Source organism: Dermacentor albipictus, chromosome 1, assembly GCF_038994185.2.
Source record: "Dermacentor albipictus isolate Rhodes 1998 colony chromosome 1, USDA_Dalb.pri_finalv2, whole genome shotgun sequence".
NCBI lineage: Eukaryota > Metazoa > Arthropoda > Arachnida > Ixodida > Ixodidae > Dermacentor > Dermacentor albipictus.
Genome location: NC_091821.1, coordinates 206,949,775 through 207,000,374, shown reverse-complemented (window position 1 = coordinate 207,000,374; position 50,600 = coordinate 206,949,775). Strand labels below are relative to the sequence as shown.

At 49.2% G+C, this 50,600-nt stretch overlaps 1 protein-coding gene across 1 annotated transcript; it reads right to left on the bottom strand.

Moving 5' to 3' along the window:
- Positions 1–24,320: 24,320 nt before the first annotated feature.
- On the bottom strand, positions 24,321–45,979 carry LOC135896715 (uncharacterized). The gene is made up of 8 exons (XM_065425204.1): positions 45,806–45,979; positions 43,342–43,686; positions 42,286–42,522; positions 38,259–38,328; positions 38,018–38,085; positions 37,818–37,912; positions 34,515–34,729; positions 24,321–26,396 (listed from the first exon to the last, which is right to left on the bottom strand). Exons 1-7 carry the CDS (start codon positions 45,830–45,832, stop codon positions 34,531–34,533), a joined length of 1,041 nt encoding a protein of 346 aa, XP_065281276.1. The 5' UTR covers positions 45,833–45,979; the 3' UTR covers positions 24,321–26,396; positions 34,515–34,530.
- Between the last annotated feature and the right edge of the window lie 4,621 nt (positions 45,980–50,600).

The window sequence follows — 50,600 nt, the reverse complement described above, 5'->3', positions numbered from 1 at the left end:
GGAAAGTCAGAGAGGCTGAAATAATCTCATGGTTGGCGGCAATGGAAAGGAAATCCGCCTGAGGAAAAAAAAACGAAATCAGGAAAGAAACAATTTATGATAACTCAAATTGAAGCTCATTACTTTTCGAAGCGAGAGCGGGATGCCTTAGAACACGCAACTATAAAGCAAGGTATAAGAAGGAAGAAGAAGCATGTGCTTGCTGCGGTAAAGCTAAGGAAACTATGGAGCATGCTTTTTTAGGATGTGAGGACGTCTACCCAGCGGTCGATTTAGGCACCACTGGCCTCCTTGAAGCCCTCGGGTTCAGTGAGACGAGTGAAAAGTAAACAGGTCCGCAATAGGGATTAGTGATTGGAGGATTGGTGGAAGAAAAGTGAGGAAACGACAAAAAACGGAGACATACAAAAGCATAGTTCGCTATAGGGGATCAGAAAATTTTGTAGTGGGAGTTCATAGCGTGTTTTTTCTTTCTTATTGTTTAACCTAGGCAGGACATTAGACAGCATAATAGCAAGAGCTTGGTGGCGCAGCCCACGGCCCCGTTCCAAAGGGGACGCTCATAACATCCATCCATGCATCCGTCTAGAGTTTTTACGCTTCGCTCGGCAGCTAAGCGGAGCGGAAGCCCAAATGCGCATGCGCCCTCCGCTTAACCGCAAGCTGGCTGAGCGGAGAGGGCTGCGCTACAGTATTCTAGGCACTGTAACTGCGCAGCACGTTGGCTAGCGTTGGCATCAGAAAGGATTGGATTGGATGCAGAAAGCAAGCTCGTTGGCCCTAAGACGGCGCTTTATTTTCCATTGGATAAAATGGACCGGTATCGCATTACAAGCGCACGTCTGGATGGATACTTCATGGACAAATAAGATATATATATATATATATATATATATATATATATATATATATATATATATATATATATATATATATATATATATATATATATATATATATATATACACACACACACACAGTAAAAGCTCGTTAATTCGAACCGCAAGGGGAAGCCGCTTCAGTTCGAATTAACGAAAGTTCGAACTAACGAAAGTGAAGGAGAGCAACAGTACACTGCGATTTGGAAGCAGTAGGGAATGTCAGAAATTTGGCGTGTCAGAAAGTGATGGCGTGTGCCGCGGGCACACGCCATCTTCAAGTCGAAGCTCTGGGTCCGACTGTGCCACACCACCGATGTCCACCGAAACGAACGTTAGCCGAGGCTTAACACCATCACAATGAATCGCGACGGCTGATACCTCCTAAGCTGAAAACAGAGGTACACAACCGATGAAGACTGCCGAGACAAAGACGCCGAACATGTGAAGGTGGCGAAGGCCCTGATTCGTTGGTTCTTGATTGCAAGCGCAGTTGCGACGTACTTGATTCGCTGTGTTTTGGCGCTTGCCGTGCCATCTCCGCACAACATTAGCAGCTGTACAAGATTTGCAAAGCCTCCGAGAATCGCAACGGGCAAGAAGTCTCGGAGGTTACGTAGAACGGAGCGGCCTTCTGGCTGCCTTCTGGCTGACCCCGCGTCGGTTAGATTTTTTTCCGATTTTGCCTTCTCCCGCCGTTCTCTCCGTTTAGGAGGCAATACGGCCTTGTGTGTAGTGTTACGAACTTCAACCGCTGCACCACGATTACGGCTTTGTGGTCCCGTAGCGCTCTTCACCCGTTTCGTGACAGAGCGTTGGTAGCGAAGACTCCGAGCCTGGCGTCGATGAGAATAACAAAAGGGACTTTATACATTATATACAGGTTATCATACAGGACATAAACGGATCGGCACTGGGGCCGAGAGCTCACACAAACGCGACTGTTCTCGCACGACGGCGTCCGGCGAAAACGCGTGACACATCTCACCCCAGTCGGGAGCGACCCTCTCTCCAGGTGGGGTCGGCGGATCCTGTTTTCGAGCGGCGTGTTGCTGCTTTTATAATTCCCGAGGCCCATTGTCACTCAAACGGCCCAATACAAAGTCAGCACACGACGGTCGTCCGAGGGGTCCAACCAGCGACCGCGCTGGCCACTCGGTTCAAAGTTCGCGCGCGCGGTGACCTCCAGGCAAGGGAGGTGCGGCGCCGGGCCGTCGGGCACACGCGGACACGTCAAAACACGCTGCTCCGCCGAGGCTTCTCCCGCACGACGGCGCAGCATCTTGACTTGTGAAGGGAGAATTATGGCGCTCGCAGGATAGATTCCGCATCTTGCAGATTCGGAATCCGGGCTTGTGGTAATGGCACAACAGCATCCCCGCCCTCAGATAAGGCGCCGGGAAGACGAGCTGCCTCCACGTGGCTCGGATGCCAGGCGCGCACGTTCGTCAGGCTCGTCCAAGTTCACGTCCAGTGTCGGGACGCCAGGTAACCTCACGTGCCCAGGTCCGACTCGCCAGGACAGGAGCTCTGCTCACCACGTCGTCGCCAAGGCACCTTGACCAGCTCCGCTCGGGTCGTTCCTAAGACCTTGCTTCTCGCCACTGGTCCCGCTTGGTCGTTCTGCAGCTTGCAAAACCGACCGGCAAAAGGCAACACCCAACACGAACAAGTGCCCTCTGTCTCCCGTCAAACACCAGACAAAGCCATAATTCAAATCAACCTAATTAATCGCTATCCCCTTTTGCTCCCGCTGCAACAAGAGGCAGGTGTACGATCTAGCACACAAGGCTCAAACAATCAGTTTTCAAATCAACAACACACCAAAATAGAAACAATTATTAATCAGCAATAATAATTACAAATAGAATGGTCCCCTTGAAATCGCTTTGGACCGAAAACATACTTCTGAGGAAGCAAATGAGGTCATTCATTTTTCCCGGCGATATTTTCGCGGAATCTGAAGCTGCTTATATTTGCGACCCTGCTTATCCGTGTAGCGGCGGTACAATAAGCCAGGTTCCTTGCCAAATGAAACCCCCTTTTTTTCCACTCCCCGTTTGACGCTCTTCCTCAGATCGGCTAATGAACAATCTTCCTGTTGCTCGCGAATCAGACTTTTTCTTTCAACTGCAGCCTGCTCCTGCCGGCTGGCGGAAACCGGAGCGAGTGCGGAGCCCGCGTCGCCTAATTGCGGCGTCGAGTCTATATCGCGGCTAGCACTGCACGCGTCACTCCCACTCACTTCCAGGACCCGCTCGTCTAGGCCAGCCTCCGAGCTCTGCCTCTCCCGTGACTGCTCGCCACTCAAGTTACCGTGATCGGTCCGTGTGCCGCACCGCCTTTCGCTTCCCGACGCTAAGTCAAGTTCCCTCGACAGCGGGCGCGCTTTGGATCGCGTGGGGGCCATGTACGCCACGTCGGCAAAGAATGATTTGCCCTGATCCCTCAGCAGCTGCTCCGAGCTATTTGAGAAGAGGTAGGAAAATTGCTCCGGGAGGGCGGCTGACACAGCGGCTTCGGTGTTAAGTTTCCCAAACTCTCCTTCAATGATAACCGTTGCGATCGGTAAACAGACACTCTCCTTCTCGGCCACTTGCCGTATCCTAACGCACTCTCCCGTAAAATCACTCGAGGAGACGAAAGACGGGTGAACAACGTCCATAGTTGCTGCAGAGTCCCGCAGTGCTCGGCACTTCTTGCCGTTTACCTTAATTTCCTGCACATAGGGCTCCAATAGACGTATGTTTTTGTGAGTTTCCTGTATCGTTGCAAAAGCAATTCTCTCTGGGCAGCTTGCAGCGATGTGCCCTTGCTTTTTGCAATTGTAGCAGGTTAACGGTCTCCGTTTTTCAAAAGAACGCGTCATTTCGTTTCGCTGTTTCGGACCATCGTCATCATTCTGAGATGCATTCTGTCCATCCCTTACAGTTTCTTTGGGAAGGGACTCGTCGTCCCGAAACTCGCGACGCGTGATTTCCTTCCGTTCGTCGGGCTTCCCGTAAAACCCATCTCTTCTATCTGCTTTTTCTATGCGCACTGCCTTGCTGTGCAAGCTGCGGCGGGTGTAATACTCTTCCGCTAACTCTGCTGCCTTGTTTAGCTTAACCTCCTTTAGCCTATCTTGCAGCCAGAGCCGGACATCCTCATCAATGCAACGGTAGAACTGCTCCAACGCGATGCATTCGACAATTTTGTCGCGGTCGTCGTAAACCTCTTCGCCCTTCAGCCATTCCACCAAGTCGGCTTTTAGACGAAACGCGAAGTCAACATTCGACTCCTTACCCTTTTTTGCATACCGGAACCTCTGCCGGAAAGCTTCGGGCGACAATTTGTACTTCCGCAGTAGCGCTTCCTTCACATCACTGTAGCTCTCAAACGCCTCTTTCGATAAGCAAGTTATTACGTCTGATGCCTCCCCAGGAAGCAAGGCTAACAGATTCTGTGCCCAAAGGGATCGCTCAATGCTATTCCGTTCGCAGACGTGCTCAAATTTCACGAGGTATTTGGCCATATCCTCTCCGACGACAAAGGGTGGAAGTTGATCGCGTATTCTTGGAACGTTAGAAGTGAGACTAGGCGCCGGCGAGTTATTTCGGATCTCCAACTCTTTCATTTTAAGCTCGTGCTCACGTCGCTCCCTCTCTCTCCTTTCCTCCTTTTCCTCCTCGCGAAGTTCCTTTTCTCTCCTTTCCTCACGACGTTCATTGATATCCGCCCAGGCCTCAGCGGCTTCCTCAGCCGTTACGTCCCCAGTCCTCATGACCTCAAGGATCGCATTCTTTCTTTTGGTCGAGCCCAACTCAATGCCCAACTCCTCACAAATTTCGAGAAGTTCCTTCACCTTGTACTTCTCCATCGTTCACACTGTCCTCCTGCTGTTTACCCTTTTTGAATATACCTGCCGTACGCTACTATAACACTACTAGTAAGACATATGCAAGTATTTCACACACTGCCCTGTTTACCCCCTCAACATCCCCTGGTTTTCAAAATACTCTTACTAGGCTTGAAACACACAAGGTTATCACAATGCAACACCAAATCCTTCCCTAAGCTACTATAACCTGTGTCAGAGAAAGTCTGGTGTTTGAGGTAAACTTCAGGCACTCACCGCGCCGAGGTAGCTGATGCCGGTCAATCCCGTAGCTGCCATCCAGTGTTACGAACTTCAACCGCTGCACCACGATTACGGCTTTGTGGTCCCGTAGCGCTCTTCACCCGTTTCGTGACAGAGCGTTGGTAGCGAAGACTCCGAGCCTGGCGTCGATGAGAATAACAAAAGGGACTTTATACATTATATACAGGTTATCATACAGGACATAAACGGATCGGCACTGGGGCCGAGAGCTCACACAAACGCGACTGTTCTCGCACGACGGCGTCCGGCGAAAACGCGTGACACATCTCACCCCAGTCGGGAGCGACCCTCTCTCCAGGTGGGGTCGGCGGATCCTGTTTTCGAGCGGCGTGTTGCTGCTTTTATAATTCCCGAGGCCCATTGTCACTCAAACGGCCCAATACAAAGTCAGCACACGACGGTCGTCCGAGGGGTCCAACCAGCGACCGCGCTGGCCACTCGGTTCAAAGTTCGCGCGCGCGGTGACCTCCAGGCAAGGGAGGTGCGGCGCCGGGCCGTCGGGCACACGCGGACACGTCAAAACACGCTGCTCCGCCGAGGCTTCTCCCGCACGACGGCGCAGCATCTTGACTTGTGAAGGGAGAATTATGGCGCTCGCAGGATAGATTCCGCATCTTGCAGATTCGGAATCCGGGCTTGTGGTAATGGCACAACAGTAGGCAGTAGGCGCGTTTCTCTGGCCGTGTGCCAGGCGAGCGTAGTTCGAATTATCCGTGAGGGAACCTTCTCGAGTCGAATAAACGGAATTTTTATACATAGACTTCTGTGGAGCTTGGCCGGACCAAATCGTACAGTTCGAATTATCCATAAATTCGAATTATTAAAGTTCGAATTAACGAGCTTTCACTGTATATTACTTTATAAAAGCGATCAATGGGTGATTTTGATTTCTTTCATTACCCTGAATTTGACCAGAGCAAGAGAGCAAGAACCATATTTCACCATCGTTCTCGACACGATGATTTCATCTTTCCTCCCCAGTATGTATCATCACGCATTGACCACCGACATAAAGTAGCCGTTCCTTTTTGTAGGCCTTCTACTTTTCAGTATTCATTTTTTCCCATGACTTGTGAGGAGTGGAACCATCTTCCTACCACTACTGCAGAAATTACAGACCATCAACGTTTCAAAAATGCTTTAACTAACAGTAACTAATTAGTTCTTTACCTCATGTTATTTTTCGTTGTTTCTTCTTGTTTGCTTGTGCTTACCTGTATCATCTAGTCATTTTACATTGCTTTGTAGTTTGGTGATTTGTATTACTTTGATTTGTTAATTAGATTATTGTATTTGTATCGGTACGTTATATAACTCCTTGTATAAGTGTATCTTTTCATAGAAATGTTTCTATTTCCACTCCCCTCTGTAATGCTTCGGCCCTGAGGGTACAATAAATAAATAAATAAATAAATAAATAAATAAATAAATAAATAAATAAATAAATCCTAGTTGATTGGCACATATCCACACTGGAGGATTGACCAATTACCGGGTAGTTCAAAATAGAATAAGAAACAAGAAACGTAAAAGAGTTCAAGCAGTACTTGAGGATATATAGATTCGACTCAAGGGATAATTGTAGATAATGACATTATGAAAATGGAGGATAAAATGAAAGCAAAAGTACTCTTGATTGAACTCAATTTGGTGGAAAGGAAATGATACTCTTGGGTCTGTCGTGCTCCTAATGCGGTCACGCACGCTACTCCTTCGGCCGCATGCTCTGGCTGCGCCCGCACGATACGCGGGCTCCGAACTTCAATCCAAGTGGGACGCCTTGCTGAAGAGCTCGGAATTCACGCACCAACTACAGGCCGTCCAGAGGGCCCGCGACGTCGCAGAGAGTCACCACCTTCCAGTCCCGTCGTGGGCGGAGCCACCAACTTGACTGGGGGGAGCCCAGTCAAGTTCCTCAGGACACTTCAATAAAGTTCTTGTCAATTGTCTTGGGTCTTAATTTATAGTTTGTCTCATTGATCCTACATGAGAGAGAGAGAGAGAGAGAGAGAGCGAGAACACTTACTCAAAGCAAAGGTAAGTTTGGGGCTTTGGGGAGGTGGCGAGGAGCCTGGCGACAGCTAACGCCCATCCACCACAGTTTCTTGCATCTTGGCGTGTTGGCTGGTGATCGTGGTCTCCCAGTTCTGGTAACTTGGTATATGCGCTGGTTTTGTGGGGAAAATCCTGGATGGCAGAGCAAACCTTCCCGTCGCTGGGCCCAAGAATTTAGGCCCCCAATGAGAGCAAAATTTGAACTGTTAAATCTAATCCTATAAGGCGTAATGGTGTTTCTAGTGTTCTTGTTCGCAAATTAGAAAATAGATGACAAGCAATGAAAAAAAAAATGACCTATTGTCTCACCTTCCCCACAAAAAGAACAATTTGGTGAGGGTGGCAGACCCGCTCTGTGTAAGTAAAAAAGCTAAATGAGGGGGCACTAATGCTTTTAAAGCTCGCAAAACCTGCGAGTCAGCAGGGAGGGAGGAGCACAAATAAAATCCGTCACGACCATTGAGGAACTTGCTGATGTATATGTTGTTTACGGGGGGGGGGGGGGGGGGCTAGGCACGAAGTCGGGAAGGCGAAGAGAAAACGACCAATTGAAGATAAAAAATATTTTAATGCCACACTTTTCTTCGCTCTACGAAACATCAGTGGCGATAACTGATAACTGATGACTGATATGTGCCTAGAGTAATCGTTTAAGATAGATCTTAACATGCGGTGGGATAGTAGCCTCGTATTTTCAGTAAAAATATCATCGAACTGTATGCGTATTTGAATGGAATTGGCGTTGTGACAAACAGGAATCACCTCACGAATTTGAATGTTAGGGGATCAAGGAGAGCGCAGATAAGTATAATTTGAGGCGTCTGGAATCGTGGCCAAGCCAAATAACAAACCAGGCTGGAAGATAAAAGCTGTTCGTAAGCGCCTTAAAGGGTATTCGCGTAAGCTTAAAAAAAAATATTGTGTAGCTAACAATCGAAATCGGCTTACAACAGAAGGGACGCTCTGGCTTCCAGGTGTAAGACATTGCTAAAAAATTAGACAGCCCTAAACATAGTCGCAAGGCCTGGCTCTCCAGGAGAACAAGGGGGCGAAGCTTGTAGATGTAGAGCCACGGAGCACAACGGGCAACCAAATTCCAAAACCGGGTGAACATACACGTGGTTTATATACCGATAACAGCGTTCTTCTGCGTATTCCCGCATCGACTGTTGCTCAGACTACGTAGAAAACCTACCCCACGAGAACCTCTTGTTGCGATATAGTCAGTGCGCGGACTTTAAAAAATTGTGGGGTTTTACGTGCCAAAACCAGTTTCTGAGGCACACCGTAGTGGAGGACTCCGGAAATTTCGACCACCTGGGGTTCTTTAACGTGCACCTAAATCTAAGCACACGGGTGTTTTCGCCCCCATCGAAATGCGTCCGCCGTGGCCGGGATTCGATCCCGCGACCTCGTGCTCAGCAGCCCAACACCGTAGCCACTGAGCAACCACGGCGGGTAGTGCGCGGACTTCCAAGACAGAGAACCGTTGTACTGTATTACGCCAAGATGTTTCGTTGCACCTCAGAACGACAGAAAGCTGAGCTATAGTTGGTAAGGATTCATTATGCAAAAAGGGGGTGAGGCGTGCAGACAGGACACAAGAGTAGAGAAGTGGACAACACAGTGTTTTCCACTTCTCTACTCTTGTGTCCTGTCTGCACGCCTCGCCCCTTTTTTCGTTGCACCTCTTGACCCGTGTTGGTCGCCCTCGCTCGCTTCCGTATCTTCGACCCACCGTGGCGCACTCCACAACTCCGTGCACACACACTTCACTGAGCCATTTAGTGAAACGCGCTTCGCAGTGTGACACTAAATAAGACATGAGCAAGTTTAAAAGTAACTGAGAGAGAAGTTCGTGAGGGCCTAATCAGTAGAGTACCGATTACTCTATGTCGAAAACTATCTGGACATTTCCAAGATGCATTACCGTTAGTATTGCCAAACTGGCTTTTCGGTCATTGTAAATAACGCTATGAAGTCGTGGCAAAATAAGGAAGCTTAGGAAAGCATAAGGAAAATGAACTGTTATTTTTTTTACTGTGTGTGTGAGCTGTAAAATTATAGACGTGGTTAACGTGAACAGCGTTTGTGGTAAACATAATATTCTTAATGAAGAAAAAGAAAGAAAAGACAAAAGTCAAGTTGTCTTTTCTTCCTTTTTTTTCTTCATCCGCATGACGCATGCGGTACACTTTACCAATTGAGCCAAAGAACAAAACAGCTACGGAGACGGATGTACCTCGTTCACACTCTGCGCATTAACAATATGGCTTCCTTGGGTATTTATGCGGCACTTAAATTTATAACATAGCCGTGGGAGTATTAGGCAGCGCGACTCAGCGCCATTGTGGCGGACGTGGAACATACATTAAAGCGCGCAATGCAGGAGGTTGTGGGTTAAGCACTATATCATGTAAAATTTCTACAGCGCGAAGCACGGAAGTGCGAAAAATGAACAAAGACGGACGAAGGAAGAATGATATTGCAAGAGGACAACACGAGCGCTGTAACAAAAATACCTTCCTTATCCGCTTGTAGTACGCGTAGATTGTTTTTTTTTTCCATAGGAACACGGAAATGGGCGTTAACATACTTGCAGACATAAGCCTGTCTGTTTCTCACATAAGAAGAGCGGTTCCCGCTGGCTTTGCGCTTCGGGCCCAGGTTCAGCGTGGGGCCTCCCTTACGCGGCGCCGAAAGGTAGCCCCCACGAGGACTGTGTCCTCACGTGCTTATGAAAGTGAACAATATAGCTGCACCTCAGCAGAATGCGTTGGCGTGGATGGCGTTCTATCGCGCTGGCAGCTCAAACAAACGTACGCGAAGTGAACGCCCAGCAGATCGCGAACATCGCATCGGCAGTGCACTGTCACAGTGCATGGTTGCAGTGTAGCACTGTCGCGCATTTTATCACTCGGCGGCGCCAACTTCGCGATACTCGATGGCTTAATGTTCGTCATATGCTGTCACGTTTCCAAATCAACGGGCTCGTTCCGCCCAACAGCCAATGTCAGAGCGGGGCACAAGATGTAAGGATTCCTTGCGCTCGATTCTATTCCTTTGCTATCATCAACCGCTCACGACCGACTGATCCTGCAGTGATAACGTGGGCGAAGCGCCGCTCGGACCACTGACGAAGCGCAAAATGGAGAAAAATTTAAACGGAATCGTCACACTATCCCAACCAGCATTCACAGTGAAATCACAACGCGTAAGCTTGTACGCTCTCAGCCGTGACGTCACCCAACACGGGCGATCATCCTGTTCCACCCCCACGGTTTCTTTCGGTTTCCCCCCTGAAGCACCATTTTGAATGGGCTGCCTGCCTATACGCGTAACGTAACGGTTTGAAGCGCGTGGGCCTTCTGTTGTCTAAAAAACTGTTGCGCCAAGCTACGTTGCGTTTGCATAGTTAGCGGTGTGCTAACCCGTCTAACTTATTCGCGGGACGGTAAACACACTGTCTCCCCAATTCCGTGCAGTGCATGAAAGACTACAGGTGCCGCGTCAGGCAACCAGAACCGGAAGGAGGGCATGCATTGTGCGCCTATGATCGGCCTTCACGCGACGCCGACTCGCTAGAAGTGTAGCAGAAGGCTTAGTAGCTCGCAATGGGCGAGCCTTCCTGCTTTCTCGCACAGCCGGCCCTTGTTGCTGATTGGATGACACGAACCTTGTAGCCTTCGCTGCGCTGTACAGAGTTGGTGCGCCAAAGGGTTGGGGGTGCAGCTCTTTTTCGCAAGCACATCGCTTTGTTCCCTTCTCCTGCACTCTGTGTCCTCTCTCTCTTCCCTAAAGACACCACCCTTACTGCCGACCGCCGTTGAGGTGTCAGCAGTTACAGACAGTTACGGTGCGGTCAGCAGTAATTTCCTTGTTTTTCTTTTACTCGTGTTATGTATAAATGGACAACCGATTACTGGTTTCCCTAGCGCCATGCTCGTACCAACGTCGACAAATTGAGCTTTAATGACCCAAAGCAGCGCTGGATGGTTCATAAGAGAAGACGTACATAATGGAGGGCTCCATTTTCGCCGCCCGAGGTTCTTTAATGTGCACCCAAAGTGCCAAGCTTCTACGAATGCGTAACGCACTTTATAGCTACTGTCACGAGTGGCGGCAATTACACATCCTAAATTTGGCGTTGCTAACGGCTCTTGCAAAGGTATTTTCAAGCGCTGAGTCTTTCGCAGCATTAGCTTCTCGTGTAATTACGTTTTTTTTTTTTCGCTATATAATTGTTAAGCGTTGTTTGAATTTCCCCTTCTTACGCGTTCTGATCGAGGTAAAAAGATCGGGAAAAAAAAAACGTTACCATTCGGATGATGCGGCTTTAAGCCATCCCATCGGTGTTCCTGGCCGTTGTGCTTTGCAAGCGAAGGCCTCCGAGATGCTGTCACGTAAATATGCTATACTCACCGTGCGACGTTAGTCTTCATTCGGCGACCGCTGCGTATCAGCGAATCGGCACTGGTTCGATTCGTCACTTCAAATAACGACAGAGACTCGCATAGCGGAAAGAAAAGAGAGACGTTTTATTCTCTGAGGGTGAGAATATCAACAGGCTGAAATATCGCCATAGGCTTCTCTATTGTACATCATCACAAAGAGCAACACGTGAGCGCCTCGAGGACAAAGCGAGTCTGTGCAGTGACGCGATCGTTTCGCCAGTATTCGGGCCACAACACTGGCGTGTGAGTCGGCACTGATGTTTAGGCATACTTGTTACAGCGCTTGCGGACCACGCTCAGTCACCAGTTTTGAGAGACAAAGAAACGACATCATCACCAGAACTGCAATCGCAATGCGTTAGCAAAAAGTAATAGCGTAACACCCCCCCCCCCCCCCCCACACACACACACTTTTCTTTTTATATGTCTGTATGTGTGTGTGTGAGTGTGTGTGCACACTTTTTGTTTTTTTTTTACGGACACGTTTTCTTCGAGCATCCAGGCAGGTTAAGTTAATTAGTGCGGGCCATGTTACAAACGTTGTATTATTAAGCACAGCCCGGCATCGTAATACGAGTAGTGTGAAGGAGCCATAACTTGTGCATAGTGCGCGGTGAAAAGTGCAGTGAATGCAAACAGTGACAACGACCGAATAGCGCGATGCAAGAAGGGTGCGGAAATACATGCACGAGGACACAAGGAGCTCCTCACCGGAGGAAACGCGCGAAATCAGAGGTGTTGCGTACGACGATGGCTGCACCGATGTACTGCGCAGTCAGGACGACCCAGACGCCCATCTTTCACTTCCTTAGCAAAATCACGCAAAAAAAGAATTAAGAAGAAAAAAAAACAGCGTTGGGTAATAACGATTTTCAGGCACGCGCCGGGTTGCCGCCATCTCGGGCTGCTGACTTACGAAACTTTTCTCATCAGGCTGATCAACGAATAACGTAACCGGCGTTAAGACTGGCTTTCGCATGGCATAAAAATACGTGCTACACATAAACGTGTGGCGCACAGAGAGTCAATGTAGCAGGACCGCAGCCGAAAGTGGGGACATTTTCAACATAGTGATCAAATGGCGTGTGCAACTTTTAACCGGGAGCGAACAAGCGTCGCCATGTTAGACCGATGTGCGTTGAAACGATGGAAGCAACGCGATTGCGTGTGCCGACAACGCGCAGCGTTTTCGGCCAGCTTCATTGAAAACGCAATACAAATACAGGAACGTTTCCGGCGTTTACACTATTGTATTCGATTGGCCTGCCCTTTCAGAACTAGTTCACGAGGGGCTGCACTTCGCTCTTCGTTTCACCAGTTCAACAAGGCGGCGTCTGGACGTCGCCATCCATTTAACTCAGTGCAGGATTCGAGCAGGACGAGTTCACAGCATTCCCTGCACTCGCACGAAAGGCAGTGCAGCGTTCGTGCAGGCAGGCGCCGCGCCGGTTCCGCACGAGCAAGAACTGGCACTGAACTGGCGGGAACTAGTTGCGGGGGGAATCGAACGGACCCTCGGTGTCACCACGCGTACACATACGCATATGTCAAGTGTGCTCCTACTGGCATATCAGCGTCTTCAAAATACGGCCGCGTCCAGGGAAGTTAACTGATCCGCGTTTGCCCCGATGTGTTCGATACTGGCGTGTCTCACAACTGCTGCGTCTGACGATCGAGTTGCGCGTCAGGAAAAGAGTTAGCTTCAGCGGGCACGAAAGGTTTCCTTTCGCCAATGCGTTCTCCAGCGAGGAAAAGTGCCAATTGGCAATCTTAACAGCATTCGCGATTCTTCATATCGAGGCGCCCTCAACGACCGCCTGACTATGATGTGCGTACGCTCTCGGGAGTTGGAGCGGCGCACGAAGCAAGATGCGAACGTGTGAAAATATGCGTAGCACCTATCAACAGTGTCTGCAGTGTGCGTGACCTATAAATGGTGCTTAATGTGAGCGGAGCACTGAGGAGGAAGCGGCGTATTCGTTTCCTGTCTCCTTGTCCTCGTGATTCGAGCACCGCTCATTTCGCTGCGACGCGTTTTGCGCGCGTTTCCCACAAGCTGCGCCGCATAAATGCCATGCTTGCGCAAACCAAGCGGCCGGTGAGAGCTTGCAGCGCGTCGGCGAACGTTCCCCCTCCGCCTTCGTGTCCATTTCGGGAAAGTCGCAAGGCGACCACCGCAGTGCGCCAGCAGCCCCTAGAGACAACGAATGCATAAGCGAGTAACCAGTGACCTCCAGCCGCATTAACTAAAACGATTCCCGTTGTCTCGATATATTGCCACTGTCGCGTTGTAATTTATGGGCACGAGTGACGCGTGAGACACAGGCTGGGCAGAGCGGCCCGTTCTGCCCGACTACTCCACACCGAGCTTCCCGAAACCCGATTTGTGGTTCCTGCCTGTGCACCGCTGTCCCGGCGCGAGCTGCCCCAGCCGGCTTCACCACGTTCGACGGTTGAGAAGAATCACGTGGCGACGCTTCGCCGTGTATGCGCTTTCCGACCTAGCGCTGCTGCGTGTATGCATAATCAATCGCGATTCGTCAATTATTGCGCCAAGGGTTCGTAGTTTTGCCCTTCGTCGTCTCCCCATATACGTATAAAAGCCATGCCCAAGACGTGTGGTGGCTAGCGAAGTGCCTCGGATCTTGAAGGCGTGGTATAGCAACCTTCTCGACGCCTCACGGATCCGCCAGGAGTTGCTGCGCTTAGTGAGTTACTATAGGCTGGCTCGATATGCCAGGAGTTACTATAGTGTCCCGGCTTATGCATGGCACCGCTAGCTGCAGTTCCCCGCCAGGAAGGTTTGACCACCATATGTGCGACGTTATCTGTGTCTCGGTTTCTGAGGCGAGGAATATACCATCTGAGTGCACGAAGGAAACTCTGCCGCGTGCTGAGAGCACTGGAGATTTGCAAGAATTAACAACGGGATCACCAAGTGCTCGACGAATATATGCGAAACAGTGAGAGGAAGGAACCAAGAGGGCACGTTTGGCCAGGGACACGAGACAGATTTCTGTTCATTTCTGCCGGACGCTTGTTTAACTAACGAAAGCAACAGGGTCTTATTGCCGAGAGAAACGACCTTGAGCAGGGCTTGAAGCTGGTGCATACGCTCTCATTTAGTCATAACCGGCTTTATTTGTGACGCAGATCTTTGAGGCACGTGGCTTTAGGTTACTCCTTTATTGTCACGTTTAGCCTACATCTACGGCGAGGCGCCCAAGACTTGCTATGGCAAGACATCTCGACTGTGCGTTTTCTTTATTTTTTGGCTTTTTCTGTTCCTCGCCCACAACGTGTGCCCAGCTTTTCCACGATGCTGTCAGCGCGTCGACGTTGTGGGTCGTTTTTTTGCATAACGTCAACCAGAGGCGAATATCACGAATAAAAAAAAATACAATAAAATATTTGAAACTGCAACGGCCGGAAGTACTGGAACTGCAAGAACCAACAGCCGGAAGCATTATTCTCCCGCGTATAACCGATTGCTCTGCTGCAAAACCACATGCAAGCGTACACACTTCAGGCTTTCAGATATGCACGCGTGTACAGTCGCCCAAATCTTTAACTGGTGTGCGGGAGCGGCGACTTTTCCGGGCGTCAGCGCCGTATGACGCGGCGAGGCTGGAAACGGCCTAGTAGACGATGGGCCCAGCTGAGCGCGCTTTGTCCGCATGCGCTTAGCCTCAGACTGTTTCCAGCCTCGCCCCGTTAAACGGCGCTGACGCACGGAAAAGTCGCCGCTCCCGCACACCAGTTAAAGATTTGGGCGACTGTACATAGGATGTGCTCGAACGATGGGCTGCGACGGAAAGGAAAAGTTATATTCGAGCGTAGCGTTTATTGGTTGAGGATACATACGAGGTTTGTGCACGTGGGCAGCCACATTGGACGTCAATCGAAAGCCGCATAGTACACCGAGTGCCTTGAGCGCGAACAGGCGTCGTTTCAGAAAGAGCAAACCAAAGGCCGAATTCACAAAGATTTTCGTTCGTAAGGGCTTTTTTTTTTTCTCATCTCATTGGCCGGTCGCTACTTCCAATAATGTGCTTCTGTATTTGCTAGAATTTGCTCTTACGAACAATCCTAGCGTAAGAGCTTATTGTCTAACGTAGAATTGTTCGCGAGAGCAAATTATATGTATAGTTAATCCTGATGCTGGACATAACATTAGCGAATGCGGCCGACCAATCGCAAAGAGCACTTAATTACGAGCTAAAAGCTTTGTGAATTCGGCCCCAAAAGTTAACAGACAGCATTGGCACTGTGTACGAATTAACCCAACTAGACACTGCGCGTGCGCAGCATATCACATAGCATGTCGGCTTCGCCTTACTAACGTATAGCCCTCCTACAGCCTTATGCCGTTGGAGTCCGCGCGAGCGCTCGCCAATGTCTGCGATTTGTGCATTTACATATAACTACAAAGATCTTCAGTGCCCGCGCAGGATAGCCAGGATGTTGTTGGATGTGTCACATCTGCACAGCATTCTGAAAAAATTTAGTTTCGAATAATTTTTTTTTGTTCTAGACTTGGGATTGCAAGTATAGTAGCCTGAGTGTCGGTGGGCATTTCGTTAAGGCACTTCGTTCGAAGAACGAAGAGCCTTAACGTGATATAGACATAAGGAACAAAAGGATAAGAGAACATTCGCATCGCAGTGCGTGATAATATAATTGCGTGGTCGCTGCATGGCGTCTATCGTTTACGCTACAATGCAAGTTTGCCGACCTGTACTATTGTATGCTGTCATTCGCGCTTGCATCTTCTCCGTCATTAGTTCCCCATATTGAGGCTTGAGACTAGCTTTCGCGGCCAATAGCTCGAATACCCTTCTTTTATGTAAAGTTGCGTTTATATGTGCGAGATCTGTCCCTAAAGAAAGGAAAAAAAGAAACGTACAGGACAAATATTGTTGTCCTCATTGTATTGATAAATGAAGATCAAGCATCTCGCATGATTTTCTCTTAAATGCTTTCTTTTTTATTCAGATTAACATCGCTAAGCGCTTGATCTATCATTTTCAACGATACGGAGAGGCTAAATATGTCAACGGTTACTTGTCAAACGTGGCTACGTCACTGTAGCGCGGGGCTCAACATAAAAGTTAGCCGAGGAGCTCGTTCGCGCCTGGCTGAAACAGCTGTACACGAATGAACTCCTGCGTGAGCAAAGCAAACTGTGCGGGCGCCAGAAGTACGTCTGTAACGATATATATAATCTCGGGCCGTTATATATCGGGTGCCCCACATAACTTGAGCATAGCTAAGAAGATGCGCAAACGGGTGAGTGCGTCGTGATATACGGGACAAAGCGCATCGTACAGTGCTTTTGCTGGTCGTCACTCTCGAAATAGGCGAGCTGATTTTGCTCATTCTGGCGCCCCATCACTTAATTACCTTCCGGCGCGTGCTTTCAGACGTGGTAGTGTCTTCGAAATTTCGTGGGCCTTTTGTCGTCTCCTAAAATTTTAGAGCGACACGTCTGTTTCCGGCAGTTTACAGGATGCCCATGAATGAATCAATTGGTTTGTAATCGCGGTCTGCCTGGTTTTAATTCTCACAGGCTGCGGTCTCCATATACTTGAGCTCATCTACCTCAATAATGCAGGCGGAATATACCTACCGCAAACGCCGGGAGACTTTCGTGCTCGCGTTTCGTATCTACGGCTGTATGCGCATGCGCGCGGCCGTGTTCGCGTGTCCACGTCCACTGCTCGCGCACGCTTCCACGGAACAAATGGCTAGAGTCTGCTCGCTTACAAAACTATACGTACGGAGGATAAAAAAATAAGTCTCGGTTTGTACTGTGCAGTTTTGTACTTCGGTTGTCACCGGTGCGGGGGGTGTGCTTGGCTGCGTTGAACGAAAGTGGGCCGCGCCCGCCTCAGTTTCGTGCGGCGAGCGCATTGTGCTGCAACGCGCCCGTCTGCGCAGCACCCGGCCCGAGGCCAACGCCAAAATGTGGGGAAAGCTGCGTCACTGCCGTGGCCAGCATCTATAGTGAACTGAGTGCGCCCACTGAGCTGTGTTCGGTCATTTGCCACCGACCATCAAAATACGCTAGAAGAGAACAGGGAACTATCGTGGCACGTGACTGTTTTGCGTCTCACATCCGATGAAACGCGCTTCCATGGCCCCTGTGCTATGCAGTGGCTGCAGCCTCGCCTCGGAGCGGCCGTGACTATTCGACTAGTGTTGCAATGCGGGCTTGTTGGTGTGCAGTCTTGGAGTGCTATAGTGTGGCGCAAACCAGACTTGTCGAATCTGGTATCCGTCCAAAGTCAGCTTCGAGCGCGTAGATTTTCTCTTAATTCCAGGAAATAGTACGAATGATGATTTCTCCGATGATAGTGATAAGCCAAGTCCGATTTCTTGGCATTTCCTTGGACCACGGGCTACCCTGGCGCCGCGCTGTTGACCACGTTGTGTAGTCATCGTAACAGAGGCTACATACATGTGCTCAAGCGAGCCGCTGGCATGCGCTGGGACAACCACCCGACGCCGATGCTACGGCTACATACGGCGTTGGTTACTGACCGGATGCTATGCCAGCTACCTCTGATGTTACCCTCAGATAGCCAATACGAGCGCTTAGAAGCGATACACAGAACAGGTCTTCGACTGTGTCTGGGAGTCCTTCACCCGGCTTCGAACAAAAAAGGGCTTTACGGAGCTGAGTCACGCCCTCCCCGACTTCAGGCTTTTCAGACTCAGATACTACATTTGAGTGAGTCTTCGCCCTACAAAGCCTTCTTAAGACGTATAGGCAACAGGCCGCGCTCACATTTTTATGCAGCACTGAACACGCTTCGAGTCTTAGGATTGCACTGCTCGAGACAGAGGGAAAAAGTAGATCCGCCCTGGACATTCGAAGATATCACATGCAACTTAAGTGTACCGCGATTGCAATCAAAGAGATGCATTCCATCTGCAAAGGCCAAGTCGCTAGTTCTGGAACATTTGACCACGACTTACCCGAATCACCTACAAGTATACACAGATGGCTCTGTCAAAGTAGACGAAGAACGCTGCGCAGCTGCATTTTCTATTCCCTCTCTGAGATATACGTGGTCTAGCCGTCCGGACTGTATAGCCTCGTCGACAGTTGTGGAAGGCGTGGCAATAGCTGCTGCTTTGCGCAAACGAAAGACTTTGCCTCCACAGAATCTGGTTCTCCTTATGAACTCAAAGACCGGCCCCAAAGAGTTAATAAAGTTAAAAAAATCTGACATTAGAAATCACTTTGGGTCACTTTGGGTTCCACCACATATGCCCTGCGTAACCAAGAGATTTCGTCGAGACGAAGCCTCACTTCTATATCGAATAAGGACAGGATCTGCTAGTACACTGGCATGGTGATTTAAGATGGGGCGTATCAATTCTCCGAACCGTACGGCATGCGACGAGACAGGAGACATTGAGCACTTTCTGTGGTTCTGCCCGAAATTCCAAGATAAAAGGGACGCTCTCCTGGAGAGACCCCCCCCCCCCCGCAAGAAAAAAAAGAAAAAGAAAAAAGAAAGGCCTTCCAGCGTGTTTACAACACCTTGTCTTCCCCGAAGGAACAGTTATAGCCCGCAAAGAAACTTCACGTTTACTTATCGCATGCTTAATAGAAACTGGTTTGATGGACATCTGGTGACACACCGCAGTCATTTTATAAGAGACGTTCACGCGGAGAAATTGCCGGACTTGATTGCCCGGCTAAACCCGCCTGTTGCCACAACCAACCACCACCGCAAGCCAGACGAGGACACGAGAATATTGTTGCTCCAGTGTACACGCCTTGTTTGGGCTATACGCTAACATTCTAAGATGGGATAGAAACACTACAGTGTTCCATGATGAAGCTATTTCGATGCCTCGTGAGGATAACGAGTCAGAGACGCTTACAAGACGTGATAACCGCAGCAGAGAAAGAGAGAGAGAGACAGATATTGAAATAATTGTGGCATGTTTTGTTGTTAAACACGAGCTATATGGGCTCCTTAGCTCAGAAATAGTTTTCAAGGGGTGAGAGCTGACAAAATCTATAGCAGTGATATGCCTATCAGTGATCGATTTCAAGGGCGATTTGTTTGCGCGCAAAATGAAGAAAACATTGAAAAAAATCGAGGAGAGACTCCACTCTGTGAAGGTGGATCACCAGCGAAGCTGTACCACAGCACACAGGGCACACGTCACATACAAGGGTACATCTATTGGTTTTCACCATTTAGCAATGGTACTGACGATAGCTTTGTGATTGCTGTGATATACACCGACTAGTTCGGTTACAACTTTAGACAGATACTTGGCCAAAGTTAAATCCGTCACGACCATTGTTGAGTGGTTGAGTCGCTTGAATTGGTGCGGCACTTCAAAACCAACTTTTGAAGCGCAAACTGAGTGAACATTTTCTTGTCTGCTTTTAAAATGTCCGCATTCAAGTCTCCAACGATGATCACAGGGGTAGTGCCATCGTGGCTAACCCATGCAAAGTGCGTGGTCATGAACTTCTCGATATCGCTCTTGAGAGTGCCTGGAGATATATATACGCAGCGGATATCACAATTCCGTCTTTCGTTTGTACGGCGGAGGCCTCTCCACAGTCGGTGGCATTGACCTCTTGCGAATCAAGAGCGTATGGACATTTTATCCTTTCCGTATATAGCAGCGTCTCTTGCTCGTGAGTTCATGTGCTGCTCACAAACCCAATTACACTATACCAATCGACTTCAAGAATGCATCTTGCCTTATTTATTTAATCTATTATTATTATTATTATTATTATTATTATCATTATTATTATTATTATTATTATTATTATTATTATTATTATTATTATTATTATTATTAGGGGCAGAGTGCCTGAAGCCAGCCTGCTGCCCGGTATTGCAATATCTTGGGATTCGGCCCACGCTCACCTTTGTTTATTGTTGACGCATGGTCAAGAAAAATTCATGGAACCCTAGCCGCACGCAGCTTCGCCGTAAAAAGTGCGGAAGTGGCACGTATCTGCATGCACAGCATCCGCGCTTCATAGTGATGCGGGAGGGTAGGTAAATTTGGTTGTGTACACATTTCGGCGCACATAACGCCGTTATTCTCAAACCCAAAGCATTTGACATACGACTGGATGAAAGAAACCAGCGGGAAAACACGAAGACAGAGGAGAACTACCCCAAGCAAGTGCTGGTTGCGGTGTAGTTCCAGCGCTTGACTGGCGTAGTTCTTCTTTGTCTTCGTGTTTTAGCGCCGTTTTTTTTTTTCAGCCCCTAATAATATGAACCAACTGGACCAGCAAACAACGTTACTGTTTGACATATAAATCGGCCGGTCGGGCTGAAGAATGGACGAAAATGCCTCCATTATTACTTTCGACTAGCATTGACTCCTTACATCTAGTGTCCTTATTTTGCAAGGAGTCTTCATCATCGGTTCTATTAGTTTCGTATCATCCATCCCGCCGAGTGACAGGTCCCGCCAATAGCGAAGGCCCGGTTTCGTGCAAGCCAGTGATGAAGGGGCGAATCGCTGCTAAAGGGCTCGTCGTTGATGAACTATAGGACACCTCCTTTTCTTGCCGGCGGCATTTGCAAGGGAAATTTGTAGCAGCGCGGGAGGGGGCAGGCGCACCGCGCGTCTTTTGTAGGAGCCCTCTCCAAGATTCTCGACTTGCCACTTATAGACTAACTCAGCTGACTTGGGCGTTGAGGAAGCGCTAATGGCCGACGAAGATTTTTATTTCGCTCGCTGCTTATTTATTTATTTATTGATACCTACATTCGCCAGAAGGAATTACAGTAGTAGGCTGGGGGAGGGGAGTGACAATGTAAAGAAAGAACAAATCGCGCTAAATTAACGGTCAAATTCTGCGGTTCAAAGGGGGAGCGCATGACGAAAAAAAAAAAGGAATTACATAAGTTTTTTTTTTTTGCTGCTTTATGCCTCAGCGGCAGCTCACGGACATTCCGATTTGTCGTTCGGCCGCGCACAGGCGAGCCCCAAGCAGCGGTTCGCCGAGCGACGCCAAAGGCTGAAGTCACGTGGAGGTCCATTCTGCCCTCGTTCGCTCTGCACCGCTTCCCGGTCGCATCGACCGCGAAAGAAATGGCGATTGTATCAGGATTCCGCCCTCGGTTCCATCTCCTCTCTTTAGCTTGAGTAAGAAAGCGCGCCGTAGGTTCTTTCCCGCGGTGTCTCGGGTTCACCCTGTACTGCTGTTTTCCGTCCAGGTTAAAAATAAAGGAACAAGGAACAAGGAAACCGCGATGCTTGCAGAGCCGCGTAGCAAACTGTCGAGAAGGAAGTGTCAGTGTTGACGCTGTGTGTGGCTGCCAGCAAGTTAAAAAGGTAAAGGAAAACCCTCCTGCCCAGCTGCTTTCTTTATTATATCATTATCTAGTATTAACCAATGGAAGCAAATATTTGGAAGGGGAAGCCACGTGCAAAGCATAGCCGTTGTGACTCGTTTACCGAGCATGCCCAGGCTACCTGCTAATTGTGTTGCCTCAGATAACTTCGACACCCGCCGCGGTTGCTCAGTGGCTATGGCGTTAGGCTGCTGAGCACAAGGTCGCGGGATCGAATCCCGGCCCCGGCGGCCGCATTTCTATGGGGGCGAAATGCGAAAACACCCGTGGTACTTAGGTTTAGGTGCACATTAAAGAACCCCAGGTGGCCTAAATTTCCGGAGTCTACGGCGTGCCTCATAATCAGAAAGCGGTTTTGGCACGTAAAACCCCATAATTTAATTTTTTAAAGATAACTTCGGTAACCTCAGATATTCCAGCAGAACGTTTTTTTGGGCTAGTTGGTGCATGTTACTGAAGTACTAAAGCGCCAAACAGACGACACAAGAAGAGATACGGACGAGCGCTAAGTCCGTGTCTCTTCTTGTGTCGTCTGTTTGGCGCTTTAGCACTTCAGTAACCTCAGATATGTTCGCGCCCGTTCTCGCCCAATCCGGCATAAACTTGTACTGGAACACCCAGTAAGGCCGCACGAGTGCACGCGACATGCATGGGCAGGATACTGCACTAGCTGACAGCTGCGCAGGCACTTAATCACACGGCCGCGACAGGTGAGCGAGACTGCGCAGGAAAAAAAAAAGAAAATAAGAAAAAAGAAAGCGAAGGCGGTCAACACGAACAGAACGACCCCGCAGAGAGGCACGGCTGTGCGGTGTTATTACGTTCGCGTTCACCTCGCATACCACGACGGAAATCTGAACGGCCAAACGCTTTGTGGTGCATAAACAGGCAAGGCTGAGCCTAATGGCACCGAAAGTCATTGCAGACGTACATTTATACTTTATATACGCCCTAACCCAGATGCTCCCTCAACCCCCGTTTTCTTCTTTTTTTGTTAATCTTAGCGTCTAGATGAACAGGAGCCCTATACAGCAGGTTTCCACGAGGCCCTGACTTGCAGCACAGGCCCGGCAGCTTGCGAGAGATATTCTCCAGAGAGGGACGATCTCACAGAACAATATAACGTTGCTCAGGCAGGCACTTCGGTCCGTGATTTGCTTCTCTTGAATCGAATGGCACGTGTACAGTCGCGAGCAAAGTCTGGAGGCCACAGATGTCGCACTTTTTTTGGTAGCCTCAGCTTGCAGCCGGAAACGAACTTCTGCGTGTTTGATCGATGCAATGTACTGAAAAAAAAATTCCACGTTGCGCGACTATGCCATAAAATATACTAACTTTTTTTTTTGCTGGTGCCACGCATAATCTGTATAAACATTTGCTCCCGGTTGTATATGTATGCGGTCGCTTTACGCATCGCGTTGGAGTCCATAGTGGCCGCAAAAATAATCGCCGCATTTATACAAATGAATTGACATTTCATCCGCAGTAGGTCTTGCTTCCATATTCGTGCACCATCATCCAAATAACAAAAAAAAATATATGTCGAGGACAGAAAGCAGACGGCGCTACGACTGGCCTGACAACTGTGGTGTACGCTATACGTGCGCTGCGCTCTCGCTACACAGCCTGTGCGCATGCTTACGTTTGTGTACTGCCTTGCAGGTCACCCGTTTTCTATTCCTACATCTTTTATTCTCTTTTCCGCCGCATCAGCGCTTGGCATGGCTTTCATCACGTGGGATACAAAAATAATTTATTTCAGCGTGCGAAGGTTCTTTTTTTGCTGGAAGCCTGTGTGTATATATTAATCTTGCGTCTGCGTCAGCCTGACTTCTATATGGTCTTGACGAAGGCATAAAAGAAAGCGTAAATGACGTGCTTATCTTTCTTTTTCTCCGAAAAATAAAAATTTCCACTCACCAACAAAACAAAGGGTGTGCTTATGATTCCCCTTCGGGGAGCAATATGTTTGTGCGATATTTAACTCCCTCTTCGAGACTCCTATAGTACTCCCCCGGTATCGAGTACTGTACGTTTAACTCTGGCTCGCCCCCAAGCAAGCAGAATGTGCTCCATCAGATGAGCGCGAGATCACCCATTCGTTCTTTAGGGGAACCGATGCAACGCCCTAACCCATAGACTGCTAGCGGCCGCCGACATCGTTATGTACAGCTTTCCTGCACGGCCCTTCTGCATCGGTGGAAACGACGCGGGTGATTTGCGCCGCGTTTCGTCGTCTTAAGTCCCCTCGGCACCACACGACACGACGGACTTACAGACCGCTACGCAGAGCAGCACAAGCGAGAGAACTGGGGAAGGAAATAACAAGGATTATGCACTCGCACACAAACAAGATCGGAAGCAAGGGTCACAGAATGCACCAGCATTCGTATTTCTTTCTTTTTCTTTGCTATAAATCACGACTGTAAGGTGAACGCCAACAATTCTTTTTTATGTCCTTTTATAAACGTCATCGAGAAAAATCAACATCTCGTATTTTTGGCGGTTCAGGCCAAGTCAACGTGTAAATACAACAACGCGGAGTCGGGTGAACGACACGTACTACGCAGAGCACAATCGCCAAATTCTCAGTAGGCTTTCTGTGAGGCGTATAGGTCACAAACAAGCGCAGTGCGATGGCGCACATTTTGCTGGCTGACGGCAAAGGAAATGCATTGAGTGGTGTACATATATGTGCATCCCATGCTATATCAGCTGACTGCGTGTCCACTTTAGACGGACTCATAATAAGGCGTTTGAGTACTGTAACTGATATTACTTTGGGTCAACAATGCTCGCGCTACAGCTTCTTCTTTTTTGCCCCTGAAAATGCAGTGCGGATCACTAAATTGCGTCGCATAAATTATACATTACTATTACGTGGTCATGGATGGGTCGAAACGCGAAAGTGCCTGCATTTGGTATCTCACGGCGAATTCGACGCGTCGTTCTCGATGAGCTATGCTTGAATCCTCGAGCCAGCACTCGAGTCACGTTCGGATTTCCCAAACCCATAATCTACCCGAGGAATGTACTACGCTCGGCGGTGGATCGAAGTGGGGGATACCGAACGCTGCCGGCAGAACGCGACGGGCTCAAAACGTTTGGCTTGAATCCCTGTCTAGACGGCGAAGCAAGCTCCCCAGAATGAGATGGTCCGAAACCAGTAGTGCAAGAAGCGAACCTACTCGGAAGAGGCGAGCCAAAGAAAGAAAAAAAGAAAGAAAGAAGGGAGGTAGGGAGGGAAGAAACAAAGAAAAAAGAAAGAAGTGGACACAGAGAGAGGAATAGGGAAAGAAATAAAGAAATAAAGGAAGATAGAAACAAACAAAGAAATAAATAAAATAAATTTTCTCAGCATCGGCCAGTGCAATTCAATTTAGGGTTGCTCAGGGGGCAGGGTGTCCTAGACAGAGGAAGAAACCTTGACTCAGAGCCCTGCTGTAGATGTTTCAATAGTGTTTTGTCATTGCTGTACCGCTATTTTTTTGTGCTGTTGCTTTTAGCTTGACGAAGATATTGGGAGAGCCGGCCCTTTCACTGGCCAAACTTTCCACATTTCACAGCTAACCCAGAAAAAAAAAAAGAAGCTGTAACTCGTTTTCTGGCACGATTAGTGCCCACTGCTGCCGGCTACCACGCTGCCGCCGTTAACTGTTATGCCGGCAAGTTACGCTATCCTTGCGGAGCGCACTGCCACAGAGTTGCAACCCATCAGCCTATACTGGCTGCACGCTTCATTGTTTAATGTCCCGTTAGGGGACCGTCTTCGATAACAGCAATTAAGGCGCGACGCATGCCCACCGCGCGCGTCTTTTTCAAAGCACCATGTGTGTGCAATCGGGACCGACGCACAAGGAAACTTTTTTGTCTTTCTGCGCCTAGAGGAGGTGAAGACGGTGCATATACTGCAGCGGTGGAAGCACGTGGTCAACCGAGATCCAACCGAGCGACGAAGAGACAACCCGAGACGGCGTGCGCGGCACTCGCACAGTTCGAAAAAAAACAAACAAACTAGATCAGCGCTTTGAGCGGTCGCAGTTACACGCACGCGAAAGTTTGCTTCGAGCGGCAGCGCGCACTGTGGGCGGGCACGCCACAGGGCGGCCAGCAGGGACAGAGGCGCGCGGCCACGTCGACTGCGGCGCCCGCGGATCGAGAGTCTTGCCCGCCGCTCCCGTGCCAGAAGCCTCGTGCGCGGCTAAGCACGCCGCGGTGTGCAATAAGCGACTGTTGCATCGCAAGTGAACGCGCCAACACAGTGGCGCTGCGGGATGCAGAGTGCAACTGGACTCCTCATGCACGTACAGGGTCGCGCCGGGCCGGTCCACGCAGGCTGATCGCAGTGGGGCGGTGCGAGGGTGTCCAGGAGTAGCAGGGAAGAGAGAGAGCGAGCCAGATGACAGCCTCGGTTCTCTCTCCGTGCGGCAACAATCCGCGGCTGTCGCGCGGCCAGTTCCGGCGGCTTCTCCCAAGCGTTTCTACCAGGGGTGAGCAGCGCAGCTTGCTGTGCACGGGACGGGGGGTGAGGGTGAGGGAGCAAGCAGAGCAGTCACACGTGCTGGCCCGTGTCACGGGAGGCGCGGCAGCATTCAGAATATGAGAGGCGCGCTCGCGAACCGGCCGTTGCAAATCGCCTGCGTTTGATCCACCCCTGGTTGACTCTGCGAGATACTGTTCCTCATATTTTCGTTAAAAAAATTTTTTTTTCGGGGATAACTTGCTTCCTTATTTAACTTCATTCCAGAGACGTCTCGTTCTCCTTGTTGAAACATGCTTACTCCCGCATGTGCGTAACCAGAAATAAACGTATACGTTCACTCGCAAGGCTGGAATGAAATATCGGACAAGCGGAGTACTTTCTAAAAGTGGAATTCCCAGCACCTCTCTTCTTTCTTAAAGCGCTCCCAAGTTGCAGCGCAGGCTTCTCTACTCTAGATCTTCAAGAGACGTGCGAATTAATTCGTCACGGAACCACTTTTTAAACAGAATCAAGAATAGAGCACGCCGTCAAAAAAAAAGTAACAAGAAACAAGAAAAAGACACCCGCGCTGCGCAGTGTTCATTCGTGCCAAGCTGCTTTTCCAGCGACTTTTTGCGTTGGCGACGTCCTCGTCACGGCATGCGTCCATTCCGCTCCCAGTCGCGGGACCACGTATATTGTCCGCAAAAAGGAGTATGGGTCCGCAAAATTACTGTAAAACCTTGAGCTGCACGTATACTGCTACGGCTTTTACAACCGCGTGACAACCCCCCTTCCCCTCCCCCGTGGAGGTCTGGTGCTTCTCTGTGTACGCATAGCATTTCGGCGCCCGCGCAATTTGTAACTCCGTAAATCACTTAGGCCGGGCGCACCTAAAGGAAGTCAGCGATATGCTCATATACAACAGCAACGCTCACTAAGCACGCTTGGCTGCATTGGCATGCATTGGAACTGAGAAATACCGATTTAGCGAAGACAACGCTGCATTGACTTTGCGCTCGAGACGATTCGAACATTTTCTACTGTCGACGAACAACGCAAAGCTCATCCTGGAGGCTTCAGGCTGAGGCTTCCTGTTGTTCGCTCACTGTTGATCACTTCGAGTCTCCGCCGAACTGTTTTTGTCTTGTCCGCACATAACAAGTATGTGTTGGCATGGACTCATTCCTTAGTAAAACACGCAAGACATGGCCTTATCCGTGCCCGTCTATGTGCCAGCCAGACAAAGACAATTTGTGCGTATATATATATATATATATATATATATATATATATATATATATATATATATATATATATATATAGGGTATAGGGTTGCTGGTCGGTAAATGGTGTCTGCTAAACTATACTGGTAATCTAGAAAAAAAAATAAAGAACCGTGCGCTAGATCAGAGCTTTCACAGGTGGGCTGCGATCCTTGGTTTATCGCCGATTACTGTTAATTGTAATCGTCGCCTAATTTCTGCGGAATAGGCATAGCAGCTCGCACGCGTAGACTTTAAAGAAGCTGCACGATAGCAGTGAACATGTAGGACAATCGCTGGATGGAAATTTGACAACAACAGTGTCTAACAATTAAGAGAGCAACGCTTTTCTTAATTATGATATATTTTACTCGGATCATGAGATTAAACTGCGTTGCAAGAATCTATGAGCTGGCGGAGGCAGAAGGCAATTTGAGGGCAATTCGAGACAATCCCCTGTGTATCTTTGCATTTTTGAAATCCTTGATCAGAAGAAAATATGTTCGCGAGGCCGTAAGAAGGCTGGCGTGTTGATATATGTTCTTATATTCGAAATTAGCGAAAATGTGTTTCCTATCTCCTATAAAACAAGGTAACCATTCTACTATGTGTGCTAAATGCACGCCAGAAGTGCGACAGAGTTGAACTTTATAGTCAACTCAGGAAAAAATAAAAATAAATAAAAATAATAGAAAACAGCAGTATGTTCTGAAATTCTGCCTTTAATTAGCTGTATTTAGGGCCCTTGACGAGATTAGAGAGGCTACGTTTTAGAAGACCTTTAACTTGGCAAAGTTACACCTATTCGAGAATTTCTAATGCACTCGAAGCGGTATTTGGAAGACGGAGACATTTATAGTACAGTCAATGAGCGAGAACAAAGGCACGACACACCTTGTCATACTCGTCTGCCGACAAGCGCCCTCTTGCCGAGATGGCGGACTGTGTCTCCGTTTCCCACGATCGCTTCGAAGTAATTGCGGGCAAACTGCCCCGCTTGTATTCTTTCAATAGCCTGTCGCACTGGGATGCGCACATATGTGTCGCGTGCAAACCCCGGCGCGAGCAGTCCTGCCTCCGCACATATAGGTGGGCCATATAGGGTGCGGTGTAGAATCGAGTGATCTCACGCTACAAGCGCAGTCAGGTCCGCGTCCTTGTCATTCTGATTCGACAGCTTCACGCACCAGCTCAGAAGTGCAAATGGCCTGTAAGGGGGTGCCGAAGGGGACAGCTTGCTGCGCACGGCACACAGCGGCGCCTCCCGAATGGACCGAAGCTCAATCCTCGTGCCCTCGAGAGGGCCCCGCGAGGAGGCCCATGGGCGCCGTTGGTTCCTCGTTCCCACAGCCCGGCTGGGGAGGCCGACCGAACTCGACGGTGCCGCTGTGCACGTGCTGGCGACGTCAGCTAAGGGAGGCGTAGGGTCACTCCACAATTTCCAATGCACGAGGAAACGGGCCCTGCTTCTTAGCGGAAGCTTGGAGAGTCGCGATGCAAGACTGAAGAGACATGGGCTGCAGTGTTTCATCAGCACCTCTCAGTCTGTGCACTTGCTGAGAGCTCAGCTGGACGGTGGGCGAGGGACGTCGGGCGCCGGTTCGGGGACTCGCGCAGCGCCGGCGCGAAGCAGGCGCGCCCGTGACGCGCCAAACGGATGAAGCGCTTAGCACGAAGCGCAGGGGGAAAGCGGTCCGTCTACCAATCAACTCTGATTCGTTGGTGCGCACTCTGGCGCGGCAGCTGCCGCAGAGTGAATGCATAAAAGGAGCTGGACCTGACTGCGCCCGTCGCTTGGCATGAGCAGAACGCCCTCCTCTTTCCTCTCTAAACGGGATTGAAGTATACTTCTACCTCTGCAGCCTTTTTCTACAAAGCTGGCTCCGACACGCGTAAATCCAAATATCATAACGAAACGTTTTTTTAATCGAATTCCTGCCATTTGAGAGCGAGATTCGCTCGCGGTCTTCTGTTTCATTATATCCTGAAGCCTAATACTACCAACAACGTCCTGTCGCGTTGGGGTTCGCTTACAAGCCTAACTACGCATAGCTTGTATTAGAGATATGTCCCAAGTAAAAGTGAACACAGTTTAAAAAAAGCAGATGACATTAATTTAGTGGGAGCGACATCTTGCTGCGCTGGTAACATTTTGGGCTGGTTATTGCGAATAACTGAGTTCATTATTGAGATTAATTTGCCAAATAACATCTAGATTCATCAACTAAATCAAAGGAGGTCGTGGAGGGTGTTAAAGGGACAACCGATTGTAGTGTCCTGATGACGGAAACTTTTACCAACTTGCTTTAATAGACCAGAAAAGAAAGGCGTTGCTCTCCCCCTTCTGCCTCCTACGTTAAGGGCCAGATTGACAGTTAGCTTATCGAATAAAGTTTGTCCGGGTGCTCGCAGCCAAGCGACTAAGTTGCGTTGCCGCTTCATTAAAGGTGGCATCCGCATCAAGGCAAAGCAAACACTCCGAGCAGAAAGCTCACAACGGGCGCCGTCCTCCGACCCAGTGAGAAAGGCTTTCGCTCGACTTCGGGGAGGAGCGATAGAGGACGAGGAGCGAAATGGGGGCAGCACTGGCGCAGCCAAGGACACTGTTTGGCTGTCAAGAACACTCTCCGATCCGTTCGACAAATCCCTGTTCAAAGCACCATTCGAAGAGAGAGAAGCGGGGCTCGTATTCACAGAGATGTTTGTACGCTGAAGCGGTTTGGTAAAACAGGCGCGGGTCGATCATCACAGCGAACATAACATTTGGCGAAGGCGTCTGGCCAAAGACAGGGTTGTTCTTACGAACGATAAAAAATTGTTAATTAGGCGCCAGGTTACGAGCAGACTGGAAACACTCCTTCAAATAAAGTATTGGCTAAGTTACTGGGATGGGATTCACGAAGCTTTTCGTTTCATTACCGAAGGCTGATAGCCTTCGGTAATGATATGTCCCACATAACTATTGACTGGCACAAATGCTTTTAGCGTAAGAACTCTTTTTTGCGAACAAGGGCCACGGGTCGCAGACGACTGAAATGAGCACTGCACGTTCCGTGGCGAATGGCGTCGGCATCGTAATGAACAACTAGAACTGCGACCTTTTTCGTTTAAGATGTCGTCTTGATTCACAGCCGTCAGGTAGCATGGTGGACAAGTCAAACGCACATTGTGCAATTAACGTAAGAATGTGACAATCGGAGGATTGTGATTTGGCATTGTGAGAATCGTGTCCCATTTCCGTTACCGTCCCGGCCACCTGCCAGGTCTGTGCGCGCTAGCTAATCCTGGCAGATGCGGCGCGGATCAGCAAGTGCGCGCTAAGCTAGAATGGTAACTAATGTTGCGATGTCGGCTTGTTTATGCATGTCTTTTTGGAACACCAGTGTAGTGCACACAGGCGAGGACAGTAGAATGCAAATGGCCTTCAACGCGTCTGCATATCCATGTGCCCCGTATTGTGTTCGTCTGTATCCGCTGCACTAGTATTCCAATAGAACGGTGACGTCAGCAATGATACGGTTCCAAAGCGGTAAAGTGCGACCAGTTGCGTCATGCTACACTGTAATACGGTGTGCTTTAAGACTCTAAAAGTGTCATCGATGCCGTTTTATTTTATTCGGAAACGAACCTCACCGTGCGGTTAACTGTTTCGTCTGCCGATTGCAATACGTGCAAGACAACGGATTACCGCATTACCGTATGCCTGGGGGCGTTCCCGTATGGCAGTACGGCGATGGTAAAACGCTCTAATCATGCTGCTCGATTAGTCGTGCGACACCCCACTGTTTGTGAGTGAAACCCAATGGAATCATCACTTGACTTACACATAAGCCAATATACTAGTTTTCTTTTTCGTTCCTATAACGTTCGAACAGACCCGTTCGCGTTTCGTTCGTCCGCCATAATAGACTGACTAACCGCGAATTTTCTCAGGCGTTGTAAAGTTAGACTGCTGGTCAGCCGGCGCGGGAAAGGATAGATTGACATACGTACTCGAGAAACAACCCTTCATTCTGTATACAAGATATACTGTATTTGGGCGGGTGAAATGTAACGCCATTCGTTTTTCTAAAGCTTACAGTTATACTCTGCCGTGAATCCTGCGCGGAGAAGTAGTTGCAGCGCGTTAGTCAAATCCGCCATGTTCCCGCCGGAGATCGAGCACGGAAAATGGCTCTGACCGCGAGCGAACTGGCGGTGTCGTGCGGAAATACAATTCGATCCCCACCTGCCGCACAAGAAAGCTTTCCAGCAGCAGGCAGGCTATGTGCAGCGAGAGAAGCGTTTCTGTGCAAGATATCGGTATGAAAAAAAAATGTTTAAAAATGGTTTTAATGCCAGCTCAGCACGTGCGTCGTCCTTCTTGGATTGCTGTGTGCAAGCGGCCGACCACAAGCACAGTGCTGAAACAGTTTGCAACAACCACGTCGACTACATGTCATTTAAACCAACACACGCTATAACGAATGAGCTGATACATGACTAAAAGCTCGGGTAAAAGCTTTTTTCGCCTTTAAAGTGCCGGGATAGTAGCACCTGAAACATGCGCTGGCTTAGTGGAGGCATTGTGCTTGGTGGAGTTGTCATATATATGTCTACTAGAGTACAGGAGAGCACCTCTATTTAGCATGTCATATTGCAGGTTGCGGGCGGGATTCACAATCTCCGAAAATGTGCGAGTGACAGGGGCGACATCCGGCACAACCGGTGCAAGTAAGCCCTATTGCTAGTTCAGTACAGGCTGAAAAATTCGCCTTGTCGTGCCTCCCGTCCCCCTCCTCCAGCTGCGATTGAGGAAGCTGAGAGTGAATCCCACTGTACACCGTGGCTGTCATTTTGTTCTGTTTTTGATCGACGTTTTCGACGTTTGTCGAGTTATTGGCTCTCTCTGTGAGGAAATTTGGGGCGCACAGATCGGCTGATGGCCACGAAGCCAAGTAGAAATTCCTTCTGCATACAAAAATAGATCAACTTTGGTCTATACACAGGCACGCTAACCGTGCAACAGGTGCTAAAGTACGTCTCATGCACTCCAGGTGGCGTCAACTTGAAATGTAACGAAACGGGCTGCCAGCCGTAATGGTTGCTATATGAAAAAAGCTCGCGTGTACATTGATCATTCATAAAGTCCGTGCTATTGAAACCACATTCAAGAACGATGAAGGAACTGCGAAGTCACGAAGGAGGCATGCGTCAACTTGATGCAGGATTAAATTTTTCTAGTGAGTATTGAATGGAAGTATACGCCATCCCTCAGTTCACTGCCATTATATAGACCACGCACATCTCCCGCCAAAAGATGACCAACATTATGTTAGAACACCTCATTTCGGGAGTTCAGGAATAGTTTCGCTCGAGGAAATGGCTGGTCGGTCGCCGCAAAGACGATACCTAAGCGTATTTCTCTTTATACGTGTATATACAGGGGAGGTAGGGCAAGCCTCTAATACATTCGTGCGAAAAAAAAAAAACGCTGGTGTTACGAATTCCCGCTATTCGAAAACGTGTTGTGGCACAGTTTTCTGTGCAGGATGAACCAGTGCATTGAACAGAAACCATTCGTGGTCTTCTTTTTGCGCTTCGTCTGGATTATTTCTTGTAAAATTTGAAAACAATGTCGCTGCGATATTCTGCAACTTTTTGGAACGCACGGCAATATTCTGTAACGTAAACAGAACGGGCGCTGGCAGGTTACAGACTACATCACTTTTCCAAACGGATGCACCATCCTGACCTTTGGCGTTATGTTTTTTTTTGCGTATAGTAACTGTTCGCACTGTTCAATTTATGCCTGGATCATAGTAGTGCACCCAATTAGCTCCACAGAGACTAAGTGATGACAAAGCTTCCACTTTCGCTGGCGTGCAGCTGTTGCATTGTCACGGTTGATTTCTTCTTTAGAAGCCTTTTAATGATACATATTCAGCCTATATATCAAGAAGTGCTCTGCGCAGGTACACACAATACATAACGCAATGCCTATAATGCGCAGAAACTTAGACGGTGTTTGTGCGTAGCCCGTCATGCGTCTTCCTTGTTCCATTTTTGTGGGACGATAGCAGGGAGGTTATGAATGATCGTAATTGTACAGAAGGGATGCTTTCGGGGGTGAGCGGCACGGTGCTTATAGTAAATGCAACGCGATGCATGCCTCCGGCTTTCTCAACCGTGCCTCTACACGTGCAATGTGTTGCAGGAAAGCCTAAACGAACGTCAAATGTTCTGTACAGTATGTATAGCCGAGCTACAAACCTCCGTGGAATGCCTTCTGGAAAGCGTATATGGTCGTACATTTCATGCGAGCAATCCTGGTTGTGAACGACGAATATTAATTTTTTTTGTAGCGCTAGCTCACGTTTTTTTGTTTTTGTTTGTTTTGGACCTCGGTATCGTTTGCATCGTTCTAGTAATGACAAGTTGAGAATGAGGCATAGAAGGGAGAACAGAGTGCGTGCGACAAGCCAGTGGCGGTAGTTGCCGCCGTCGGGAAGCAGAGGAAGGTCGCCGTGCTGACACGGCCACCGGAGGAGCGGTACACCCGCTAACACGTACTCATGCTAAACAGAGGCTCGTGCAAGCGCACAGGCACCTTGGGAGGTTTGCCTGCCGTCTGCCGGCACTCGCATCGACAAGAGCAGTCACGGCATGTCGCGCCCTCGCACACTAATCGCCTGGCACAAGCCACGGAAGTTCTACATGGACAAGGCATAGAAGGAATCGAGCAATGCCCCAACGCGGGCTTGCGAAGCTTCCACACCACGGAGGCAAACAAGGGGTGCACGCCGGAGCTGCCTCGCCGGGCGGATGCGCTCCCGCAGGGTGCGCTGCACCCGGCAGCCCTACGCTCTAGGCCGGCCGTGTGTGGGCCGCCCCGGGTGACCAGCGGTGGCGGACGTACCTGGCCGCTGCCGGCGTCACCGCATGCTGGCGGCCACGCTGTGCTTGTGGTACGCGTGTCGGCCCACGAGCCGGCAGTGGCACTGGCGCGCGGGCCCGCCGTCGCGGCCGCCGGCCGACAGTCCGAATCTCGAGAAGCGCACCTGGCTGTTGCAGTAGACGTCGTCGTACGGCGCCCCGTCGCATGGGCTGCTCAGGCTCGGAAGCGGGATCGCCCTGCGTAGCGCGCGACGCGTCGCTCGTCACAGGACGACGAGGATCCAAGCGCGTCGGGAACACGTGGTTCGCTGGAACACGGTGCGCAGTTTTGCCCCGCGTGGGGATTAGACCCGGTTCCCTGGCGCATGATGGAATAAAGCTTAGCGACAAGATACCAGTGCTCTTTGATATACAGACAGAGCCACCCGCGAAAGCCCGTTGTCTCAAACGCCTAGTGCACGTCTGCATGCTTCATTTCATTCCTAAATAAGAAAACAAAATCACCGGGAATAAACCTCGCTTCGTTCGTCACGTCTTGCTCAAACATCGTGCGTCGTGACGTAAAAAGAAAGAAAGAAAGAAAGGAAGAAAGCCTTGTCAGATTTGCGCTTGCGCGATGTTTATGCAAGATCTCAAGCCGGGCCTCACGTACACACCCTTTTTTTTGCGCTAAAACGGTTCGTAAGAGCATATTCCAGCGAATCGCGCTGTCATACTTAATATTAGCGAAGGTACGTGGCCGGGCTATATGAGGAACAGCGCTTACGAACAGCGAACAATTTTATGAATTTGGCCGCCGATTATCAGGGAAGCAGCATTCAAGACAAACAAGCCACTGCGCCCAGCAAAAAGACATTCTCAGTTCCTGCGGAACTTTGCAGCGCTCGTGCACCGCGTCGAGCAGCGCCGGCATCGCTGACATTGAAGCCGTCGCTGGGCTAACATTAACGTTCATACCAGCACTTATAACCTCAGAAAAATATCTTCCAATGATTATATATGAGCATATAAATTATCTTCCAACGTAAGTGTTTCTTTTAAAGGAGCCGTTGTTAGTTTGCATAATGGCAACGTTTTAGTTTCCGGGCAAACATGTAAAACCACGAGTAGCGCAAATTCGATAATTCGCAACGACGCTAGAAGAACTCATACACTTCCAGAATTTCTCCAGCACGTTCCTTTTATAGACGCACTTTCCACCGGCCAAATTTTGTTTGAAAGAAATACGCCGCAGAGCTGCAAATCGCAATTAACAGGAGCCCGTATCCACAAAAAGCATTCACGCTGTAGATTTATTTGTAAGAGTAGCTTCAAACAAATCGTGGCGGTGGACGTGTAGTTAGCGAAGGCGGCCGGTCAATGCGGCAAGGAGCTAAACGACAGCTCTACAAACCCGGGGGCCCCGTGATCAAGGAGCGAACAGACCATCACGCGCTTTGAAGCCGAGCATTCTAACCACATGCGAACGGCCGCTGTTCGCGCAAAGAAATGGCAGCTGACAAACAGTGATGGTTAGCTACCGCGGGCTCGTCTCTCTGGCGTCCTCCCACAGCGCCCAGACGCGTTCCAATTGCGTTGCATGTAATTTTTGTTCACTCGTCTTGGTCCCAGCACACAGGAGACTATAACGAGCATGACGGCACTCGTAATTCAGGTGTGGTCTGCGGCATGCGCTACAGGACTGTTTGACTGGAGATCTATAATTATTTATGAATCAATCCGCAGCACGTCTGTGTAAGGCATTCGAGCATCGTGGCAGACACGTCTTAACTCGCGGTAACGCGCTCGCAACGCCAAGCAGAGCACATTCTGGGAAAGAAACACGCACACGCAGCCACTGCACTCGCGTTACGAGCATGCGCATTCAGCGATGCACTTTCGCGCCCGCTGAACTCTGCTGAAAACGACGTCGTAATTAAAGCATACAAATCTTCCACTCTTCGGCTCACCTTGAGAGCATGTGTCGTAGTACCATGATTTCAAGTTTTCATCAGCCCATGATATAAAAGTGTTGAGAAAGCTTCGAAAAAAAGGTTAATCAAGTGTCGCTGCTACAGAACACAAGGTCTACGTACACGGTGGCTCAAAGAATTCGATGATGAAATGCCTATATCTATTTTGTCTCTTTGTCTCTTCTTCATGTTCATTATTCCCTCATTTCGTATCTTATTTTTATTGCATTTAATTCGCAATTACGTCGAACCTGTCTATTCTTTATTCTCGACTCTTGGTTAAACCCCCATATTTTTTTTTTTGCCAACACGTCCGGTGGGCCGATCCCGGAGATGTGCAGTCTGTGGTGCAATGCGGTAAACCTTCGGCTATATTGGCGCTAATTACGCCCTTACCATTAATTTTGCCCACTCTGCGACTAATCCTTACCTCTTGTGGGCACCACCGGAACCGCCTTCGAGAAACCATTGTATCGCGCGATACCTGCTCAGTACAAGCAAACTCACGCAATTTCCCAAAAGTGTCCCATACGGCGGCTTCGCCTCAGCATGGCTATATCTACGGCGATGCATCCTTTACAGGATTATATTGCGATGCGGTTCATTTTTTACTATGTTGGGGCTAGACATGTACCTATAGGCCCCGACTTCTAGGGGCTCCGAGCCCGAGCCCCCTCTGAAGCTTTCCGGAGGGGGGGGGGGCGCAGAGAGCCGCCCCTCCTAAAGTGTCATTACCAGAGTTCTGTCACTCGCATTACTTGAGGTTTCTTTTGAGTTGCCTCTTACTTCTCACTTAAAATTTTATTGTGGCTAAAAGCTTACTGCATCATTGTTGGAGTGGACGTGCACGGCTTCTAATTTATACTTTTGTTTTATTTCTGCAAATCCTTTAATACTTTAACAATTTACATGAAGGAAGATTACATCACCTAGAGACGCCATATTCTTGGTGGTGCGAGAGGACTCAGGCTGTGAAACTGTCTCCCACTATGAGGTCTTCGAAATCCTCATATAAAGCCGCCACTTCAGTGAAGAATTCCTCGAGGTCTTCGAGGTATATGTATATACGGGATTCGGACAGCTGGTCGGACCCCAGCGGCCCCCGGAAAAATGAAAACTTTCTGCTTATGCCTGTGTAACTTTACCAATCCTGCGACTAATTGTAGCTCCTTGTCTTGTTAAGACCTACATTTTGATACCGCTTGCTACTCACTGCGAGGACGCCCCGAAGGCTCAAAAGGTGTTTCTCTTTTTGAAGTCGTTACCCAGCTGCGTCAAACCCCTGTAAAGTCAGCTAAGAAAACGTTGGCTTCAAAAAAAAAAAGAAAAGAAAAAGAAAGAAAGAAGACGATGTGAGTGTTTTTTATACTCACTCAAAAAGTATCCAAACAATGTAGTAGCAAAGGCAAAAGCCCCCGACGAGTATTATTCCTATTATCATGCTGAACAGCATTGGAACTCGTCGCTCCTGAAACAGAAGAAAAAGACAGTGAAACGACAACTGCTATCTCGGGAACAAGTAGGCACTGAACTGCTTTCAAAATTTCTGACACGGGGAACGAACACCACTGACCTCGTTCAGGGAGTCGTCCCAGTACTTATTGCAGGTGAGGTACGAGCAGATGTTATTGTTGAGCTCATCTGGAGGAAATGTAATAAAATTAGCACTTGTATTTGTGCTCTGCGCGAGTAAAACAGAAGCTTTCTTTTTTGTGTAATTGTGGGAAAGGGAAAAAAAGGCTACACTATCAACATCCATCACTCAATTCACGTTTCGGAAGTATGAGTATTTTATAAGCATAATGGCGACTGACCTTCAATGTCTTGGAAATCCTTGACCGAAAGAACGGAAAGCAGTCCAATGACGCACTGCTGTACGACGATCTGAAAAAAGAGTGTCGGGGAGAATGCTACAAAGTTCGTGTCACAATGGTAAAATTTGAGGCAAGCTTTTTGCACATAGATCACTGCGGATGATTCTGTACGAATATAGTTGACGAGCGCAGCTCGAAGTGACACAGCTGGCTCACACACACACACACACACAAAAAGAAATCTGTTACGCTAGAATGGTCTGCAAGCCAAATTCCATCCGCATATTATATTGACCACAAATAAAGACGGGGACAGCGGAAGAGAACACAAGGAGAACACGAGAAGTAGCGATGCTTTGTTTAGAATCGGCTCTCCGCAAGTCATGTGTGCACAGGATGCAGCTTGCCTTTGACTATCAGATTCCCCGTCTTAAGGCGGCAGGGGTCCCTGACTCGATGGTAACACCAGTGGTGGAAACCTTCCTGCAGAAGGTAAAAGGTTCTAGGAGCAAAGCAAGGGTGAGGACGACTAATATGACTGCAAGACCTGAAGTGGTACCGTATATTCACAGGGCCACTCACAACCTAAGGAAGGTGGCAGGCAGGTTTGGATTCCCCCTTGTCTTTTCAGCCCCTTTTAAGCTGGCGCGGCTCTGCCGTGATCCTAAAGAAAATCAAGGCTGTGGCAAGAACCATACCAAGCCGTATGCAAAATGCAATGTAGGAGTCGTGTACGAAATCCCCCGGCGTGTGGCAAGTCCTACATAGGGCAGACGGTGCCTAAATGATCGAGCCAGGGAACATGAACAAAAGTTAACGAAAGATGAATTGGCGCACTTGCCTGCGCACTGCAATGCCTTCCCCTGTGCACCACTTTTCAAGGAGATAAAGATTCTGGGGAGAAGCGAGGACCAGACTGCGCGCGAACTGATGGAGACATAACACATAAAAAAGAAAGGCCAAGACTGTGTTAGTGACACTTTCATTAGGTTGTTTCAATCGGAAATAGATTTTTTTGATAATTGGTTGCGCCGCTAGGCTGATGAGTGCCCTTGCTTGCTGCGTTCTGCGCATGTTCTATTTGTCTATATATGCCCACGGGTTGCAGTGAATAAACTAGTTGAAATTTACCGCCCGTGTCGTTTTTGTGTTCTCTTCCGCTGTCCCTGTCTTTATTTGCGGTGAGTATGATACGCAGTAAACACCAACTAGGCCAAAATGAAGTCCTGAAATTCCATACGATATACGGATGCCGGACATATCATTAGAGGAAGGCGGCCGGCCAATCACAAGGAGCCCTTGCGAACGAAAGGCTGTGTGACTTCAGCCCTTGGTTCGTGCTGGTGACTCGTGAGAGAGGTCTTATTAGTCGCAAACGGGGTAAGCAACTGTATGACGAGCGCTTTGTCCCAGAGGAGAGCTTTGTGAGTTCCATCTACGTTCCCAGCAAAGGACGGCCATCGGTATCAGGAATTATTGCACTCCAGCGGGTTTTGAAGTAGTGACGTTTCGGTATAAAATCGGGTGCTCCAAGCATTGCGCCATGGTAGTTCCATCCATGTGACGTATACCTGTGCATGTGCAGCTCGAGGTGAATGTAGCGAGGTAATTTGGCGCGCGACTTTGAGCCTGCGTCGTGGAAATAAAAAAGGCTCAAGGTCGGGGTTTTCGGGCATTGAAACTCTATGCTCTCATTAACCTGGTCTAACGTCCCAAATCGACACGCGCTATATGAGGAATGGCCGTAGCGTTAGGCTCGCGGCTTATCCGAACATTTGGCACACACGCGTTCGGCGCGACCTCACAACGCTCACATGCCGCGGCAGTCGAACGCATACAGCGCTGCCCACGCTCCGCCACGGCTGAGCGGAGCGTGACGGTGCACGTATATTCTTGGCTTATTTGTCGTTTCACAGCCAAGCTGACTGCGCGTCGCCGGCGTCTCTGGGAGACGCGCTTGTTAACAAAGCGAAATCGATACAGTGCTCTGCAGACGCCTAAGCGCGTGAAATGTGAGCGTAACTGGGACGTTCCGCTAGAAACGTGCATTCAAAGCGCGCTACGCGAGCGTTCTTGCATACCGGCCGCGTCAGAACGGTGCCCTTCGCGGTTGAGAACCGAACCTACGACTTCGTGCTCAGCAGTAAAGACCCGTTGCCACCGAGCAACCACGGCGGGTCGGACGCCGTGCGGCGACAGTGGAAGCGCAGATCTCCTCTCCCGTGGGCGGCATGATTCGTCGTGCGATGAACAATAAACGCGAAGCACTTGTTGGGGAGAACGTTAGAGAACGGGAAGTCTTTGCGCACCGTAACGTGGTCTCAGCGCATCTTAAAATACATTCTTGTATAACTTTTCCAGTGGGTGCGTGCAATAAATGATTGTTATTATGATTATGAGCGCGTTTATCAAAGAAAAGGCGGTTTCCCATCGACCATCCTCTTTACACCTCGTTTGTTTTCAAAACTGACGAGTCTGGTGCTATTTATCTGCTCAGTGTAACCTTGTGATCACAGACCGAGCAAATAATGGAGGACACTACGCGAAGAGGCGTTTGTAGTCCGTAGAATAACTACTTCCATGAAAAAAATTAAGAAGGTACCATCTGAAGGATAATGTCAAAATAGCATGCGGAAAAGAGTTGGGTGAGAGTTTACGCGAACAGTTCACAAAGCTTCACAAGACGTATCTCCGTGCAATAAATCCAAACTACGGAGTTAAGTAGCATGGCTAGCCCATCGAACGTCGAAAACAGTGCACGTCACATGAAGAATATGCGCGAGCTGTGTGCTACATGTGTCACAAAGAAGAGAAAAAAGGAGGTGAGGTTGATCAGATGAACGACACGCTTGTTACCCTGCCCCGGGGGAGAGGAGACAAAGAGAACAAAATAGAGAAAAAGGGGAGAGAGAAAAAAATCACTGACTGCGTGCACACGTGGAGGCACACAAATGGCCCGTTCTGTACCGGCGACGCAAAGCAGTCTTGACTGCCGTTGGTTTAACGCTGTCCAGAGAGGAAGGTGACGATCAGAATATAGTGCGGACAGTATACCATATCTACACTGGCGGTAATGGCTTTGCACAATGCCTTTAGCGATGCAACCGTGTGCAACGTTGTCTTCTGCCTACGCTCTCATTTCACCTTTTGCAGTTGGCAACAGTGTATAACTGCACCCTAGGGGCACTTATAGAAAGTTGGTTTGGCTATACTCAATGTCGCAGTGGGATGCTTAACAGCCACCAATATAGGAAGTAGCATGAAGTTTGTACTAATTTCCTGATTCAGAGAGAGAGAGAGAGCGCATTTTTATCTGGTTGAGTTGCCGATATTAGGTTCATGTTTGCACTGTAAGAATCTAGCGCTAATTATTTGCTGCTGAGAGCCATAAGCCACTAGGCGCGTTTGCGTGCCATCGACAACAGCAAGAGAGAGAGAGAGAGAGAATAACGTGGTGTTGTAACGACAGGTGCTTATATGTATCCAACTTCTTTAGGCTGCGTTTCATGCACATTTAACGCCATAAACTACGCCCAGAGCTTTGACAAGGGCTAAGTGGCTCGTTGATATAAAACTGATTATAAGCGACTCCGCATAAATTTTACAGGAGACGGGCATTATAATGGCTTCAGTTATATACCGCGGACCGGGCTAGTGTATGCAATTTCTCAATACAGGTAAGTGAATATGGATACTAAAGAAACAAACGAATCTGATACACAGAGAAGGTACTGATGAAATTGACTTAAACGGGACAAATACGGGACATATGAAAAAAACGCATTAAAATAAGAAGATCAAAAGTACCAGACACCGAAGGGTGTAGCTGTGACCTTGCGCAACGGCTGGTGATTCATTAAGACAAGATGATCGTCCTGTAAAACATTGGGAGGCTACATAGCACGACCCACCGGAGTAGAAACGTGAACGCGGTCGCCTTCGAATCCACAGGTCCAGCCACGCAATGCCGAAGAGCTCTGACTGCGTAATTCAGTGCTTAGCCGCGGAGCATCGCAGGCGCACGTACCCGGCATTTTTGGTGCAGGGCGCTCATGTGCTTCTGGTCGCAGGAGCAGCGCGGATGGTCGGCGGGCGGCTCGCCGCAGCGGCCGCCAGGCGCCACCTCCTTGGGCTTGTCGGGCTGCAGGGCGGTCGCGACGGCCGATCCAGCGGCCGACGCTCGCTCGGCGGCCGCCAGCCGGGGACCCAGGACATCGCAACGCAGGATGTCGCAGTAGTCGGCCAAGCACACCCCCCGGTCGGCCTGCGCCAGCCCGTTAACAAAGAAAGGACTGCGTTTTCCGGATTTGTCTGTATGTATAGTATACTCGACGTTATTCTCTAACAGCGTCCATTCTGTAGCAGAACTGATAGTTGGGCGAGTTGGTACGAATTCATAGTAAAATATTCTTGCGCGCACAATTGACAAGGACAAAGCGCTCGTGTGTCCCCTTCGCTGTGTCCTTGTCAATTGTGCGCGCAAGAATATTTCACAGTGTGTCCCCTTCACTGTGTCCTTGTCAATTGTGCGCGCAAGAATATTTTACTATGAGCGTCCATTCTGTAGTTATCGCTTTTCACGGACCGCTTATCTATCGGATATTATGCACGCACAATGCAAGACACAGAGAAGATGGCAGTCGCGGTTCCTCGGCGGCACGACGATTGCAGTTTACCGCGCGGAATGTAATGCCGAAAACAAGATTGCGGCGCATCATAGGAACTGCGACCGAAAACTGCGTCGTTTCACTGTCTCGCGGTGCGGTGCGGGCAGTCTCGCTAGTAGCCACGTACTGTACGTTAACGCTGTATATGCGACGTAAACAATCGCAATAATTGATCACAAGCACGAGGCCGCGTGAAAGCCGGACGAGGAATTTCGTCCACTCCGGTCCAAAGTCGTTTGAGTGTATTGGCACACTGCGAAAGCTCCACCGCACACCGCTACGACGGCTGTGCCTCCTGCCAGCTTATCGCGTGCTGGCTAAGCCGCGCCAGTATATGTGCGACGAAGCTTTCCTTTTTTTTTTTAAAGCTCGCTCGAGAAAAGCTGGCACGTGGCCAACGAGAGTGTCGGCGTCACCTTGGGGGGCAGGTTGGGCGCGTGCTCCTCGTCCCAATGGCTGGTGAGCTTCTCGTGGCAGAAGAAGGAGCGGCCGCACATGGGGCAGTTCCAGCTGGGCTGCGGCTGCGGCTCGGCGGTCGGCGCCTCGTCCGCCATCAGGCCGGCCGGCCACCAGAACAGGTCATGGCTCGGGTGCAGCGGGCACTCGGGCCCCAGCGAGACGCGGTATCGCTGAAGCACGGCTGTCACCTTGCGGCGCACCAGCTGGCGCGCCACGCGTGACTGTGCCCGCGAACAGGGCTGCACGCGCGGCGACGACGGCCCATTCCAGCCCACGTGCGACAGGAGCAGCAGGATCACCACCTGCGCTCCAGTGGCATGCCGCACTCAGGGGGGGACGCGTGCTCTCAATGATGTGCCGTGCCCGAGAAGGTCGCGGTGCACGGAGGCAATAGGGTGCGGGCACTGATCGCTGACTGCGGCGGGGTGGGTCGTGGCCTACGCGCTCATCTGACGGCCTTAGCTGCATTCGTCGCTGCCGTTGTTTTATTACCGAGCACGCAGTGCTCTCAGCTGTGAACACTTGAAGTACACAACCATCAGAATGCACCCCATACGCAACAGTAATATCCCTTAAAAACAAAGGTTACGGCGCTAAGCAGACGAGGATGAAGTGAGACACAAGCGACATAAACGACACATCCGTATATGTCGTTCGTGTCTCACTTCGTCCTCGTCTGCCTAGCGCCGTAGCCTTTGTTTTTAAGTAATGAACCAACTGGCTCAGCAACAAGTTTTAGTAATACCCCACCGTTGTAAATGTAATGAAGTGGTTCAAGAGCTCAGTTAACCAATTTGTGCTTAAGTGCAACAATTATTTGTTATATTTACGAGACTAGGATTAACTGTATCGCTGACAAATGAACAATCTTACATTCATGTCGCTTCCAATACTTTCTTCCTTTCTTTCTTTCTTTCTTTCTTTCTTTCTTTCTTTCTTTCTTTCTTTCTTTCTTTCTTTCTTTCTTTCTTTCTTTCTTTCTTTCTTTCTTTCTTTCTTTCTTTCTTTCTTTCTTTCGTTTTGCACCACTGCGAATGAAGCGCGGTTTTAAGTACTGCACGGCTTTCTTAAACACAAATAGTGCTTAATTTTCTTTCCGAACGGCCAAAACATCGTTCAACAGGAATCATCATTGAGCATGCACACAATAGTGAAGTTTCATAGACAGCACCATCACGTCGATCACTACAGTAAATGCAAAACACAGTCGTGAAACAAGTTTGAGGTCTTTGCATTGCTTCACTACTGTTGTTTCTGCGATCAAAAACGCCTACTTACTGTATCGCTAACAACTACTTACTTGAGTGCATCACCGGAAAGAAATGGCGTATAAAAGCTGTGCAAGGGCGAAACGACAGATTCTCCAAACTGATATTGGGCCGTGAGCCCACTGAGGCTCATGCTTACGCAGTTTATCTATGAAGCTTTCAGCCTGAAGCGCCTTAGTGAATTAGGAATAAGTAGCATGTTGTTAGCATTATTACGTGTGAGCTGAAGTTATCAGCTGACTCTATGGCGAAAGTTGTTGTGCTTGGAATACATGCACGAGGGAAGTGCAGGTAAACGTGCCCAGCTCGAATACTGAGCTCCATTATTTCTCGTTATGTAGGCCCCGTGCCACAACGCACGACATTTGCTAAATGTTGTCGATAGCTCACAATAAAATACAAGTCACGTGAGAAATACCGCAGGCCGGTCTTTCAGGCATGTTCTAACCCGACCCCCAGCAGACCGTTACGATCAGCAAGCTTCTACACCCGCGCCCTTAAATAATTAGGTTCGGCTTCTTCACAGATATACTCTTTTTGAGGAGAGGTTAACCTAACGGGGTCGTCTCGCAACGCCACACCGCAGGTCGATACTCGAGTTCATACAAACGCCAAGATTAGGCTCAGTGTTTCGAAAGACCACTGCATCGACGTTTGAGGCAAGGTGCCGTGTGGCGGGTCTCCCAGACAAAATCAGACGCTTTGTCACGAGTACATATTACCGTAGAACTACACCAAAATGCAACGCGGCGCACATTTCAAATCGGCATTACAGGGCATCGCTGAAGTAGCTTTAAAAAGAAGCTCAATTGGGTCGTCCTAGTCTTGCGCGTCAGTCTTGGCTACACGCACCATAGCAGCAGAACGATGCAGGGAGCCTCCGACAGGAGATCCAACGAACGGTCACAGGTGAACGTGAAGTACGTTTGGGGACCGTATTCTCGCCACACAGCGTGCTGTTTCGAGCGACAGCGCGGGCCCGTCGGAAGCGCTCAGTCCCGGCGCTGCCGTCGCGCTCGCAGTTAGGAGGGGTGGGGGGCGCCGCCCGGAGCTGCCATGACGCGCGCACACGGTTGTTGGTAAACAAGCGGTGGCCCGGCGGGGGACCCTCGCAGGAGCGCCACTGGCCACGGAAGCGAGCGCGGCCACTTACCTCGACGCAGAGGTAGCTGCGATACATTTATTTTCACATCTAGGCCCTCGCAGCGTCGCGTGCTTGCGGCAGGTCCGGTCGGGCCCAGGGTGCGAGCGCGCCTCCGTGGTTGCCGGCCGCCATCTTGGCTGCACTGGAAGAGGGTCGATAGCGGCCGGGGCCCAATTAATCGACGGCAACTCTCTGGGCCCACGGCTCCCACTGCGCGCGCTCGAGCACTTTCGATCGCCGGCCGCACAGCGCCGCCCTGCTGGGCGCTCGTCAAAAAAGGGCGCGCAAGAGGGCGGCAGCACCGTCCCGTGCAGCTTTACCGTCCCGCCGCGGGAACTGCGCCGCATTCTGGGCCACGTCAACAGGTCGCTCGCGTTCCAGATACGGCGCCGAGCAGTGATCTCGTGCCGCCGCGCGATCCCCTCGGGAGCTGCCATAACGCGCGAGTAATTCGTGTGAAAGTCTGCGTACTCGTTGCCTCGTTGCCTCCACTTTGCTCTTTCGCTGGGCACACCTGAAAGTTGCTTAGATGTTTAATTTGCGTGATCACGTCTTCTAAACGATGAGTTCCCTCTCGGCTGTCGTTCTCGGTAACCTTCGGGGTTAACTTGATGTGGTTGGTCGCTGATGAATGCCGTTTCCAACTGTAGCCGCAATTGCAGTAGCATGAATCGCTCTGCACATTTTAGTAATGTGGCGGATGGGGTAAACGTAAAATTAGAAGTGCAAGACTGATGGCGCTGACAAGCCCTTTTTCACTATCCCGTTTAAGCACTAAGTACAATACAGCCTGGCCATTTGGAAGACGACGTTGCGATGAAGCGTGTCGGCGTTTTTGCCGCCATGTCCCATGAGATTTGGATTCAATAATAATAATAATAATAATAATAATAATAATAATAATAATAATAATAATAATAATAATAATAATAATAATAATAATAATAATAATAATAATAATAATAATAATAATAATAATAATCCGTGGGTCAATGTCACACATAGTGCAGTCTAAAAATGGGACAGAACTGATGATGATTCCTGTGGACTTCTCATGATAGAATTAACACGTGGAGAGCTTTGAACTCACCCCTTTTTCATGTCAGGTGCGAAGGTGACGAAATTACGAAACAATAAAAGCGCGACGAACTGGACACGCTAGGAAGACAAACGAACGACGAGGTGCTTACCTTCAACTAAAGTTTATTTGATGCTGCACTTGGAATATAAATGACAAAAAAAAAGAGAAAATGAATTTGAAAGAGAAAGGCGGAGAACTCTAAAAAGAAAGACACGGACAGAGACAGGACGAGCGCTGAAATTAAAAAAAAACATGATAGTGAATGGTTCACGAAAATATACGTGCTGTCCAAGCCAGGGGTTGTCACCTGCGCGTGCGTAAATATGCCAGCTCTTTGTCTGCAAGCAGTGATGGAAGCCTTGCTGATACATCCCTCCTCAAGGCTAGAGATCCGTTCAGATTCTACGATTTCCCGTGTCAGACGCATTTTACTCCTCTTGATAACGGTAGTATTTTCAAGGTACGGCGAACCGTCCTCGCAAGTCAGACAATGACTTGCCAGCAAACCTTGAAAATCTTTTCCTTCTCGCGCATGTTTTACGTTGTTTGCGCGCTCCCTGAACCTATTGTTAGGACACCTCCCAGTTTGGCCAACGTACATTTTTCCGCACCTTAAGGGAATTCATAGACCACACTTCCTGCGCGTTCAGCATAAGACTACCTGTGCTTTGTGCACGCTGCTGGTTTACACTGCTGGGTTGCCGCAGGATCGGTCAACTCGCAAACCTTTGACAGCTTGGGGGGGGGGGGGGGTAGAATAAGCCTTTCACGTGTAACGCTGGGCCACCTTTTACAGATTGTGCGATGGCGTGTGAATGTATGGTATAACAGCTACCTTCTATCTACACTATGCGCGAGCTTCGCACGTTTGTGGCTTTGTGCGTATTTTTTTAGAAGGCCCTCTGTGACCGAAATGAGGAGGTGCTGAAGCTACCGGGCACTCAGCGGTCTTTCGGCTTGATGATTGAACGCATCTGAGACACAGTGCGGGCAAGATTTGACAAGAGAGTTCTTTAGGCACAACGTGGCAATAACTCGTTTAACGAGTTTAGTGTTGGCGAGCTTGAAAGGCAGAAGTGGTTAGTTGGCACGCGATTCACAGCTCCAGCAGACACCGACACATTTAAACCGGAACCGGATATCTAAAAATCTGATTTGGCCATTGACTGGGAGTTCGTGCGTTAGGTCAAGCGGGCTCTTTGCATCTTTGAAGATAAACAGAAAAGGAATTGTGACGTCAGTGCAAAAATTTTCATATCAATTCTCGCCGCCCATTCACGCCCGTGGGCCTCCATCTAAAAATGACAGCTCCTTATCAAGAAGATTAATTGACGGTGTCATTATGCACTCTGCTCCTTTCTTTGCTATTTTGTAAGCTTCGAAGGTCTCAAACGTCCTTTGATTTCCGTACTTTCTTAAAAGGGTTGCGTCGCTCAGTTCTGGAAAGCATAAGCCCTATTTGCAGTGTAAAGCGAGGTTGACGGCTGTCCCTGTCTTTAAAGAATTTGCATGTTCCTGCAGCTGGTCGTCCATGGCACGGCCGGGTTGCTCGCTGTACGACCAACCGCGGGTCAGAGAGAAGTCGTAGACGACTTCTTCGGGGGTGCCGGCGGCCTGTTTTGTCCTGTGCTTCATGATGCACAGAAGGAGCGGGGAAGGGAGACTTTAGCTTTTCTGAGTTTACGCATCTGCACAGTTTGATCAACTTGTTGGGCGCAGAGAAGACCACGCACACACACCGGCGTGACCCGCCGTCGTCTTGAACCTGCGAGACACATTGTGTACACATGGAAGCACGACCGTGGGCATGTTTTCCCCCTTCTTGGTGCGCTTCTCCCTGTTCTCTCTCAGGAGCGCTTTCGCGAGGCTTCCGAGGAGCGGCTCTGGAAATCTGACTTCTAGCTGTGTCTTGGCTTGAGCGTGGGAGTGGCATTGTACTTACTACCGGATGCGGGCACGAGAGTATTAGGGCATTCCAAAGGGCCGCGAACGCGATGCCCCTCTTGACGACCTTCGAGTGGGTCGACAAAAATGGCAGGAAGCTTTTCTTTGACCGCGGGTGATAGCTGCATCAGGTGTGTCGCCGCTCAAACCTTACCAGAAGGTCCAAGAAACGGCGCTATCCTTTGACAGGTGACTCCGTTGTGAGCTGGAAGCAGGAGAAGTTTTAGCTGAATATATTGTAAACAGTGTCTGCCATGTCGCCTACTTGAGCGTCAGCGCAGGCGAAGAGCACCAGGAAATCGTCTACATTACGGAAGACCTTTGGGATTCCCGCAGCGGTCAAATTAACGCCGAGCTCCTTGTCGAGGCGCGCCAAGAATAAATCACCCGGCAGCGGCGTGACACTTGACCAGATGCACAGCAGCCATTTTCTCTGCGCGTACAGTCGGTCCGGGAAGGTGACGACAGTGGTAGAACGACACTATTTTCATGAAGGTGTCAACGCTCACTCCACAGGCATTATGAAATTTGACGAAGCTTGGACGTCACTACTCTCCCTAGCGGTTTGCATGAGCTCATTGTGGGGTAGAGAATAACATAGGTTCTTTATATCAAGAGAAAACCCTTCCAAGTCCTGCGGCTTCACGTCCTTCAGGAAAGTGGAGATTTAAACCGGCCTTCTCATGAGAAAGGGGTTCTCCAACTCTAGACTTCCGAGGGCCTTCTTCAGATGCTCCCCGACGGAATGCTGCCGGCCGCTTTTTTCGGCGATAGTCACCCTGAACGGGGAGTCTACCTTGTGTGTTTTAGCTGTGAAAAAGGGTGTAAAGGCCAATCCTTCGCTGTTCTTCACCCTTGACGTCAGACCAGGCAATTTAGTGACCTTGTGACGTGTACGGCAAACCCACATTAACAAAAGTTAGTATTTGGATGTTACACTCTTGTAAAGCCTCGTAAATGTTCCGATACACATCTTCTGCGTATTCATTATTTGGCATTTCTGCACAGCCACATTAGTTACTGTATAGACTCGTGGGGTAAAACATACACAGCAAATTTGGAACCGGCACGTACACTACAGAAACGAGCAATGCAAATTACCACGGCTTCAAAATTAACAGATAGCAGCAAGCCTCTTTTTCATCCAAATAAACCTTAGAGTTGGACTCGCTTATAAATCAAGGTATCGCAATGTATAAATAGCATAACAAAATATAACAATCCCCTCCGTGCGAATACATCTGCGCTTCCGGCTGGCAATACAAGCCTTGCAAGCATTAATTGTTTCCATTTATCTGCTGAAAACTATATCCCGGGTGTCCCACGTAATTTGAGCCAAACATTAAAGATACGCAAACGCAACGTAGCTGGACAGAACCATCGTAATGTTGTTTGCTGTCGTTTGGAGTTACTCAGATTATTTCTTGCATTCCGACTAATTACTGAATTAGTCTGAATAATCTAATCAACTTATCAAGTATTCTCATATATTATATTGCATGAAAAGTGTCGATAACAAAATTGTAGCCCGACATGAAAAATTCCCTATACAGCTTTCTTTTGCTCAATACGTGCTACATAAAAGTGGTTTTCCAAGCATGAGAGAAGTCCGCGAATACACACAAAGCTCCTCGAGTAGCCAGTCGCACGGCAATTTTTTGTGTATTCCCGGGATTCTTTCATACTTCGAAAAACACTTTTATGTAGCACGTATTAAGTAACATAAAGCTGTATCGGGAGTTTTTCATGTTGCTCTAAAATTTTCTCAATGACAGTTTT

Bases quoted from the DNA above. Each gene is read 5' to 3' on its own strand.
- LOC135896715 (XM_065425204.1), bottom strand. From the start codon at position 45,832: ATGTATCGCAGCTACCTCTGCGTCGAG. The intron at 43,687-45,805 runs GTAAGTGGCCGC...ACTGGAGCGCAG, and splicing joins GCAGCTACCTCTGCGTCGAG to GTGGTGATCCTGCTGCTCCT. The intron at 37,913-38,017 runs GTCAGTGGTGTT...CTTCTGTTTCAG, and splicing joins GGGACGACTCCCTGAACGAG to GAGCGACGAGTTCCAATGCT.